General features: G+C 40.3%; 2 protein-coding genes and 1 long non-coding RNA gene across 3 annotated transcripts; 2 read left to right on the plus strand and 1 right to left on the minus strand.

Annotated features, from left to right (window-relative positions):
• The first annotated feature begins 13,601 nt into the window (after positions 1 to 13,601).
• Positions 13,602 to 15,060, plus strand: LOC125900317 (uncharacterized). The gene is made up of 2 exons (XM_049595218.1): positions 13,602 to 13,895; positions 14,604 to 15,060. Exons 1-2 carry the CDS (start codon positions 13,693 to 13,695, stop codon positions 15,058 to 15,060), a joined length of 660 nt encoding a protein of 219 aa, XP_049451175.1. The 5' UTR covers positions 13,602 to 13,692.
• Positions 15,061 to 33,473: 18,413 nt separating this feature from the next.
• On the plus strand, positions 33,474 to 34,888 carry LOC125900319 (serine/arginine repetitive matrix protein 1-like). Its single transcript, XM_049595219.1, has 7 exons — positions 33,474 to 33,712; positions 33,795 to 33,864; positions 34,000 to 34,077; positions 34,203 to 34,286; positions 34,409 to 34,486; positions 34,612 to 34,692; positions 34,806 to 34,888. Exons 2-7 carry the CDS (start codon positions 33,816 to 33,818, stop codon positions 34,886 to 34,888), a joined length of 453 nt encoding a protein of 150 aa, XP_049451176.1. The 5' UTR covers positions 33,474 to 33,712; positions 33,795 to 33,815.
• Positions 34,889 to 45,528: 10,640 nt separating this feature from the next.
• On the minus strand, positions 45,529 to 46,288 carry LOC125901013 (uncharacterized). Its single transcript, XR_007450924.1, has 3 exons — positions 46,257 to 46,288; positions 46,020 to 46,120; positions 45,529 to 45,638 (listed from the first exon to the last, which is right to left on the minus strand). It is a non-coding gene; the product is annotated as an uncharacterized LOC125901013 (long non-coding RNA).
• Between the last annotated feature and the right edge of the window lie 25,801 nt (positions 46,289 to 72,089).

Raw genomic sequence — 72,089 nt, forward strand, 5'->3', positions numbered from 1 at the left:
TTTTGCCAGAGGTAAGTAGAACATATACTTTTGTTTCCAAATTAGACAGATAAAAAAATGTTAATTATTTCTTGCCCGTGGATTAAATTGAATTGTGACATATTAAAACCAACCAACTAACAAATTTGAAAAAAATTGTTCCAGGTAAACATCAGGTGGCTGACACAGCGGTTCAGCATCTGCCGGTATGAAGCAGAATGTATTCTGCTAAACACCACCTTCTTGTCAAACAAGATGGAATGGTAATGTATTAGCATAAAGAAACAGTATTTGTAAGTCAGTGAAACAAAGATTCTAGTGAGTGGTAAAGCATAGGTGGGCAATATTTCAAATCTGTCTTCCATTTATGTAGCCTTACCTATCCAAATTTGTCAAGTCAAGTGGATATTTGATAACAGTAGGCCCGTCAATGGACCCGCTGCAGTTTGCCTACCAGCCTGGCATTGGGGTGGACGACGCCGTCATCTTCCTCCTGCATAGAGCTCTTTCTCACCTAGAAGCCTGGAAGCTCTGTGAGAATCATGTTCTTTGATTTCTCCAGCACTTTCAACACCATACAGCCTGCGCTTCTGAGGGACAAACTGGAGCACATAGGGGTGGCTAATCACCTCACATCCTGGATCCTGGACTACCTCACGGACCGGCCGCAGTATGTCAGGACCCAGGATTGTGTATCGGACTTGGTTGTCTGCAGTACGGGGGGCCCGCAGGGGATGGTGCTGGCACTGTTCCTCTTCACCCTCTACACTGCAGACTTTTCATACGACACCCCCACCTGTCATCTGCAGGAGTTCTCTGACGACTCTGCCATAGTCAGCCTCATCACAGATGGGGACGACAGGGAGTACAGAGAACTGAACCAGGACTTTGTGGACTGGTGCCTGAGGAACCACCTTCAGATCAACGCAGGGAAAACCAAAGAGCTGATGGTGGATTTCCGCAGGCGCAGACTCCTCCCCCCAACACCGGTGAACATCCAGGGAAAGGACATTGAGATGGTGACATCTTATAAATACCTGGGTGTTCATCTTAACAATAAACTGGACTGGACTAATCACATAACAGCACTGTACAGGAAAGGCCAAAGCAGACTCTACCTGCTGAGGCGGCTCAGGTCTTTTGGAGTGCAGGGGGCGCTCCTGAAGACCTTCTTTGACACTGTGGTGGCATCAGCCATCTTTTACTGAGTGGTCTGCTGGGGCAGCAGCATCTCGGCTGCAGATAGGAAGAGGCTGGACAAGCTGATCAAGAAGGCCAGCTCTGTCCTGGGATGCTCTCTGGACTCTGTGCAGGTGGTGGGAGAAAGGAGGATGACAGCCAAGCTGTCATCTCTGAGGACTAATGACTCCCATCCTCTGCAGGAAGAGATAAAAGCTCTGGAGAGCTCCTTCAGTGATAGACTGATTCACCCAAAGTGTGTGAAGGAACGCTATCGCAGGTCCTTCCTGCCTGCTGCTGTCAGGCTACATAACCAGCACTGCTCACAGTAAACTACACCATGGACACTTTAGGGACACTATGGACACTTTATGGACACCATAATAAGCATAACTGTCCCCCATGTTGTTGTTGTTTATTTGCACATACAATATTCACTTTGTACTAAATATGCTCACTTTAATCCATTTCTCACTTTTTATTCACTGCTCATTATTACTATTATCATTATTATTATTATGTATTGCTGTTCTGTTTGCATGCCTAGTTTGTTTTTACATTTTTAAATTTTGAAATCTTTAATGTGACTCTTTCCCCTTGACTGCTGTAACACTGGAATTTCTCAATTGTGGGATCAATAAAGGTGTATCTTATCTTATTTTTTTGTAGAAATATATTTACTGCGTAAAAGTGTCAATATTTGTAAAATAGTAGAATGTCTAAAAATGCCACAATGCCACATACACATCTCAAAAAAAAAAAAAATTGAATTTCTAACAGAAGCCCCTAGAGCAATTTTGAGGAAAATAAAGTGTGTCATTTTCTAATAGATTTAGCAATGACATTATTGCAGCATCATAAATGTCATAAATCAATATTGTGATCAACAATCATCTTGTGCCACAAGATATTGCGATATAAAATTGTGACTATATGAAGTTAAAAGCCGTCTCGCGATATCAGTACAGAATAAACGCAGAGCTGCAGCCAGCATAGCGGAGTCTGACGTTCAACTGGCAGCATTCAGGGTACTTGGTGGAAACACTAAGCGGTGACAGAGTGACAGAAAAGGCAGGAACAAGATGTAAGCACTATTAAAGCACTATCATAAGCAGTAAAAAATAGTCCCGTACACTGCAGCTAACATGAGCACTATGCTAAGACACTCACAGAGCCACCATAGCTCTCTACCATTAAAAGAAAACATTGAAAGTCCAGACAACGCTGACAAATGACAGGAAAATGGTAAATGTTTTACTGCAGACAGAGTCCTATACAGGTGCAAACATGCTTGTATATATGTCTATAGGTGCAAACATAGACGAAGTTTTACAAGCATCTGCGAGTGACTGCAAGCTTCCAAGGCCAAACCATTGTGTCGCTACTGCGACCGACAAATACTGGCCAGTGTATTTGTAGCCAGCTGTCTTTAACATGCTTGAACAAAAATTTGGTCAGTCTTTACTTGCACTTAAAGTATTGAGAGACGACTGCATTATTACAGTTTGCACTAAGAAAAAAAAAAAAAAAGACTGAACAACTTTTGCATGTTATTTGCTTTTTATTTTTTACTTTGAATTTATGGAAAGTTCAATAACAACGTCACACACGACTTAAATTAGACTTCAGAAGCTCACACGTAGTTCGTGCTCACTCATAGGGTCTGAAGAAAAATCATGAGATATCATACAGGAAACAAGGCAGGCAGTTGAGTATGTGGCAAAGACTTTTACAGTTCTTACATATTGTATCGAGTGGCAGGAATAAGGAGTAGGCAGAGGTAATGTTGGCAAGCTCCAGGTTCGAGCTCTACCATTTATTAACATTTATAACAATTCACCATATAATTGGGGTGATTTACCACCTCACTGACGGTGCGAGAACCACACACAAACCACACCCACTTTGGAGTCGAACATCCATGGGCTTTCCCCAACACGTTACAATATTGCTTGTGTCTTTTTCTGCATATGATAATTCAAACTCAGTCACAAATTAGAACTGAAATGACATTCATTACAAGATAATAACTAGTTCAAACATTTCACAATGCATTGTTTTTCGTTTTGTGAAAACACTATTTTTCCAGTCACATATTTCATCATAGAAGTTCTCTTTACAAAAAGTGTTTAAAAAAATGTATCATTCCTGTGAACCCAATATCATGTATTGTCTCTCTCATGAGCTGAGTGTATCATCACACCACTAGTGTACATGTCATGTTTCTCCACTAATCACTTAAGAGTTCAAGTATTGCAGTTACATATTCAAGCTTAATGCCTTTTCCATGATTTGGCAGGTCAGAAAGTGGAACTGCCCCAGACCAAAGATATGTGCAGACAACCAAAGCACCTCCAACAACACAGATTGAGGAGGTACTTCATTATTCAATGATAACTACAATTTTTACATGCATAGTAAATACCAGTCATAAGAGATCATGGTCATTCACTCACATTGTGTGCAACCCAACACATCCACATACATGCTAAAAGGTACAAAGTACATCATTGCTATAATTCGGAGAAATAATCAAGTAATGCAGTAATGGTTTTTTTTTTGTTTGTTTTTTTTAAATTTGTCTGCACAGCTCGGTGATGAACTTCTTGAGGAAATATTTGTTGAAACCGTCCTCATGGAAGGAGACAAGGCAGTTACAAAGATTGCACTTGTATGCAAAAGGTTCAAAGACATTGTGTCAACGGAAAGGTTCCGAAAGAGAGCACATTATTGATGGCTAAACAGTAAGTAATCATAACATAAGCAAATGTATATGCAGTGCCTATAAAAAGTATTCCCATAAAGCTTTGACTGGTGAGGAACCAGGGCAACAGTTGTTTGCAGAGTCTCCCATCTCAGCTGCTGACGCTTTTAACTCCTTCAGAGTAGTCATAGGTGTCTTGGTGGCCTCCCTCACTAGTCTCCTTCTTGCACGGCCACTCACTTTGTGAGAGCAGGCTGCTCTAGGCAGATCAGATTCCTTCCATTTCTTAATGATGAATGTAACTGAACTTCTGGGGATGCTCAATGAGTCACTGTATTTGTGTGTGTTTTAATTATGTATTAATGTGTTGTTCTTCTTCTTTGAGTAGAAGTACTATGCATTCTTCTCAAATGCTACTCAGTATGAGTTATCTTTTTAGCTGTTGATGTTTCATGCATTATCAATAGCAGAGTTTGTGTTTCTCAAAATCTTCAGTCTAAATTATTTCTGCGCTGTTCAGCCCAGTGGTCATGGTCACCTCTCCAAACCTGTGCTTGCAGCAGAATTTTTTGTTTGTCCGCATGTCAGGGTTTTCATTGGCCCAAAACTTCTCACAGGCCATGACTGTGATGAATAGTTAGATCAGTCACAGTGTCAATAACCCTCTAACACCAAAACAACCATTTTTACACTATATTTTTGCAGTTTGAAGGCGCTGTTTTTAATATGCCTCACATCTGTTATCATTATCCTTTCAGTTGTTCATTGTCAGGCTTAATTAATCTCTTAACCCTAGTGTAGTACTTATGGTTCATTTGTGTTATGCCAAGAAGAAAGCAACACTGCCCCTCTCACTCTCACTCTCTCATTTCTATCCTCTTCCTCCTCTTCTTTTCACAAGGTCTCACCTCTTTCCTGCCTGACGGTGCCTTGTTCTTTTCTTTTTCTTTTTCTTCAAACTATGGTTATCTGTTTTGAGTCATGTAGAGAATATTTAGAAAATAAAAAATGACTTCACCCTATAATGTTTGTTATGTATTTCACCCCTGCCAAATACCACTTAGCCTAAAATACTCAAAGAAACACATTTCATATACGAGTAAAGGAAATACTGCCTATGTCTATGTAACTATATCTTCACTCTCAAGCAAAAATTGGAATTTATAGTAAAACTATATGTGGTGTAATCAATAAATAACACATTTATTTTTATATAGCCCTTTTCAGGTACACAAAGACAATTTACAAGTTAAAAACATAAATACATATATAATATAAAAACACACTGAAAATATAAAGAAAGAGATAAATTATACATTAAAAGCAATTTTAAAAAGGTGAGTTTTGGTGAGTGTTTTATATGTGGATTGTCGTTTCAGACTATCCAAAGATGGACCATAAAAAATACCCCAATATATTAATATAACAGTTGTTTGACACAATAATTCCGACTGGAAGTTTCATATGAAGTAATGTATTATTGTGTTCTCCTAATAATGAAAACCTGTCACTATTGTTTTGTTGGCTGGCTCAAAGTTTCTGCTATCGATTAGTCAGACTGGCTACGGTGGCTGGGCTAACATTAGCCATGTTAGCTAAGGCTAGCGCTTTCAATAGCTTTAAGTAGTTTATAGGCGGACATTTAGACATATTACTTTACTATCATATCATAAGAGTCCCATGTGTAATTACTGTCTATATGCGTACATCCCAACAACATAACATACATACGTTCCTTTACTTGCGGTAAAGTGTTAAGTTAGCATTGTCAATAAAGACAAAAAAAAATGTATACATTTACGGCAGTAAACCAGCCCAGTGGCATGACATTTGCATATTCATCAGGGGGCGGTACCCATCCAACTGTCTCTCAGTGCTATAACAGTCTCAAGCGGCACATACCTTTGTGTGTCGGTGGAGTAACAGCGGCATAATAGCAGCATGCCACTCCGAGAATCTGTATGCCAGTCTGGGGATCGGTATATACCAGTCTAGGGATCTTTAAGCAAGTCTGGGGATCGGTATATGCCGCTGAGCAGCAATCGACATACCTTCAGCCACTTTTCGATCTCGGCGCTACTGGAAGAAAGTCCGGGAGAGCACTCCTTCTCCGCCACCATCCGAGAGAGATGAAGCAAAAGCACAAAAAGTAACCCGGCAGCACCAGTGACATCTAGTGTCTCGGAGTAATAATAACCTCAAATGTAGAAGTCTATTTAAGGCAGTCTATGCTTGAAACATTTTAGTATTAAACCTTCTGCATCTATCCAAATTAAAAACCGTCCAGCGTCAGTGACACAATGGGTTCAGAAAGAAATATTTGAGATCAAGTTCCAATAATGGTATTAATCCATCCAGTAATTACATATTGATTTCACACTGTTGGGTATGTTTGATTTGTTTGTATGCATGCAAGTCTTGTACTGATGTCTTTTCCTATTTATGCTTTTATCCATGTTTTCCCGACAAATCAGAAAAAAAGCTGCCGAGGAGGGCAAAAGAGGAAACCTCTTGGCCATAATTCAAGAGAGGAAAATTAAGAGGAAACAGAGTCCACTCTGCCCAGCCCCAACAAAAAAAAATCAGAGAGCGTGTATTACATGATCAGTTCTCTGATGATGAAGATGAAGATGATGATGGTGGAGTCGTTCCCCAAAAAGTTTTTGAGGAGGCAAAAAAAAAATATCAAAAGAAATTCAATGAAGTTTCTCTGCAACTGCAGGAAAACCAAAAAAAGTAAGGGAGATTTGAATAGGCCTGAGCAAAATGTATGCTTTTCTTTCAATGTGTTCTGATATGAGAATTGATCTTTAGAGCAATGTTTGATCTAACCTGCTTGTCATATCACCCAAAGTGTCTGCAGATCTTAAAAATGCTACATTTAATTTAATTTATCCATCTTTTACTTTGTATTTGTCAGAATGAGTCAAGCTTCTCTGTGTGAAAGCTCACATTTGATGTGACACATTTTTAAACCTACCACTGAATACTGCCTTTGTACTTTATACTTGCATTTAATGAAATTTAATTTAATTTAATTAAATTTAATGAAAAAGATCTGATACAGGATACTACGGAAGCGCATTGCATTCACTGGATAAAAAAAAATTAGACACCTTATGTCATAATTACGAGATCCTGATCTCATAATTATGAGATCAGGATCTTGTAATTATGAGAAAAGATCTCATAATTATGAGATCATACGGTGCGCACTGTTGTCCTTGCTTAGTGTAATACTCCAGCGTAATTTACAATATATACACATTATAATAAAGATATGGGATATAGTCAAGATGGCACCACCCAAGTGGCAGCTGGTTAAAGTAGTTCCCCCTTCGTGGATGTGCAGTATGTGGTTCTGAGCGAAGCAGTGGCTAATGTGGCACCTTTCCTGATTTCATAATTACGAGATCCTCATCTCGTAATTATGAGAAAAGATCTCGTAATTACGAGAAAAGATCTCATAATTACGAGATAAGGTGTCTAATTTTTTTTTATCCAGTGAATGCAATGCGCTTCCGTAGGACACAAATCCTCTACATCAGACTAACAATAACAGTCATACAGTACAAGAAACACTCAATTATACAGTTAAAAACTTCAATAATCTATACATGTCATTTAAAATACATATAACAAAAATATCCAAGATAAATTCCACATTACCTCAATAATAATCAGTCTACAAAAAAAATCATATCTTTGCTTTGTAATATTCTAAAAAGTCCTCATTCGACCAGAATTTATCAAGCCAATTTTTAAAAGAATTCACTAACGGAGCTTGCACTACTTCCTCTGGAAGCGCATTCTATACTCTTACAGCTTTAAGTGTGAAAAAGTGTTTTCTTTTGTCAGAGCAACACATTTAGCTGTTGGAAAAATGCAGATTAACTCTGATAACCACATTTCCACATAAAAAACTACTTCTACACTGGACCACATATACACTACTTACCTGCAATACTTGAATAAATTAAATTAAATTAAATTAAATTAAATTAAATTAAATTAAAATTAGTTTAAGATATACTGAAACGGTCTTTGAAAATACCTTTTCAGTATATCTTTGATACCTGTAGACACCCTGAACACTATAGCAAAACTAGATGGATATACAGTATATAATGACAATTAAAAGTTTCCTGCTGAAAAAAAAATCACTTCTGAACAGGATTATTGAGCTGTGTAACCATTATATTCCCAAAGTAATTGTGTTTATATTCATCAGTTCACTGTGTGATGTGATATTTTCTGTATTGTATGCCCAAACAGCATGATATGGAGCTGCTCTTACATAAGCTACATTAGGACAACACACAATTTAGATTTTGTCTTTTAGTGATTTCTGAATATTGACAAACTGTGTGCACGTGCATCTGTCTCCACTACAAGTAGCTAGATAACATCACTTAATAAATTTCACTAAAAATAGTTGATGTTTCTTATGTCAGTTAGTCATGACATATTTCCTTCTGTTGTAGGTTGGAGGAGCAGGAGAGGATGAGAGCAGCAGTTGAGGCTGAAAATGATCGTTTCGTGCCCTGAACATCAAATTGCAGCAACAACTGCTGAAGAGGCTGGACACCAATTCCTCATCACCAGGAAACTGCAGTGGTGATGACATTTCTCTATATGAAAAGTGTTCCTAATATTTTGTCCCCCTCAATGTATGTGAATGGATTGAACAAAAGTATAAGGAAGACTGCTTAATATAATGCACTCCAGTACACCACCAAGTCTGTTTTGGTGTAAAAGCCAAGATTCAGTAGAATTTGAATTGGGCATTCAAGAATTTGAATTCAAGATTATTTTTCTTCTGCCAGATTTCAGTGCGTAACTTGTGCCACAGCTCTGAGCACACACAGGGTCTTCATAAAACATATAGATTCAAGATTCAATATGCACAGTGAGGACACGCGTTTCCCTGCAGAATGAAATTCGTTCTTTTCTGTCACCAATTAATGCCAAACAATATAAATCTGAAGTAACCCATACAATAGATCAAAATATAGCCTATACGGCGCACACTGTTGTAACATCATTAATGTGCCTGCTGCGGCTGGATCTGTGGGCGTTTGGTGGCTAAGAAGGCTGTTAAGAGTGGGTCAGCTCGATCTTACAACTCCTTCTTAGTGAAAGATCTAAGAGCGATCTGGGAAACGCAGCCATTATCATGTCAACATACAGGGAAAATGTGTCCAGAGTTTATGACATTTACCGAGAGAGCTAGAGCCATTTGACTAAAGCTGACGTTATTACTGCTGTAGCATGATGTTATTAGGCTAAATATTACATTTCTAACAGTGTCTGAGCTGATTTATTGACACAGCATGCTTGTAGGCTGCTGTAACGTTAGGTTTACAGAGGAAATAACGGGATGTGACTTAATCGTGTGAAAATATCGTTAGTGAAACAGAAACAAGCGTTAGTTAGGGGACAAGAGTCAAGAGTCACAAAGACTCACATATGTTAAAAGTTACTTACAATCGGTGTATTTACTGTAGGCTATGTGTCCGGGGTCCTTCGCCCGTGAAACAAGTAACGTGACCACTAACTTGTCCCCAAAGAAACGCATATTTCTGTGAGGCCTATGTGTTTCACTAACGTTCTATATTCAATTCAATTCAATTCAATTTTATTTATAAAGCCCAATATCACAAATCACAATTTGCCTCACAGGGCTTTACAGCATACGACATCCCTCTGTCCTTAAGACCCTCACAGCGGATAAGGAAAAACTCCCCAAAAAAAACCCTTTAACGGGGAAAAAATGTATTATGAAGAATGTCAGACTGGCCAATCACTGGCAGAGCTGAGCCCGGAGTCACAAACAGCGCATTTCGACTGACACGGAACCGTGCCGGTTCCCGAACCTAATCAAGTAGGCTACGGCATGAAAGACAAACTGACATTCTGTAATGGGTTGAAATTACGTGCTGCCACCACGAAAACAATGCCAATGTAAAGTCAATTAGGGTCCTCTCCCGTGGTGGACACACGGATTCCCTGATTCAATCACGTCATGTCAACCTTGTTTTCCTCAATGATATCTTTAACATTCCTATATACACACAAAAACACGGAAGTGTCCTTGATAACTCAACAATATGACAGGTTAATGTCAAGGCCATAAAATAAAATAAATGTATTTTGCCAGCTTTTGATAGCGTAGGGCTTTAAGAGCATTGTGCTGTGGGTGGATGGGGCGCGTTCCACTACTGTTTTGTAGCTGCTGTCCGCCGTCTGTGGGCTTCATTCCATTTCAGATTGCCATCCGTCTGCCGTAACTGAATCAAAACGCCACTATAGATAATAGATAAAGAAATAAGAAGATAAAAATAAGGCTGAGCACGGAAGAACCAGAGAGGAAACACCATCACATGGAGCCGTCTGCCCCTGGCAACCCGGCCACCCTCCACTCCACCAGGGGAGAGCGGACCCCAAGCCAGCGCCGCAGAACCAGCGGCTGCCCCGCTGGTTATACCTCCGACCGTGGCAGCACTTCAATCGCGTGTTCAATGTGTGTGTGTGTGTGTGTGTGTGTGTGTGTGTGTGTGTGTGTGTATGTGTGTGTGTGTGTGTGTGTGTGTGTGTGTGTCAGACAGGAGTATCAATAAAAAAAAGTAATTATTTCGGTGTTTATTTCTTTTATTCTTCCTTTTTTTTCTTATTAAAATGCGTAATATAGCCAACAATATTATAGACCAAATGTTAATCTAATTATTATTGTAGAATGTATTTAGCAAATCATCACTCTCAACTGGAGACAGCAGCAAAAAAAAAAAAAAAAGGCATTATAAAAAGCCGACAAATAGTGTTAATTAATTGACGTAAGACAGTGAAGAGGTTGTCTCCTATAGTCTGTAAGTTTTTTTTTTTTTATCATGACTTCTCGGAAATTACTCAAAAGTAGAACATGCTAAAAGTAAATACAATAATAGGCTAAATAGTATCTAAGCAATAATAAAGTGTCTAAACAATAATAAATATTATCTAAGTTATCTATTAGGCTACCATTCCACTCTGTAAATAGATTTTAAAATTTCAATATGATTTTAATATTATTTTTGCTTATTTCATTATTGTTATTATTGGTTTTACTTTTTAGTAGTATTGTATTGTGTGAGGATGACTCATGTTAGTAACTATCTACAGTAAAAAAGATAAAAACAAGCAAAGAAACAAACAAAACTCAGTTTATACACTGGGCCTTCAAAGTGCTCTCTGAAACTACACCTGGCATGGCTTGTGTCCAAAAAATGAAAAAATCTAAACTTTGTCATAGAGCTAAATCAAATACATCATTGGAAAGGTCTCAACCTGGAGAGTAACATATGTCAGTATGAAGATTCTACATGGCTCCTGCTTTCAGCCATTGACCTTTGAACCTTGACCTCAGTGCATGTTTGAGGCCTTATAACTCAGCAACTAAAGGGAGTACAGACATGGGACCAACTGTTATAGAGAGCTCTTGACCTCAGCTATCATGTGAGTGTAGTCAACAACTGAGTCTGCTGTCAGATATGGGTAAAATATGGATAAAATTAATTTTCACCCATTTAGAAATTAGATATTTAAAATGTGATTTCACAAATGTGTTTACCATCCCCTTAAAGTCCACAGTGTACTCTCAATTCAGTATTTACAACTTCCAAATCTGGGAAAAACACTTAGATTTTTAAAAAACTACAATTCCCTGGGACCGCGCCATGCAGTTTGATACATATCAGCAACATAGTTGTAGTTCTTCTGATTTGCAAAGTAGGGCTCTAAATAGGGTCGTAAAAAGATATATCTACCCAATATATCTAATATCTAGTAAAGCCGAACTGGTTATTACACTCCACCTAGATGAACTATGGTAAGAAAAAGTAAAGATGTCGGCTAATTTATGATATTTTAGCTAATACACTAGAAACGGCGTTTTTGGGACAGTAGGTTCGTTCGCGGCTTGTAAAATAGGGTTGTAAAAAGATAAATCTACTGAATAAATCTAATATCTAGTAAAGCCGAAGTAGTTATTACACTGCATCTAGATGAACTATGTTAAGAAAAAAAGCAAGGATGTTGGCTAATCGTAGTTATTTCAGACAGTACTCTAAAAACGGCGTTTTTGGGACGGTAGGTTTTTTGCGGCTTGTTGTAAAACAGGGTCGTAAAAAGATACATCTACTGAATATATCCAATGTCTAGTAAAGCTGAACTAGTAATGACACTTAGTAATGACACTAATGACACCTAGATGAAATATGTTAAGAAAAAGTAGGCATGATGGTTCATTTCCGATATTTTAGCAAGTTCTCTAGAAACGGCGTTTTTGGGATTGAATATTTGAATAGACTATAACAAATATCTAGAACAACCTAACTATCACGTTATTATCATTATTATTATTATTATTGGTGGGAAATTATAACAGAGGAATATATTTGCCGTTTTAATATCGAGAACACTTCCGCGTTTTTGTGTGTATACAGGAATGTTAAAGATATCATTGAGGAAAACGAGGTTGACGTGACGTGATTGAATCAGGGAATCTGTGTGTCCACCACGGGAGAGGATCCTAATTGACTTTACAGTGGCATTGTTTTCGTGGTGGCAGCACGTAATTTCAACCCATTACGTGCTGCCATCATGGAATGCAGTGTTAAGAGGTCGTGGTCATTTCACGTATTTCTGTGAGATCAGGTTGAAACCAGCATACCAGCATCAACCAGCATACCAGCATGAACCAGTATACCAGCATGAACCAGCATACCAGCATAAACCAACATGAACCAGCATGAACCAGCATACCAAAACACAACAAAACCAGCATGGACCAGCATAATGTCTGCTGGTCCATGCTGGTCTGGTCGATGCTGGATTTTTCAACGGGGTTAGCTAGCCATTATATACATAGAGTAGCAAGCCTTGCTGGTTTAATTTAGTCAGAAATATTTTGCCAGTTACTCTATGTGAAGGTTTTACATGAGATGAACTAACTTATCTGCTGATTGAGGATTGAAAGCTTTAGACTAGCTAACATTACCTAACGTTATTTTCATTAGCTAGCTTGTTCACTCATGTCTGTATGCACGGTCTATAGTGAATAGAGGGAATTGCCTTGTTGTTTACAAATATGGGTAGAAAACCAGCAGAGTTTAGCTATATATCTCACATTTTTCACATCACTATATCACCATTTAGATTAATCTGAAGTTTGTAAAGTCTATAAACACAATGATTGAACAAACATTACTATTTCTGTGTGCACGTTTTGTAATTAATAACATGGTTATCAAAGTGTTAACTGTTAGCCGTTAGCCGTTAGCGGTGCCTCAATACCAGTACCTCAATAAACGGTCCGTGAAAAAAATATTTTTTCCAGCGGATATCTTAGTTACAACATGGTTCAGCTAGCAAAGCAGTTTTGTGTTGCTATGTGTGGTATTTATTCAGTTTTGGGAAATCACAATGCCTAGAAAGCATCAGTGGCTGCAGCTTACAGGGACAGCTAACAGCAGCAGCAAAGCTAACATCAGGACGTCATCTGTTAAGCGGCCTTCACATGATGAGAATGATAAGAACAATGCGCTTCGCTCACCGCCAGCTGAGGCGCAGCGGCGCCAGGACGCAGCGGAGCAGAGCAGTGGAGCGCAAGCGGAGCTTGGGTATACGTCCACAAACAGCTGTCATCAACAGAAAAATGAGAGGAAGAGTCAAGAGAAGCGAGAGGATAAGTGTGGGACTTCAACATGTATTTGAGTTTGTCTCAGAAAAAGGCACTTGCCCTCGCCCTCGTACAGTGGCGAAAAAAATGAAGAAAAAGAGTTTGGGTCCATGAAATGCTGCTACGTCACCAAGAAAAAGGAGAGTTTAACTTGGTTAGAGAGCTGCAGAACCACAACGAGAGGTTTCAGTCGTATTTCAGGCTGGATAAGGATAAATTTGACGTCCTTTTGGAGAAGATTAAACCTCTTATCAGCAAACTGGATGTAGGATTCCGTCATCCCATCTCTCCAGAGGAACGCCTGGCCATCTGTTTGAGGTAAATATAGCCCTAATTTCAACAAAATTTGGATGGATGGCCAAGATTATCCATTGACTGTTAACAGTTACTGTTGTTAACCGTTACTTAACCGTTGTTAAGTTAATTATTTCTCCACACTGAATATCTAAGCTATTCTAGCTAGTTTGTCTTTTACAGCCTGTTCATTGTGAGTGTGTGTGTGTGTGTGTGTGTGTGAGAGAGAGAGAGAGAGAGAGAGAGAGAGAAAATAATTTGGCCATAGTTAGGATGCTGTGTAAAATGTAAAAAAATCTCATAAATCCATTTATCATTATCAGATTTTAGCTGCGCCATTTCATGAAAAAATAGTTTCAAAAAGGAGAAAAAATGAGCCTCCTGGTTCTTGTGGTGAAAAAGGTTTTTTTACTAGCAGTAATAGCACATGTTTAACTTACAGTTTTACAATAAATGTGTATCCTCAATAGGTGTATTTTCAACAGCCACTGTGCCATGTGCCTGTTGAAAATACACGTATTGTAAACTGTACTAATTGTTTATCTTTTGTATTTGTTATGCATGTCTTTTATTGCATGGTTATTTTTTTGACTATGATATCTTCTTAAGAATTTTAATTCCCCTGTAACCTGTAGTCTTCCTCAGTAAATTGCAAATAATGTTTTGAACATGAACATTGTCAGGACTTTTGTATTGCCCTGTTAATATGAAATCTTTCTTTGTACTCAACAGGTATTTAGCCACTGGGGACTCCTGCGCCAGCATTGCCTCCAGCTACTGTGTTGGAGTTTCCACAGTGGCAACAACTGTCCCCAGTGTTGCCACAGCAATTCGGGAGAGTTTGGTGGGGGAATACATGCCCTTCCCCAAAAAAGATGATTGGCGTGACATTGCCAAAGAGTTCCAGCAGAGATGGAACTTCCTGAACTGTGTTGGCGCTATTGATGGAAAACATGTTGTCATCCAGGCTCTTGCATCATCTGGTTCGCAGTTTTACAACTATAAAGGAACTTTTTCCATTGTCCTGCTGGCTGTGGTTGATGCCAGGTACCGATTCCGAGTGGTAGACGTAGGAGCGTATGGACGAAACAGCGATGGAGGTACTTTTGCTGCTTCCCCTTTTAGAAAGGCTCTCCAGGCAGACTGGATCTCCCAGGTGACCTTCATCTCCAGGATGCTGAACATCTAGGTCCCTTGCCACATGTGTTTGTGGGGGATGAAGCGTTTCCCTTGCGCAAAGATCTCATGCGCCCTTTTCCAAGATGTTAGCTGTCAAGACAGCAATGTTTTTAATTACAGACTGTCACGAGCCAGGCGCATTGTAGAAAATGCGTTTGGGATATTAGCTGCACAGTGGAGAATGTACCACAGAGTCATCAGAGTGTGCCCTGAGAATGTGGATAAGCTTGTGAAGGCAACAGTCATCCTCCACAACTTCCTACGATGGTCTGATCCTGCTCCATCGGCCCTTTGCCCTCCAGAGTCTGATAGGCCTACACCTGCCTTCCAAAACATCCCCAGGGTGGGAAGCAATAATGCAGCTGGGACATCACTCTCTGTCAGAGAGAAGTATGCAACGTACTTTTCCTCTCCTGCGGTGCAGTGCCATGGCAGCACAGCCTGTAACTGTACTGCCACAAAAACACCTGGTTTTGTCACCACAGTAACAGCTAAAAATGCCTGTACCTTCTGTTTACTGTCTGTGTGGTATTGTACCATTATTATGGTATTATATTATATTATATATTATAATAACATTTTAAAAATCTAATTGCACACACTGTTCTGTTTCCTATCAGTTTTTATTGTTCAAAAGGCTTAACCACAGTTTTGTGATGCATGTTAAATGCATAAACTTGTAACACTTTCACTACTCTATATTCACTTGTAATGTGTTTTATTTCTATTAGTGGCCACATTTGATGATGTTTCTACTTCCTCAAAACTACATTTGGTCTTGCTCCAAATGTATTTACTCTGCATATGTCTCACCAGCCTTCACAAAATTTAAATTTCATCTGCATCTTCATCTCACCTGAGACAGCTGCTTCTTTTATGGAATTCAATTACACTAATTTTTATTGATCTGTTGTAATATGCATTGTATTTTTTATGTCATGTTTAACAGATTACATCTGATTAAATTAATTTTCCTGATTATCAGTGTTTCATTGCATTACTCTTTGGGTTCAGTGTATTATCATGTAAGCTAATTAAGTTTGATGTAATTGTGAATGGGGCTTGATCCAAAAAAAAGAGACAGGGGCATATTATAATTGTAAATGTATTGTATAATTTAAAATAATTGACATTAACATTTGCAGAATCTCATCAAAGAATCAAACATCAATAACAGGCACTTCCCAATGACATATTAATAACAATAAAAACAATGACATAACAATATTAATACTCATCACAGTTGATGGGGTTTATTTGAACTGGGCTTTGTGTAATAGAGTCAGAATTCCAATTTTGGTTTCACCCCTGCTTTTGGGGGACAGACTTTTCAACATTGGAGCAAGGCTCAGGATGAATAATTCCTCTGTGTCATGTTCTTTAGTCAGTGTGGACATGACAGACTGCTCAAAGTCGTCTGAAGGTGTGCATGGCTTTTTTGCTTTTTTATTTGGGGTCTCTGGGGAGGAGAGGGTGTCTTTGGGGGCTGAGCTGCCTGCTGGGTAGCTGCTGCTTGGGGAACCTGGATTTCCTGGTGGATGACCTGCTGATCTAATGGCTGGAGTGAGGATACTGAGGGCTCTGATGGTATGCTCTGTAGTTCATTTTCATGTTGAGAGACAGGGGCAGACTGTGAAGGCTGGGAGATGTCTGGGTCACTGGCATGAGTTGAAGGATCACATACTCATCTTTCTGCAAATTTCCACTTGTCTGTCTGTCTTTTAAAAAGGCATCAAGAAAACTCAGAATTGAGATATATTTCCATTTCTTTATATCTCCTCCGTCAGCTCCGCTCTTCTTCTCCTCACTCTGCAGTCTCCTTTCTTTCCTGTACCTGTCCCTCAAGTTTTTCCATCACTTCTTACACTCTTCCTCTGTAAAAACAAATCACAATTTGCACACACTGTCACTGAGTGTTTATATAGCTGTAGTGTATAGATCCTATCACTGTACCTGACATAGCGAACATAAACAGATTAGCTGAATGTAAGCTAAACGTTAACAGCCATTACCGGGTATGCTAACGGCTGTTAACCTGTTAACTGACATTAACAGCTAACAGCTTGCTAACATTAGTTTAGCTGTTTGTTTCTTACAATATAACTAACATTAGCAAGCTGTTAACGTTAATGGGTTAACAGCCATTAGCATACCCGGTAACGGCTGTTAATGTTTAGCTGACTGCTCATAATCTCTCCCTATTAACAAACCTGGTAGTCCTGTCTGACTGCTGATATGTCGCCATGCAATACTCTTCCTTCCTAGATCGTGGTATGTTTTTAATGTTGTGTTGTAGAGTTCAGGAAGCTCAGAAACACAAATGATCAGTTTCTCTTCCATCGTCTCTCTTCAACTCTGCTTCCCGGTTACATCTGACTACGTCACATAGCCTATAGCTGGTATCTCATTGGTTGCGCCTTGAGAGGTCAGAGGTAAACTCGGTCAAAGTTCAAAGAATTTCAACTCTGAGTGCAGCGCTCGGGCGGAAAATCCAAGCGGTGCGCGACGCCAAGGGTATCGGTGCTGCTTTGTCAGGCGTTGCCGCCCTCTCCATAGACAAACCATGGGACAGCCAGCACAAAGCTCATACTTGGGCCACATGCTTGTGTTTCTTCTGGCCCAGTATACTGCTAGTTCCACGGGCCAAGTCTGTCCCATATACAGCATGACTTTCAGGTTAAACATTAGTGGTGGTCCACTTCTGGTCCACATACTGTCTCATTTTAATTCTAATAATTTGGCCCATCTCTGGCCCATACACACTGTATCAAACTATACACTGATATCAAATATAAAATGTGCTACTGGTCCAGACCTGGCCCACGTACTGCATGAAAGGTTGCCTTGTTGTCATGGAGATCTTGAGTCCTGCCCCATTTCAGGGCCAGCGTCTGCTCCACAATGTGTTTTTCTATCTTTCATCAGTATTTCTGAAATGCTGAAACATGACACTCTGGGTTGCTGTTAATATTCTAGATAAAATTATCTTATTAGTACAGTCTGACTTAGCTGCAGTTGTTGAATGGAAAAAATAAGTGCTATAAAATTGCAATTGCCCCTGCTTTGAATATTAACAAAATGCCCAGAGTATCATGTTTTAGCATTTCAGAAACACCAGTGAAAGATGCAAAAATACACTGTGGAAGAGAGGCTAGTGCAACACAAATAAGACCTGGTATGTGTGTACGTACACGTGTGTTTCTGTGAAAATTAAAAACGTACATGAATACAGTATAATCAATCAACTTTTAATCACAAAAGTGATAATATTTCAAGCAATTTATTACTCAACCAAATTTGATTGAATACAAAACAACAGATGGAGAGATCTGTCTCAAGACATGACAGTCATGATGACAGACATGATCATTGTGCATGACACAGTAATAAAAATGTATAAATTCATTTATTCACTAACAATGTGCCCAGTCCAAACAGGCTTATAAGACACAATTATTAACAACTAATATTAAACAAATAACCCTTTCTGATGCTTCTCCCAAGCTTTAGAGACAGAATTAGCCAATTTATAAATATTAAAATTAAATAAACACTACATTCTGTCATCATCAGACTACCATAACATTTCTGGATTTTGAGCAAACATGTCATTGAATATCTGTATTCTTAACTCATAGTGTCAGAAGAAAATTTAGATTCACCAAAATCATTAGGATTCATCAAATGGAACTACAAATGTCCATACAAAATGTCCTGCAGTCTGGGCAAAAGTGGGAAATCAATGAAGTGTCTGAACACTTTGTGCCTCCAGACTTGATGCCCAACTTCAGGGTGAGTCAGCCATCCTGGCTTGTCGTTTTCTGCCCCCTTCTCTGTCTGCTGCCAGCTGCAACTATCTCTTCATGAACATCTCAATTTCATGTTGAGAGGCCTTTGATGTGAGTGGGTTCTTTCTGACAGCAGCTGATGGAGACAACAGTTTACAAAGAAATAAAAAATTTGTTATTACAGGACAAATATAATGTGGCAAAACTATATGACCCAGCAGAAATTTGAATGCATTGAAAAATCTTAATATTTACTGATTAGAACAGCCTTTAACTGCAGGGAAGCCATGGATGTTTTCCCATTCACTCCTCTCCAACTGGTATCCTTTGCAAGGCTGTTTGAGATGATTTGCTTCATTATACGCCAAACAGTATCCTTCACATCACATCCCCCAACAAGGCTCAGGTGGTTAATCTGAAAGGATCAAATAATAATTGATAATAATTTTTGAGTGTCTGATGACAAATCACTAGTTTGTCCTAGGGTACTGCAGCATGTATTAATTATTATCTGTAATTTGGGTAACTGTTATCAGAGGGCTGAAAAATGGAGAATTGCTACATATGATATATAGTATATTGATATGTTTGTGTATATAAAGTGTATATGTGCATGTACTGCATGTGTTACCATGTATGATTAATGTGGGTGTGAGTGTGTTTAAGTATCAACTGTTTGTGTGTGTGGATGTGACGTGGTACTTTGAAAATGTTTTTATTTTGACTTTAAAGCCTCAGGGCCAAATTCACAAAGAATGAACTGCGGCTGCTGATAGCACCTTGAATTGCACTTCACTTGCACCCGCAGTTTGCTCCCTCTTAACATCCTATTCACAAAGGATATTGCGCTAATGATATACCAGCGCAAACACGTATAAGTATAAATGCTGGCTTTGCACCAAGAACACCGTGGCAGAACAATGACAGACTTTGTTTGGCAAAGTACTGAATACTGTATACCCTCATGTAGTGATGTCTGCTGGTGAGTCAGTCTCACAGTGTCGGATGGGTTGAGGCTGTGGATTTGACCAAGTTTGACCACTTTATCACTATTCCCTCTCACTTGTAGCTGTTTTTTCGTTATCTTTTAAATTTAATATGAATTATGGAACTGTTTTTGTTCACGTTTGTTTCCCCCGTTTCGTAAAATAAATTATTGAAAGTTGCTTTTGAAGTGCGTGACAGAAGTGCGTTTTGAGAACGACCGCAGACTGTCACCTGTTCAACGCATCAGTATCTTCGGATGCCATTAAAGTAATAATGATTATAATAATAATGTCAAAATATTATTTACAGACTGATTTAACAGACGATCACTGGAAAGTCTGGGCGAGAGGCTTCCACAGAGGAGCGCCCAGTTTGCCCCAGCTTTCTAAAGACGTTATTTACTTCACTCAAACTGCGTGTGGCTATTAGCGCTGGTGTTAGTGAATTAGACGTTGTTTATCAATGAGGCTCATTTGCATAGAAAGGGGCAATTTTTCTACCAAATATATGCATCTTACCTCATTTAAATATGTGCAAATAACACCGGAGCACCGAGACGCAATCTGCTTGGCAGCGCAGTTAGTGGAGCATTTCACCCTCTGCACATGCTTTGTGAATTAGACGGTATCTGTTTGCTCCATTTTTACCGGTTTAGCGGCCGCAAAAGTTTTAGATTCTAGATTACAGCTCTCACTCGCTCACCCCTCCCTTCAGGTAAGTAACGGTGGCCTCGTAGGACAAGAAGCCTTGCGCAAACAGCAGAGATGGCATCATCCACGAGTTTTTCAAGCTTTTTAGGAGTATCTAGCGACAAGGCGAATATTTATTTAGGAATCTAAACCATGTTACAATATGTTATAGCTTACCAGTGAGATATACTTAGGCTGAATTAGGCCTACTCTGCCGGGGGATCCCCTATACCGGGCACCCTCTCTCCTTCTCTCTCTCGCTCTCTCTCTCATTTCCTGCTACTGTATGTCACTAACTCGGCCATACTGCATGCCACTATCTCGGCTTCTTCTCCGGAGCCTTTGTGCTCCACTGTCTCACAAGTTAACTCATATCACAGCGGTGCCTGGACAGCGTGACATGTGTGGTTGTGCTGCTGCCGTGGTCCTGCCAGATGCCTCCTGCTGCTGTTATCATTAGTCATTAGTCATACTTCTTCTGTTATTATACACACATGATTATTGTCACATATGTATACTATCACATATTAATAAATACTTTCAACATATTGTACCACAGTAGCGAGAATTATAAATATTACTTTCATTTATGGTATTGTAAGCTACTGTCATTACTGTCTGTCCTGCATCTCTCTCTCTCTCTCTTTCTGTTTCATTGTGTCATACAGATTACTGTTAATTTATTATGCTGATCTGTTCTGTATGACTATCTATTGCACAACTGTCTGTCCTGGAAGAATTGTGATTTGTGATATTGGGCTGCATAAATAAAATTGATTAATTGATTGATATAGGTTATCTGTGAGATATATGTTAGGAGTGTTTTATTTCTAAACATTAGCACAGTAATGCTAAAATGACACGTTATATGTAGAATCATAAAAGTACAAAGCAGGTTCATGCAGAAGCGCCCCGGATTGAGTTTCACCTTCTCCATCTCCAGTGACAGCAAGTTCTAGGTAAACGCGAAAAGCGAAGCGCGTATATCTCCTTCGGCCACTGTATTCAAATATTGCGACGCAAGAGGGTAGCCTCCAGCAGACCGCGCCCTGCCTGTGTATATATAGAGAAATCATTCTAAGCCTATGAGAAAGCTTCCATTTGAATGTGAGTTGCATTACACTTTAGTAAATATATATTTATGAAAGCAATAGTTGATATTTGCTAATAAACAACCACGTAAATTACACATTGTAACTTTAATATAGACTCTTGATGAAACAGCTTTGAGCTAAAAAAAACCCATTCAAATAAAATAATGAACAATAAGTTTTGAACGGGGGTGGCACGGTGGTGTGGTGGTTAGCACTCTCGCCTCACAGCAAGAGGGTTGCCAGTTCGATCCCGGGCGTGGGAGCCCTTCTGTGTGGAGTTTGCATGTTCTCCCCGTGTCAGCGTGGGTTCTCTCCGGGCACTCCGGCTTCCTCCCACAGTCCAAAGACATGCAGATTGGGGACTAGGTTAATTGGTGACTCTAAATTGTCCGTAGGTGTGAATGTGAGCGTGAATGGTTGTCTGTCTCTATGTGTCAGCCCTGCGATAGTCTGGCGACCTGTCCAGGGTGTACCCTGCCTCTCGCTCGATGTCAGCTGGGATAGGCTCCAGCCCCCCCGCGACCCTCAAGAGGATGAAGCGGTTAGAAGATGAATGAATGAATGAAGTTTTGAGCAAATTTGCGCACACTGGTGAAATTTCACTTTAAATAAGACAACATCTACTCACCAGTTTCATTCTGAAATCTGACTCCTGAAGTTGGGCTTCAAGATTCTGGAGGCCTTGCTGGTCTTTTACTGGCAGAAGATCATCGTTGACCTGGTATTCAGACACATCTTGCTGTCTTGCTTTCAGCAGGTGCAGAATGTGTGTGCAGAATGCTGGTCGAGAATCATCTCTTGTTTTGTGAGCATTTCATGCATTAGTGCTGAAAAACAAAAGATCATAAAAGTAGAATGAAGCCAGTTGTTAATAAAGTGGCAGTCTTCATAAGATACTACCATAGAGAGAACCTTTAAGTTGTTTTCACACTTGAGCTTTTGATTCAATTCAACACTGTACATTTGACAGTGTGCAAATCCGACCTCATGTACTGAACATGCAATTAAACTTTTCAAAATGAATTCAAACTGTGAACAAAACAGACCCGGATTTTGTGGTAGTAGATTTTAGCATGATGTCAAATACAGATTTTTTAAAAATCCATTGCCACTCCTTTTGATTTGTTTGATTCTATAATGGTAGTATGAACATGAAACAGGAAACCATCTATTTTTAGCATCCCCATATTATATAACATATGACTAAGAGTTTCTAATGCTCCTTGAGGAGTCCATGATGATGTAGGCATTGGCTGGGACCATGGATTAGGATTATCTTGAAAGAAACAGAGTTATTTTAGAATTTAGTAGGAAAATAATTTGTTAGCCACAACATAAGCATTAAGAACATTTACACCAGTTTGTGAATACAGTTAAATAGGATAGGGAGATTTCGAAATTTTGGCAAGGAAATTAAGGCAAAGTGACTCCCTGAACTTTAAGATGGCAACCTCACAGGGGGCACATCCGATTTCCCTTAAATTGCAACGTTTCCCTCACTTGTGTCTTTTTCTTGCGTCTTAGTTCCTTTCACTGTCAATGCATGGAGAGACGCAAGGTAATTGTGCAAGGAGAGAGTGGAAATGTGTTTGAAGAAACATGAAATGTCCTTTCCTCTGCAGCATCAAGTGAAGTGATGTCTGTTCCTGATGACAGCAGCATTTGATCACATCTGGATCAGCTGTCAGTCAGCTTAACAGCGGTTTGTGTCTGTAACAGGGCTTGAAGCAGGAAAAAGTCCTGTGCCTGAAATTTTTTTTGAGGGCAAGAAGTGGGGTGGGTGGGGGGTCCTGGGCTCCGCTAGGGGGGTCCATGGGCATGACAGCAGCTGTCAAGGCAGATTTCAAACTTCTGTCAAAAATTCAGTTATCAAGACAAAAATCTGAAAATACACATATTGCATATAGACAGCATGGAGATGTTGTTAATTTGTTTTTAACAATGATTGATTTACTCCATAAGTGAAAAACCGATGTTTAAAAATGTCATTGCATTGACTTCAATTGTTAACATGAGATCAAATTTCAAAATGCTGTCAAAAATTCCGTTTTTGAGATAAAATTCTGATATTTGCCAAACATCATCTACCATGACTCCAAAATTTTGACATTTTTTTTTAATGAACATTGAAAACTTATTTAACAATAATTTGCAAGTATATGTTTACAATCAAACATCTTGATGTAGGCTCAGAAAAAAGAACAAAGAAAGAACGCGCAGGAAAACAATAGGGTCCTGGCAGCTTAGGCAGCCCGGACCCTAATAAAATCTTACAATACAATCAAAATAAAATACAATACAAAATAAAATAAATAAAATAAAATAAAATACAAAATAAAATATTTTTTCCATAAAAACAGTTACACTGTCTTATTTTCTCATTCTTTTTGGTTCAAACACAAAGTCCTGCAACATGTCCAAGCCACTCCTTTTCAAGGTGGAGGCTTTTGGTAGTCCGGCAGAGGCAGAGGACTGAGAGGAGGCTTTGAGGCCGGCAGAGGACTGAGAGGGGGCTTTGAGCCCGGCAGAGCCAGAGGACTGAGAGGAGGCTTTGAGCCCAGCAGAGACAGAGGACTGAGAGGAGGCTTTGAGCCCAGCAGAGGCAGAGGACTGAGAGGGGGCTTTGAGCCCAGCAGAGGCAGAGGACTGAGAGGAGGCTTTGAGCCCAGCAGAGACAGAGGACTGAGAGGAGGCTTTGAGCCCAGCAGAGACAGAGGACTAAGAGGAGGCTTTGAGCCCGGCAGAGACAGAGGACTGAGAGGGGGCTTTGAGCCCAGCAGAGACAGAGGACTAAGAGGAGGCTTTGAGCCCAGCAGAGACAGAGGACTGAGAGGAGGCTTTGAGCCCAGCAGAGACAGAGGACTAAGAGGAGGCTTTGAGCCCGGCAGAGCCAGAGGACTGAGAGGGGGCTTTGAGCCCGGCAGAGGCAGAGGACTGAGAGGAGGCTTTGAGCCCAGCAGAGACAGAGGACTGAGAGGAGGCTTTGAGCCCAGCAGAGACAGAGGACTAAGAGGAGGCTTTGAGCCCGGCAGAGACAGAGGACTAAGAGGAGGCTTTGAGCCCGGCAGAGACAGAGGACTAAGAGGAGGCTTGGAGCCCAGCAGAGGCAGAGGACTGAGAGGAGGCTTTGAGCCCAGCAGAGACAGAGGACTGAGAGGAGGCTTTGAGCCCAGCAGAGACAGAGGACTAAGAGGAGGCTTTGAGCCCGGCAGAGACAGAGGACTAAGAGGAGGCTTGGAGCCCAGCAGAGGCAGAGGACTGAGAGAAGGCTTTGAGCCCGGGAGTCCAGCAGAGGCAGAGGACTGAGAAGAGGCTTTGAGTGGTCTAGTCGTATTCCTGGCCTGGTGTTCTAGTTTGTTTGCCCTCACAGACGACAGAACCCTTGCTGCATCTGTCAGCTTTCTCTTCTTTAGTGCTTCTTCCTTCTCCTTCTTCCTTTTCAGGTGCAGCTGATATGTTACATATGACGACAGACAGGACCTCCTCAACGGCTGGTCTATCATCATCGTTGTGGCTGTCCACTCCCTTGCTTTAATTGCAGATTTGACTATTGCAAGGCTCTCATAAGTCTCCACATTCATTGTGCATCTGTCAGCTTCGAGGATGTCATCCATCAGATTGAAGGATCCCTCGACCAGGGGGCCAGTGAAGATGCTGAGAAGAGCTTTGACCAGCTTACCCAGAATAGGAAATCTCACATCTCTCACGATTCCACTCCACCAGTCCACATCAAGTCGCCTCCCTTCCTCACTGTAACTCTGGGCACGAGCTACCAGGTCCACATCTATTTGGTACACCCGTACCTCTAAATCTAGTTGACCAACCTCTTCTGGTTCAACTACATTAGGCAAGGCCTTGCCCAATGTGATGAAAGCCCCACCAACAGATTCATCTTGAATCAAAGAAGGATTCAAAGCCGAGAGTGCAGTGATGATGGGGTTATTGAGAGGAAGCTTTGCGAGGAGGAATTCTGCAGCCTTCATGTATCCCTCTCTGAGATTGCTGTACAGAGTATCCACCCATATCTTCCTCTCAACACGAGCCTTGTTGAGTGCCGACTAGCAGTGTGTGCCCACAAACAGCCTTTTGTCAGACAGCTGATTGTCTTGACTCCGGACATCAACCTGGATAGATAGATAGATAGATAAATAGATAGATAGTGTCTCACCACACAAGCAAACACAAGACAGCACAGTACAAACAAGACAATGCAAGGCCAGCTATGTACAGTATAAAATCAGAGTAAGTGTGCTTCCATGAAAAGGTAAATGTAAAATCAAATGAGTGATAAGAGCTATGTACCTTGACCAACTCCTTTGCCCTCAGAGGGATGCCTGCTGGCTTCATGAACTTGGCCAGTAGTTCTCTCACCGGAGCCACCATTTCGACATGCAGCAAGTGCACCATGGGCTTCTCACTTTGCAGCCTTTTCAGAAATGTCTGAAAGGTTGGAAGGACACCTGCCAACACATTACAAAATTTAGTGATGCAATTAAATGACAGAACCAAATATAAGAACAGATTTTTTGCCCCAAAAAGATATTCAGGGTCTAAACATTTATAAACTCCTCAAAAAAACTTCTGAAACATTATTTCAGTCAATCATATCTTCCCTTTCATAATACCAATAAGGGTGGAAAGCCTGATTAGTCGCCTTTACCATGAGGTGTAGCTTGTAAGGATTGTGCATTTGTGGAATGAGCACCATGCACTTTTTTGAGGAGTTTACGTGCACACTAGGCCTGTAACAATACACGTATTCGTATTGAACCGTTCGATACATTGGTCTCGGTTCGGTACACACTATGAACCAAACAATACGCAATTTTATTTATTTATTTTATCAATTTCTGACGATGCGTTCTGTGCTGAAAGCTCAGTGGATCTCAACAATGCCGCCTTGTGGCTGCCGCCTTGTGGCTGCATTGTTGAGCGTAGATCCACTGAGCTGCGCCTCCCACTGTGACAATCTAAAAATAGTAACAGGAGTAGTTTCATGTTGTCTCCAACATCGCAAGGGTTTTAACAGATGAAGTCCTGATATTAGCTTTGTTGTTGTTGCTTGGCTGTGTACGTGTGTGTGTGTGTGTGTGTGTGTGTGTGTGTGTGTGTGTCGTCAGTGTCATGCAGAAGTGCCTCGCTCTGTTGGTAACAGATCTGTGTGATCTGTGACAGTTCTATTTCAGTCCGCAGCAGAAATGATTTTGGAAATGTAGCTTGTGTGGAGCTACTGCGCTAAGTGATCGATAAAAGAGCTGAACTACTGAGAAGTTACTTGATTCAGAAACAGCGACACTACCACCAAGCTACTGAGAAATGTAGTTAAACTACAAACGTCCGCTACTGTAATGATGATAAATTACAAGTAAAAAAGGCATGGAAATTTCTCTGTTTTTGTATAGAAAAATATCGAACCATGACACTAAAATATTGAATCAAACTGAACCGTGAATTTTGTGTATCGTTGCACCCCTAACGCACACCCACCGGTGGTGCAAACCAACAGTACAGATTCACTACCAATCTAAAGGCTTGACACACTACCAGCAATCATATTCTGTTCTTGTTGTATAGGAAACAGAGGAAAGAAACAGTCAGATGTGTATGCTCATTTACAGCCCTTTCCACATGAGTCTGCCTACTTGTAATGTACCTCTGAACATGTCGATCAAGGCTTCATTCATCATGGCCTTTTCCTCATGTGTTAGTGCATGCCTTTCAAACACTTCGTTGAGAAGCCATCTGCAGTGGACACACGTGCCCATGCACACACACACATGCACGAGCACGCACACACACACACACACACACGTGCACACACACACCACTTTTTTTAAATTCAATTCTATACAACTTTATGAACCCAAAGGCAATTCAGTTTGACAGCAAACACAGTGCATATGTACATTCACATGATCATACATTCCCACAGTCAACAGACAAGGTTATTTATGTCAGAGACAGCACGCAGGCACCCTTTTGTGTCTCCCCAAGGTCAACAAAGTGCAAGGTGCAAATGAGTCTATGAAATTACATAAATAAGCAAGGCAATAAATAGTTAACAAGGTAAGATAAATATGTTGCATAAATAGTGTGCTCTTAATGCACATGTAAGAATATATAACTGAGGATATTGTTTCATTTATTACTAATTAAAACTCATGTTAACTATTAATGCAACTATTAGGGGTGTGACAGACAAAATATCGTGCCACAAGATATCGCGATATTCAAACGTGACAATATTTCTCGTGGACATGAAAAGCTGTCTCGTGATATCAGGACATAGCAAAAAAAAAAAAAAGAAATTTAAAAAAAAATATCAGGGCATAGTGGTTGCATTCAGTCATACAGACACTTATTTGAATTCTCTGGTCTTTTTCACTGCTCTGTCCAGATGATGCATTGTTTGTGTGACTTTTGAATAAAAAATATTTTTTCCAGTACAGCATACATTTCATCATTGAAGTTTTCTTAAAAACTGTGTTAAAATATCGTCTCGTATCGTTATCGTGAAGCAAATATCATATATTGCATCGTCTTGTGAGCTGAGTATATCATCACACCCCTAGCAACTATTCTCATGCCCATGGGATAACATGGCATGGCTAATAATATTAATCAAAGTATGGAACAATAGCCTAAAGCAGTTGAAAAATGTTAAAGGAACAGTCCACCCAAAAATGAACATGAATGAAAAATGACATGGTGAATGGTGACCCACAGAAGGAGCTGGAGAACCTGCAGCTCCTGGTCACCATTCACCATGTCACCATGATCCTGGATAACTCAAGTTGTGTTACATGGATTATAAAACTTTGCCCGGCATTTCATCAGCATGAGGGTGAGTAGATGACCAAATTTTCATTTTTGGGTGGACTGTTCCTTTAAGTCAAGAAGACACATTGTTTAATTTGGGTGTTTCAGTTGTTGTCTTGTTTAAACAAGACAGATGAATCAAATTTGACTGTGTAAATTCTTAGTCGGGGTCAGCCCCACACTACACCATTACCTACAGATTAACACAAGCAAAACTTGATTTCAGAGTGAACTGTTAATTTAACACTAACAATTAGCATTAGCCTACCTGTATTTATGCTCTTCATTTGCATCCAACACATGGTAGTAGTGCAGTATCACAGCATCCATAAGTTCCCACAACCTGTTGCAAACCTGAGGGGTGGAAGTAACAAATATTAAATTGATATAAAAATCAACATCATTTTTATGAATGGGCTTACATTTTTGTTACTTTAAGCCTTCATCATACACACCTCCAGCATCTGGAGAAAGCGGTTGCTGATGGGTCTTCACTGGCAGATGGAGAAGAGACAAGAACTCTGCAAATATCTCTTTATGTTTTGGGGACTTCTCTACATCATAATAGATGTCACTGCAGAATCCTTCCACCTCTGAGGAAAACGGGCTCATCAGGGCCTTGGCAGCATTGTTCACCATATGAACGGTATCTCCTGATGTTAGGGATGATACAGTAAGAAAATTTCATATCACAGTTATAGTGAGCAAAATTATCATGGTTATCGGTACTTATGACAGTATTCTTAAAATTAGCTGAAAATGCAAAAAGTACTGATGCACACTCTGAAATCATTCAACGTTTTACTTTGAAATTACAAATTAAAAATTAGCAGCATGATGCACTATTGTTTTCATAAGCATTAAAACAATAACAAAAACAAAGTAATAACGTTCCTTGTTCCTAAACCATACAAATGCGCATTAAAGATTAATCTAAGTGGCATGAGAGGTAACTAAAAGGACTCCAAAATGTTTGGGATTGTTTGTGCGGTCAAAATAAACGTTTATACCAGTGTTGTAAAAAATACTTGAAAACCATACTTGAGTAAAAGTACAGATACCTTACTTGAAACTTACTCAAGTAAAAGTAAAAGTCATCCCAAAAAAATGACTTGAGTAAAAGTATTAAAGTAGCTCACATTAAATGTACCAAAGTATCAAAAGTATCTGGTGGTAAAATGTATCAAAAGTACAAGTATGTTGTTGTCTTCAGTATCTGACAAGGAAGTCATGCTGATGGTGTTGTTTCGATTTCCAAAAAGAGGAAACTCTTTTCTCTTCACTCTTTACTGAGCCACATCTCTGGCCACATGCAACAAAGCACTGTGCAAAGTGCCAGTCAATTTAAGTTAAGCTTCATGCTTGAAAATAGTTCTACTTCATCCAATTTCAAAGTAGTGGAGTAAAAGTAAAAAAAATGTCTTGTAAATGTAGTGGAGTAAAGTAAAAGTACTGATAAATATAAAAACTCAAGTAAAGCATAAATCCTCAAAAAAAACTACTTAAGTACAGTACTTGTACTGTACTTAAGTAGTACTGTAAGTAGTAGTACTTACAGTGCTTAGTAGTACTGTACTTAAGTACTTGCCAACATGTCACGGTCAGCAGATGGCAGGAGCTACATTTGAAGCACAAATGTTTCAGAATAAAAGCCCATTTAGAAAATGGAGGGATTCTCTCAGCCGAGGTTGTAAAGGGCTTTTAATTTGAAACAAGTATTTAGTTTGAAATGACGGTGCGATATGTTAACTTTACAAAGACAACGGAGCGGATAAAAAGTAAATATATAAACACACAGAGGGAATAATAAATAACGGACCGTCTATAATGTAGTTTGTTTCAAATGAAGCTGGGAGCCTCTGCAGTTGTGGTGAGTAAAAGCCTCGCCGCTATTTGTTAATGTTATTACTTTATGTCCGACCGTGAGGATGTACCATTGTTTGCTAGCTTGATGCTAATGACAGTAACATTAACTCAGCGGGTTGACAAAGTGCCTCTGCTGTTTCACACCATCATTTCCCCTTTTACTCTGTGTGGTAACATCCCTAGAGGAAATATTAAAATGCTGGGGTGTTGTTGTCATACAGTTGTCTACGGCAGCAGATCGTTGTGTGTTTCTACTGGTCAAAGTGACGGCTGTGATGGGAGAATTGGATCTCAGTGAAGGGCAAGTGGTCCATAACTTTAATTTTGGAGACAAAAAAATGTAGGCTTAGCACCCTGTGGTCCATTGCCCAATAGGAAATGTAGAATACTCAAAAGTACTTTTAAAGTAATTGAGTTACTTTACTCAGGGAGTAATGCAGTAAAGTAACTGGTTACTTTTTTTAAAGGTAACGCAGTAACATACTTTGATTACTTTTAAAGTAACTCTTACCCAACACTGGTTATTACTATCCTAAAACATTCTCCAGGTCCTCTGAAACTCTGCAGGACTTACTTCCACCCTGCCCAGCAGCCTGTACCGTGGCGAACGGTCCCTAACCCAGCAAGCACAAACCGGGATTGCAACGTTGATTTCTAGTTTAAAACTGATTGATATTAGGTTTGAACGTCTTTCAACCACTTTTCAACCGTTTAAAAAGCGTTTACAACATCAACGTGTCACAAAACACATATTTTTTAAAATTTCTATTGATAATCAGTTCAGTTCTAGGACAAAAGAGTGATTTTATTGAATATAGTAAAGTTTTTTCTCTAAAATAGCGAGGCAAAATGTCGTTTAGACGTAAACGCAATTTAAACGCATTTAATGTTTCATAAAATATCATAAATATGGAACTATATAGGCTATGTGCTGTCAATAGGAAGCCTCCAGAACACCACAATGTAGGTATTTCTCAATATCTATGTAAATAGATGAAACACACTTACTGCCGTAACGCGCATGCGCAAGTACTTAGCAAGTACAAGAGGTGAAGAGGTTCCGTTGTTAACGTGTCTTGCACAGGTCTGCAGCTGAGCTGTTGGTGCCGCTGCTCGATAGTAAATTCCTCCCCTGCATTCTTGGTAAGTGCCTGTACTAACGTTAATGTATTTATAACCATAAATGGTAACAATAGAGTTTAATTTTATGCTGCTCACGATGGCTGGCCTGCTCCAGCGTGTTAGTAAAGTTAGCATGCTAGCTTGTAACGTTAGCATGCTGCAGCCTGGACCAAACTTACTGCCACACTACTTTTCACGTTGTGTGTGTGATTTTGGCTTGCTATTGCAAATGTTTTCATAATTGGGCTGTCGATGTAGCCTTCAAAATTTAATACTCAGGCCATTTTACGTCGAAAATACATGACAGAAAGCGAGGAAGTCTGCAAACTTACTGCATGATAGATGATAAAATAATGGAGAATATATTCTCCATTATTTTATCCCCAGGTGAAAAAGGTAAGAAATTTAATTAATATCACCATGAAATTTCCTCAGCTGATTATTTACATGAAGACAGTCATTTTTTGTATTACAAGTTTTCAGTAATTTTATGTTTAAATATGCAAATGAGGCATTATCTACTTATGTAAGTGCAAATTTGCATACATTTCCAGAACAGAAAAGTGAACATTTGATAAAGCCAGGTTCAAATTTCTAATTTCATTTATTTGACATATTAGAGCCAAAGGTTTTTACTTAATTAATTTTGGATATCTCTTTTTATCACATACATCAGAAAATACTCTCAACACATTAAAAAAAATCCATTTTCGCCATGTCTTTAGGAATAAAATGTTGTATAAATCAGGCTATGAATGATATATGAACAAACAGCTATATAAAAGTAAATCGGAATATAGTTGGGAATTAAACTGGGAAGTCTGGTGTGTTAAGTGCTGCTGAAGTGAACATTTTCAGAGAGCCCAAATTTCAGAGGAGACATTGAAGTAGTTTTAAATGTTGATGGTGTTCCTCTTTTCAAATCTTCCAAATTGCAATTTTGGCCTACATTGGCAGCTGTTCAGAATTCGGAACCATTTCTGGTTGCACTATTTTGTGCAACAGAAAAGCCCAACTCAGTTGAGGACTATGTGCAGGACTTGGTTGAGGAAATAAAGACTCTCAAGCAAAATGGTGTCCTTCATCAAGGCACTGTGCACAAGGTCAAAATTAAGGCCTTTGTCTGCGATGCACCTGCTAGAGCATTCCTGAAGTGCACAGTTGGACACAATGGACTTCAAGGGTGTGAGCGGTGTGTGGCACCTACTGTTAGTGTTCAGAGAAGGGTCACTTGCCCCTCAAAAGAAGCTTTTGAGTCCAGGTCAGATGTGGATTTTGATCAGGTCCGCTATGCAGGTCATCAGAAAAAGAAATCACCCCTCAGTAGTGCTGGAATCCTATGCGTTAAGCAATTTGCCTTAGATTACATGCACCTTATTTGTCTTGGGGTGGTTAAAAGAGTGCTTATCTATCTATTGCGCGGACCTGTTAATTGCAGGCTGGCACCGCTAATGAGGGAGGAAATGTCCAATCGCATGAAAATGCTGCAGGGTGCCATGCCAACAGAGTTTGCCAGGCAGCCCTGTTCATTAAAGGAAGTGGATCGCTGGAAGGCAACAGAATTCCGCCAGTTCCTGTTGTACACAGGGCCGGTGGTTCTCCGGGACTTATTGCTGGACTGTTTCTACGAACATTTTTTGACATTGACTGTGGGTATGTCAATCCTTCTAGAGTCAGATGCTCAGAAGAGAGAGGCATATCTTGATTACGCTGCCAACCTCCTGAAGCACTTTGTGGACAAGTGTGAAGAGTTGTACGGACCAACGTTCACTGTTTACAATGTCCACAGTGTGCAGCATTTGCATGAAGATGTCGCATACTTCCAGTGTTCATTGAATGAGCTGTCATCATTCCCATTTGGGAACCACCTCCAGGAATTAAAAAAACAAGTGAGGAACAGTAAAAACCCTATTGCCCAGGTCAGAAAGAGGTTGGCAGAGAAGAAACATCACCAAAGGTCCACCAGGTGCCCAAAACAGACCGGCCGGTTTGTGTCAGCCAAAACTCGTGACTGCTGTTTTTTCCTGATGGATGACAGCTATGCCTTTGTGGTGGAGAAAAGATCCAACGGAACTCTTGTTGCCAGTGTCATTATGCAGGATGACACAGAGGATCTGTTTGAGACTCCCTGCAAGTCCAAGCTCATTGACATAGTTTATGTCAAGAGCCCCATGGACAAAGCCAAGAGATGTCTGTTGCAGCACAAAGACTTGCATAGAAAAGCAGTATGCCTTCCATATGCTGAAGGGTTTGCAGTATTCCCCCTTCTCCACAATATGGAATGATTTGCTTTAGTGGTAACTATATTTTTACTATTTTATAGGTGCAAATTAATGTTAATGTTTGTTGGACAAATGCTTAATAATTTTCTTTTGCCAGGTGATTGTGGTGACTCTGAATATGGATAAAAGAGTAAGGAAAAAAAGAGTATTTAAAGATTTTATCCAAAGTGAGTATCTTGTGCTACATCATGAAAATTACTTAAACATGCACTTGCCATTTTTTATATATGCAATTTTTTTAAGCCATCTGTACCATTTGAATAGACATCTATACTCGTCTTAATGTCAGTGTATATTTTCAGATGATTCCCCTGATGAAGACGCTGGTTGCTCACAAGGAGCTCACGACAAGATTAGAAAGGATAAAGCAAATCCTTCATGTGAGTAATAATTGACATTAAAAGCTGTTATTATACCCGTGTGGTATTCTTCTATATAAACTGTCAAAAATTATTTAATGAGCACTCAAGTGTGTAACTAATCAGAAATCATGTTTCCTTAACAGACACATCAACACAGAGAACCAGCCTGCCGGAGCCACCAAAAAAACTGAAAAGAATTAACAACCCATCACCGCTGACTCCACCATGTGAGTATTATGGGACATTGATGGAATTTTTCATACTGTTATGAGCATCTACAAGTTTTAAAACAGTGATGTTTCAAGCACTATTTAGTACAGCAAAATGAAAATGGTGTTCCCTTAAACAGGCACATCATCTCAGAGAAACAGTATGCCAGAGCCAGCCAAGAAAAATCAGATTAAAAACCCGTCACCTCCCATCCAACGTGAGTAAAATAAAACCTTGATGCAAGTTTTTATCCCATTTTATGTTCTCATCATGAAAATTTGACATACTGACATGTTGAGCGCTATTGAATACAGTAAACTGAAAAAGGTGTTTCTTTAACAGACGCAGCATCTACGAGAAAAACTCTGCCAGAGCCACCCAAGAAATTACAGAGAAACAAGCCATCACCTCCTACACCAACATGTAAGTAAAATAAGACACTGATGAAAGTTTTCACCCTGTTATGTTCATCTTGAAATTTTAACATACTGATATATATACAGTTCAACAAGCTGAAAATCATTTTTCCTAAACAGACAAATCAACTCAGGAAAAACGTCTGCCAGAGCCAGGAGAAACACTCCACTATGAGACGGGGATGAATGTTTCAATCCCATAGTGATATGTTCCTATAGAATTTTTTGACATACTGATGTTTGAGGACTATAGAGTTCAGCTAACTTAAAGTCTGGCTTCCCAAACAGCACAGACTCCAGAACCTTGGTCAATGGACTTTTTTATGCCTCCTCCAAAACTCAAAACCCAGGCTTCGCAGCTCTCACCGACTCCCTCCCGTGAGTATTTTTTTATTTTTTGTATGTAGTCATGTTTATCCACATTGCTTGATCATGCAGAAATGTTATTATCATTTAAAGCTACCATGGGATCTGCCGATAACACCTGGATCCCTGACCTGACCTCCACCCCGTGTACTCCGAAAACTGTCAAGGGACGAAAAAGTAGGATCACAAACTCGCCATTTATGATGCTATATTCTTTCTTTACTTTTTGAATGTAAAATTCGCTAATGTGACAATTTTTGTGTAACCCACAGATCTTCAACGCAGACTCCTCACGTCATCACCATCAGCAGCAACCACCAGTACAAGTCAAACCGGTACACTCATACCATTTACAAAATAATCCATGTTATGAATTTGCAAGTGAAGAAAATCTGTATGTATATGTAGGTAATGTTTCCAAAGTGGCAGGTGGATCTAGGCCTTAAACAGACACATTCTGTAATTTACCTTGCTGATATGGGTGTTTTTCAATTCCCCTATAATCTACATTATCTTGTTCTATATCTGCACTACATTCATTGTGCCATGCTAAGTTGTTTTAAATGTTTTAGAATTTTCACAAACTACAAACCGGAGCCCGAGGACAGGTAACCTTACATCACTAAATTGAATAACCAAAACAGTTTTCATATTATGCAACTTGACATTACTCCTAAACATCATGTAGCGAGGTAGTGTTTATTTAACACCTTCTGTATTGACACAGATCTGATGCAATATTGATTGGCTGTGCAGAAAAAGAAGAGTACAACAAAAGGTATGAAAACAATACCGGCACAGTATACTTAAGAGTAATGCTGTACTATTTCTATTAATGTCATATGACTAGAGTACATATTAAACATGAATTCATACAACACCGAGTACATTCTATTTTGACAAAGCTTTAATTTTTTTTTTTTTTCTACAAACATAAAGACCTCCACCAACTAAAGCCAAGTTGGCTGCACAGACAGAGCCCCAGAGGAGGTATGACATGTGGGGCAACATGTATGGGTACATACATTTTTTGTTACATATACTTTTTTTTTTTATTTTTTTTTATTTTTAAATATCTAGTCACACATATATAGTTATAAATATTTTACTGGAATACAACAGGCAGATAAGTAATTAATATTACGTTCAAGTACTGGTATGTTATAATACTTTTGGTTGCCACAAATGTAATTACTAGTCATCCAATCCAGCATAATGTGTTTTATTAAGCAAATGTTTGCAAATATTCTTGATGGCATGCTAAGTTGTATCTATTTTGAATGAAGCTGCCAGGGCATCTCACAGAAAGGCATGGCACTATAGTCCTCACTTTGTTAAAGGTACGAGAAGACACAAACATCCTTTTTTTTATTTTATTTTTTATTCAAAGTATCTTGTGTCATGCTACAATATGCCCTCTCAAACATTTATTTAGCAATGAGATTTAATTTGGTCTATTATTACAGTGTTCATAATAATGTATATTTAGTTTTATTGTATTTTTTTTTCTCTAGATGCCCCTAAAACAGGGGTCGTCAACCTTTACTATTAAACAAGCCTTTTTTGACCAAAATAAGAAAATGAAAAAATATCTGGAGCCACAAAACATATTTTAGCCTTATAACTTTATAACCCTAAAATCAACCTCACTAATAGGTCTAAATGAGCATTCAATAATATGCTTTACCATTAATCTGCAGTGGGCTGTTTATGATTATTATGCACTTTAGCTTTGCATTTTTATTACAAATAACACCATGTCTTGTTGCATATAAGAAATTATATAAACTACACTAGAAGGGTTTAGAGGTACTACATAAAGATTTAGAGGTCTTACAAGAAGCTTCAGAGGTCCTGCAAAAGGTTAAGAGGTCCTGGAGAATTTTTAGGGGTTTGGAGTAACAGTTGGCGATTAATTTTCTGTCACAGTGCAAATCGATTAATACCTTCTGTAGAAACCCTAAATGTCCTCCTGAACATCTAAACCCTTCTCCAGGACCCCTAAAACTTTTTCCAGAATATCTAAAACCTTCTCCAGAACTTCTAAAAGTTACAATGACAAATGAAAAGTAAAATGTTTAAAAATAACCATTATTCAATTCCATAAATTTTTTTTCTTAAAGCCACAGGGGTCCACTGGAGAGGTGATGAAGAGCAGCATGTGGCTCCAGATAATCAGGTTGCCTACACCAGCCCTACAAGAAAAAACAAAGACACCGGTCTCAACAGCTCCGGAGATCTTTCTGTCACAAGCCAGGGACACAGAAGTTAAAAAAAAAGAGCCCAAGAGGGGAGCCTTAACCACTAACAAAGTACTATGGCCAGCTGTGAATAACAAACCTTACAGTATGTCCTAAATATAACCAAATTGTCAGTTTCTTTCCTCATCAACTCTAAAATGTGCTCATATGTTGCTGTTCCAGTTAATGTAGACCAACAAAAACTACTTGACTTCCACACAGACTCATATGCATTTCCACTTGTCTCTCAATTCCTTTCAGGAAAGACCGCCTCGAAAAGCGTGTTCCCAATGTCTACAGCAAGTAAGTAATAGCTTTTTGAATTGAGTGATTTGTATGTTATATGGACAGCATTGTACAGAAATTTCATGTACATATGAAAAGGTGCACGGTGTTCATTCTTCCTTTTTTATCCACCCTATTTTTAAAGAGTTCCAGAGGGTGGTTATAGGTAAATTGGTGGACCTCACCGAGGAGGTCAAAGGACTCCGGGGAGCGATGGAGCCAGAGGGCCTTCCAAGAGAAGTCAAACAATTAAATACCCTTGAGGAGCTGGAAGACCTGGAGGCCAGTCTGAGGAATCCCAAAGAGAGGGCATCATTGGTATAATAAAAATATCTTCATTTTAACTTAGCTGTTTACTTTAGTCTAAATATATATTTTAAATAACTTAAAAATAACTCCTAACTTGGTTGGTATTTTAGTACAGAGCATGATATTGTGTCCCTATTTTCTTCACAGGTTCAAGCAATGGCCAAAGTTGGTGGGAAGAGTATAAAGGACAATACAAATAAAATAATGGACAGGTATGAACATCACACCCACACACACACACACACACACACACACACACAGTTATATATAAAGCAAATAGATATGACAGTGACTCATTATAGAGCTATTCTAAACAAGGGAGCCTAACTGAAATCCAGTGTGAAATTCTTTTAATGACACTACATTATCGAATTTACAGACTTCTAACCAACAAGTTGATGGCCACGTTTAACATGAAGGGGGGTGGTCCAAAAAACAAGAGGCCATTCAGGGAAACTACCTTGTACTCCGTGATTAAAGGTAATAATTTTAGCTAATATTCAAAATTGCCTTTATCAATGAGTGGTTGCACAGTGTGAAATTGTTGTATGTTATTGATAATGCTGCTCCTCTAATATTTTAGATGCTGTCATAAGGTCCAATCCAAGTGCCACAGAGGCACAGGTTGACGGCGCTATGGCAGACCACCTCAAACAGGCTCCTGGAAGGACTGGTGGGGGGGCTTTGAATGAACAGCCTGTGGAGGCTTTACATTTTTGAAGTTATTGAGGATATAGAGGTCCTAGACCAATTTGTTATTTTATTTTATTTTTTTCTGTTGTTGATGCAATATTGCACAATTGGGGTGATACACTGTATATTTGAATAATAAATTCAATTTTATTGTAGCTTGTCATGGTTTTCTTTGGTCTTAAAGTGGACACTCTCAAATTGTTATGACCAAGTATGTAAATTGTAACATGCTGATGGTTGAATTATTAAGCCTATAATAGGAACTAATTTTACTGTTTAATTTAACAGTGAACATTTTTAGGTTTAAAAGACGTTGAAAAAACAGCTATGTTGAAAAATCGTTCGAAATTGGAAGTTTTTTTTTTACCGACTATTTAAAGACGTTTATTAAACGTTCATATTTAGATCATTTTTCACCTTAATTTCCCATAATGTTTTTTTAATGAGAAATTTGAATGTGGTTTACTAGTTAAGGTCCAAAATGACGATACACTATGTCTGCACATTAAACAAGAAGAATTTTTGTAATATTGCATTTCCTGGTGAAATATGGTCTATATGTCAACGTTCAGTAAACGTCTTCAAATAGCTGGTAAAAAAAACTTTCACTTTTGAACCAATTTTGAATGTCTTTTCACTGATTACCATAGTCGTCTTTTAAACGTCTTTTCAACTAAAAAATGTTTGCTGGGAACTGTGGGGAGAAAGGAGCAGGCTTCCCCGGAGGTCCGCCGCTTAACCCGGTCCATCTCCTCCACACTTTGGTTGTATCCGAAACCACATACTAACGTACTACATACTACATACTACATCAGTATGTACTGCATACTGCATACAAAATGTGTATTTTTTCAGGCGTAAAAGTAACCGTTTAGATCCCCAACATGTGGTCAGTTTATCCAGATAACGCCTGTTTGGAAATTTGCTCCGACGTATTCGGGGATGAGAAGAGCCGCTGTGGGAGCCGCTGGCGGGAGCAGCAAGCAGCTCGCAGCCGGAATACCGAGATGATCGCCGGTCAACCTCCATCGTCATCCCGGGGAGAAAGAAATCCGATGAACTGACCTGCTGCTCTTTGGAGATTTACCGCTGGCTGATATAAATCCTTTTGGAAGATAAATGTTAGTTTATGGTTCGTTTAGGATTAAGTTAACTAGGGCTAAGTAAAGCAGTAGACTCTTAAACTAACAGGTATATACTGTCAGATAAGTCAATAAATAATATTCTGTGGCAAACACTTTTGTTAGAAAACAGTTTATTTCTTTGGAAAAAGTGAACTTAATGAAAAAATGAACTAGTAAAGTAAAAAAAACTGGCTACAACATAAAACATCTTGTCCTACTCCTACAGGGTGCATTTCGAGGGCATTATTTGCACCTGAATATTGAAACCCCTGTAGTGCGCCTCTACCTGGGAGAGGGAGACCTTAAAAGGGACTTCCGTCTGTCAAGGCAGAGTGTTAATGCCTTGACTGAGTCCCTTGGCTATGGCAAGGAGCACGGCTGGGGGATAGATCTGGAGGTAGCCATTTACTTATATTGGCTGGCCAGTGCCACCTCTTATCGGGTGGTGTCGGAGGCCTTCAATGTCCCCACCAGCACAGTGTGTGATGTTGTGCATCGGGTCGGCGAAAACATAATGGCTATCTACAGGAGGGTGGTCCACTTTCCTGCTGCAGATGAGCTGGAGGGGATAGGGGAAGGCTTCGCCCACCTGGCTGGCTCCTGTGCCTTCCATCGCGTGGCTGGCAGCATCGATGGCACTCACATCAGGATCAAGCCACCTGCAGCAAATAAGGAGGACTACCTAAATAGATACCCTGCATACCAATTACCCACTTCACACAAACATATAATGGCCTGCTTTAATCCCATACCAATGTCAACTAGTGACTACAATTTTTTGTAACAGGAAGCTTTTCCACTCAATCCAGCTGCAGGTGGTCTGTGATCACAAAGGTCGCTTCCTGAACACATTCACAGGTATGGATGGAAATCAGTATTGTATCAGCAGGTTGATACAATATTGATTAGATTCAGATAGTATTGGTATGTTAGTATTTAGATTTAGATTTGAATAGTATTTTTCATCCAAGTGAAACTGTGATTGCATATTACATTTATTTGGGATTTGTGGTTACTTTTTATTGTTAACTGGTGTTATTTTCAAAGATATTCAATCATCATAAGTAAGTTTCTAACATTACAAGCAATGTATCTCAAAAGTGTTTATGTGTCAGGCATTTAACATAATCAATTGTTCAAGGTGCCAACTAAAATGAAACATTTTAGAGCCATTTTTGCAAGTAGTGATTTTCTTTTTTGTAACAATGATTATTTACAGGCCTACCTGGTGCAGTCCATGACGCACGGGTCCTGTGCTGGAGCTCCCTTTATTTTCAGCAGCTGTACCCACCTCCTGGCTGGATCCTAATTGGGGATGGGGGATATCCCTGCCTGACCGCTCCAATCAGCCTCATGACACCATACAGGGAGCCGGTGAAAAATCCTGTGCAGGCCAGGTACAACCGGCATCACGCCAAGGCCAGATGTGTGGTGGAGAGGGCAATTGGCATGATGAAGACCCAGTGGTGCAGCATCTTTCTCAAGGCTCTAGAGGTAAAAAAAAAACAAAACATAAGATGTGTGTGAATGTCACTACATACACAATGTCTGACTGCTGAGCAGCAAAGCTGTACAAGGAAGAACATTTTGAGATCATTAAAAACAATACATTTGATTGATTGATTTATATAGCATTCTAATTAATAAGGATTAAAAAACAATTAAAGTTTAATAACATGCAGTTACATGTGTTATGACCCAGGCCTAGGGGCACCTGGGCCACACATGATAAAGTGCCCCCGCTCTTCCCACTCCCAAGAAGGTCAGCCAATTTCCATGTAAAAAGTTCAAAGTAGCAGTTTTATTTTTATAACTTCAGAGAGGAGCAATGCCAAAAATAACAAACAAAACTAAGTCCAGATCCCTACCTTACCTGTCGGAAAATAAATGTGGAAACAAAAAGACATCAAACTAACCTACCTCACAACTGAAATAAACAGGAGAAAAATGGATCAACAAAAATGGCTTCTCCCTCCTACTTTAAAGTTGCTACTGAATTTAGCAAGATTATTTACAATATTACAATGTTCACAATAAGCTGTTCTTATCACAGTCACGGGTAGCTTTAACACACAAACTAAAGTTCAAGGTAATCGCTTCGGCAGGTAGCTGCTCTAAATCAAAAATGCTACTGCAGCACACACAAGATCATACACAGAATACCAGCTGCTGTCATGTTGTGAATGGGGAGAGTGAGAGACCGAAGGCCGGCGTCAGGTAGCGTTTAAAACTGAACAGTCAGCCAATCAGCAGCAGCAACCCGGTCACGTGGTTGATTGGGGAATCACACCTCCTGCAGCTCATCACACACACACAGACAGGCTGATTGCTACTGCAGAATAGGGGAGGAGAAAGAGAGAGCTCTCAGTACAGACAACATAAACAACCAAGTAAATGACCACAGTCATAACACATGACACATCTCTTTGGTCCTGTAGGTTAGATCTACCTTTGTGCCAGCGGTGGTGTCCACCTGTGCCTTCCTGCAAAACCTCTGCATCGCCAATGGTGACATGGTGGAGCCAGATGTGGAGGATGGGGGCGTCCATGGCGATTACCAATAAAACCAGCCGGAGGACCGAAGGCCAGGAGAAAACCTGCGGAACAGACTGGCAGCAGAGGTTTCTGCTCCTGGTGCCGCCATCCCTGCACTGCAGGAACATGACTACTAGTCACCATTTTTTTGTACATAGTTCCTACATTTGACATTTTTTGTAAATAGTTCCTGCAATAATTGTTCTTGTTTGATTACAAAGTTCTATTTCTCTTTGTATTCATTAATTCAGGTTCAGCTGGTTTCTGTGATCAACTACATGGCATATATATACATATATATAATTTATATATAAATTTAAATAATAATATAAAGAATACAACCTGTCATTTAGAGGTAGCATGATGCAATAAATCATATATATGTTACATCTGACCTCTGTTTTTTTTTTTCAATTCTGTATTTCTATGGTGGAAATACTTGTTTTACAATTTTATAACACCAGGGGGTGCAGTCATTGCTATGCTGACTAGTTGGACCTGTTGTCTTGGTATGACAAGTAGTTTGCAGTTTAGGCCCTGTGTCCACGTAGTGCCTTTTTCTGGCAGAAGGGCACTGGAAGGGCGCTGCGGAGCACTGGGATGAAGCGTCTGTGCGCCCCCCCCCCAAAAAAAAACCACTCACAAGGGTTTTGTTTCTATGACAACAATATCTTGACAATTCCTGTAGCCGCAGTTTTGCAGGTTTATAGTGATACATATACTGTGTTAATCTTTATAGCTGGTGAAGTCATCATCATGTTTTATTAGTTTAGTTTTATTAATTATACATTTTGATACATATACAGTACAGGCCAAAAGTTTGGACACACCTTCTCATTCAATGCGTTTTCTTTATTTTCATGACTATTTACATTGTAGATTCTCACTGAAGGCATCAAAACTATGAATGAACACATGTGGAGTTATGTACTTAACAAAAAAAGGTGAAATAACTGAAAACATGTTTTATATTCTAGTTTCTTCAAAATAGCCACCCTTTGCTCTGATTACTGCTTTGCACACTCTTGGCATTCTCTCCATGAGCTTCAAGAGGTAGTCACCTGAAATGGTTTTCCAACAGTCTTGAAGGAATTCCCAGAGGTGTTTAGCACTTGTTGGCCCCTTTGCCTTCACTCTGCGGTCCAGCTCACCCCAAACCATCTCGATTGGGTTCAGGTCCGGTGACTGTGGAGGCCAGGTCATCTGCCGCAGCACTCCATCACTCTCCTTCTTGGTCAAATAGCCCTTACACAGCCTGGAGGTGTGTTTGGGGTCATTGTCCTGTTGAAAAATAAATGATCGTCTAACTAAACGCAAGGATGGGATGGCATGTCGCTGCAGGATGCTGTGGTAGCCATGCTGGTTCAGTGTGCCTTCAATTTTGAATAAATCCCCAACAGTGTCACCAGCAAAACACCCCCACACCATCACACCTCCTCCTCCATGCTTCACAGTGGGAACCAGGCATGTGGAGTCCATCCGTTCACCTTTTCTGCGTCTCACAAAGACACGGCGGTTGGAACCAAAGATCTCAAATTTGGACTCATCAGACCAAAGCACAGATTTCCACTGGTCTAATGTCCATTTCTTGTGTTTCTTGGCCCAAACAAATCTCTTCTGCTTGTTGCCTCTCCTTAGCAGTGGTTTCCTAGCAGCTATTTGACCATGAAGGCCTGATTCGCGCAGTCTCCTCTTAACAGTTGTTCTAGAGATGGGTCTGCTGCTAGAACTCTGTGTGGCATTCATCTGGTCTCTGATCTGAGCTGCTGTTAACTTGCGATTTCTGAGGCTGGTGACTCGGATGAACTTATCCTCAGAAGCAGAGGTGACTCTTGGTCTTCCTTTCCTGGGTCGGTCCTCATGTGTGCCAGTTTCGTTGTAGCGCTTGATGGTTTTGCGACTCCACTTGGGGACACATTTAAAGTTTTTGCAATTTTCCGGACTGACTGACCTTCATTTCTTAAAGTAATGATGGCCACTCGTTTTTCTTTAGTTAGCTGATTGGTTCTTGCCATAATATGAATTTTAACAGTTGTCCAATAGGGCTGTCGGCTGTGTATTAACCTGACTTCTGCACAACACAACTGATGGTCCCAACCCCATTGATAAAGCAAGAAATTCCACTAATTAACCCTGATAAGGCACACCTGTGAAGTGGAAACCATTTCAGGTGACTACCTCTTGAAGCTCATGGAGAGAATGCCAAGAGTGTGCAAAGCAGTAATCAGAGCAAAAGGTGGCTATTTTGAAGAAACTAGAATATAAAACATGTTTTCAGTTATTTCACCTTTTTTTGTTAAGTACATAACTCCACATGTGTTCATTCATAGTTTTGATGCCTTCAGTGAGAATCTACAATGTAAATAGTCATGAAAATAAAAAAAACGCATTGAATGAGAAGGTGTGTCCAAACTTTTGGCCTGTACTGTACATATTGCAAAACTCTGTAAAAGTACACCAAAGCATACATTTTCATTTCCAAATATTTATTTGAAAACGAAACCATTCATACGGTCAATAAAAAAACATTTTGCTAATAATAAAAAACAAATCCCACCGAGCATTTTTCGGTCTAAAAGATGTCTAACAGACGTCTAATGTTCCTTAGACGTCTGGGCTAAAATCGGTCTACCACTGGTCTGAAAATGAAAGTTTTTTAGTCGTCTATTAAATTATTCACAACAAACCTATATTAAAGGAAATTAAAGTTGTCAAAATTGAATGTTAAATCAGGTTCTCTAAAAAAAAAGGGCCAAATTTAACCTGTGATCCTTACCTTTCCAGGATGTTATAACAATTTATTTACATTATGTGTTTTTTTGGATCTTTTAAATAGGTTTCAGTAACACTAATGTCATGCTTATTTTACCACTGGATATAAATACATCTCTTGATGTTAACATTAACCAAACTATCCTACTGTAATCTAAATCAATACATTTTTCAAACATTATCCAACCATCACAAACATATGAATCTGCAAACAATATACATATTTTTAATTTCATTTTTAAACATGCACTGCAATGAAATAAAAGCACAAACTCAAATATACAATATTACCAAAATAAAAGAAACTTTTGGTTATTTTTTTAAACACTGTGGTGAAAAACTAGCACAAGGTCTAATATACAAAATTACAGCAATAAAATAAAAATCTAGTTATTTGTATGTAAAACATTACAAATTAAAAAAAAAAAAAATCCAGAAACTCTACCTGCCTGGGATACATCAACCTAAACCAAAACTCAAAAAAAAAAAAAAAAAAAATTACACCAATGGTGTCCTGGGCCTCTTATAGCCCCCTCCACCACTTCGAGCTGGGGCCTGTTTAAAATGTACGGCCATTGCTGAGCTGATCATGTAATCCGTAGCCTCTTTGAACGTTTTCCGAACAGCTTCTGCAAACAAAGCAATAGAATAAATTAAGAAAAATTGCAAGTGTGGTTGCCTATTGTTATACGTGATGTCACAGAGATATTATCCAATAAGAAAAGGTACATGGTTTCAAAGGACTTGACTCAATGGACATTGGGCACCACCCATTTGAGACTTTGGGGTTACTCTGTAAAGAATAATGAATAAATAAAGTCTGACTATAACTGTAGTATGGTTCCCTTTCATGAAACTACACCAATTAAGTTTCATAATTGTCAGTATTACAGAGATTACCTAGTAGAGTCCAGACAAATTGTTGTTCGTTAATGTATGTCATGTCAGTCACACATTTCTAACATGAAGAAGCAATCGCCAAAGAACTAGCAGACAGTTTTTCTATTTACCAGTGATAACAGAGTAGAAGGGAGTCTTCTTGAAGGCCCTCTTTCCATGTGGCCCACCACCTTGCATATTGAATTTTTGCATTACGTCATTTGTGAAGAGTCTGCAACAGATAAAAAATGAAGACAACTGTCAACAGTAAACTTATATAACTTGTATTACACTACCACATTGTAACCACCCACTGTTATGTTGTCTGTTCTACAGTATAGATATTAAACTTCTATGTGTAATCATACCTGTCCATGGTCTTATTGGTGCACGTCTTCACATCCTTCCCCCCAACATGAGACAGCTTTGCAATCTGTATGACATTACAAATTATCAACAGTGTCAAAAGCGTGGAATTACTTAAGGAAGTGCTTTCCAAAGTTGAATTCAGGGACTCTGTTTGTTCCTTTAGGTAGGGCAAAAGTGACCCTTAGAAGTCTGTAACTCTGATAGTATAGAAATGAAACCAAACAGACCCTACCGGTTCCATGTGGTTCCATTTGTAAGCTGTCAGAGTAAAGGGGAGACCCTAACATCCAAAATTTTGATAAACACTGATTTAAAGCTTTATTATTCTGATTTACCATTGACCGTTGTACGTCTTGTTTAATACATTTCATGTAACACAAAGTGCTTTACATTAAAAAGAAAGATAAAAGAAATGAAAAGAAGCTAACCCCCTAACCCCCCCACTCCCCGCACCCACATTCATGCAACACATATAACCTTAACGTTTGTGTCAGAAGCACTTTTCTTCCAAATCATTAAAAAAAGAAAACAACTAACGCCATATAGCATTTGATGGCAACTTAATTGCAAGCTAGCAGGCAAGCTATAGCTTGCCTGCTAGCTTGCAATCGGTTTGCTGCAAACGGATTGATAACGATTAAATGAACAAACATTGCAGGACAAAACAACATTTCAATAACGTACCCTTGAGCACTCACCTATAAGCAGCCCCTCTCGGTGTCTTTGATGAGTTCTAGTCAACGCTTGCTTCGAAAAAAAACGATTTCTCAGAGTGAGTGTTCCGAACGACTCTGCTCGCCATCGACTACTTCCTTTAGACCGACCGGAACTTTCAGCGTGTTGCTGCCTCCTAGTGGGGAGGGATCATAGAGTTATAAAGGGAGGGATCCGCTGACAGTACATATCTCGTCCATGTTTACTCAGATTTAGGCTACTGTCCCCGATCGCCATTAGTGTGAACTGCCATTTTATTTTACTCTTCACAAATAATTTTTTATTTCAAAGGAATTATTTGCATTACTGTCCAATAAACTTTATTGGAAACTGCCTTTATTTAGCTATAGGTTAATAGTGATATCTAATTATTTCTAAACATGGTTGGCATAATCTTATGCCTAAAAATAAAAATAACTTAATACTTTAAACCTGGTCTAAATCTAGACGTTGATTAAACGTCTAAATCAAGGCTAAACCTAAACTTTACTGTATATTGATCAATGGCCATTCAAATTATTTAAGTCCAATATTTGGACACCAGTTGTGCAACTTACAGTTATTTTTTTGGTCAATATTCATTATTTAATGTATTTAATTCAATCGTCTAGATTTGGTCTAAAAAGAGACGTTGATATGAGGTCTTGATTTAGACGTCTAAATCGAGTCTAAATCTAAACTACACTGTACATTGATCAATGACTGTTAAAATGTTTTAATCCAACATTTGGCCATCATTTATACAACTTACAGGTTTTTTTATTTAATATTTAATAATTAATGGATTAAATTCTATCGTCTAGATTCGGGCTAAAATATAGACCGATTATAGACGGGTGAATTTCAGTCTAAACTTAGACGAGACGTCTAATAGACGTCTAAGACGTCTAAGTGGGATGTTAATCTCAACAGTGACCTCGCCAGCCATGTGTATGCGTGTGCGCGCGCGCGCGTGTGTGTGCAGCAGCAGCGCAGCAGCAAAAAAAAAAAAAAAAGGCATTATAAAAAGCCGACAAACAGTGTTAATTAACTGACATGAGACGTTGGAGAGGTTGTCAGTCCTATATAGCCTGTAATGTTTTTTATTTTATCAGAACTTCTCGAAAATTAGCCTACTCAAAAATACATTCATTGTGTGCTTCTGAGCACACGGGCAACATAAACAATGAAGTTACATATGATGGTCTGGCAGATCGTTGTGGTGCTTGGAGGCAGTTGAAGTGACAGTTTTGTCAGCAGCCATTTTTCTTCCTATAACCTATGGTTGAGGCAGCTCCAGCTCCAACTCCGCTCACATGCTCTGATTCAGGCATCAGATCCTCTGAGCTACAGCGATAGATGCATTGGCGCTGTCCGTGGTGCTTTATGCTGTGCTCCCACCAAACGCGATGAACGCGATTTACTCGCGCGAGTAAATGAAAATTCATCGCGCTACTCGCTGGAGTTTGGACGCTGGGCCATAATGTCCCTTGACGCGTTATCGCGTCGCGCGAGTACGGGCCCGCCCAGTTTCACTAGATAACAACAACATTACTTCCGCCATTTCTTTCTCTCATCGACCATGGCTGAAATCACCAGCATCGCTGCACTTTACCTGCTCTGGAGGTCCCAGATTCGTCTGAGGGCCAAACGCCGCCGTCGGTTCTGGGTGCATGATACCCTGCGGAGGCGCACTGAGCTCGGCGAGTTCCACCGTCTCCTACAGGAGCTTCGCCTGGACGACGGTCGGTTCCAGCGGTACTTCAGGCTGACTCAGGCCCAGTTTGAGGACCTGGTGGCGAGGGTTGGTGCGAGGATCTCCCGCCTGGATACCAACTACAGGCGCTCCATTCCAGCTGCGGAGCGCCTGTCCATGTGTCTCCGGTGAGTTGCAGTTTATTGGTGTTTCAAAATCAATAAATATTCACTGTATCTAGCAAGACACTGACCGGGAAAGGACCGGGAGGTTTAGCTGCTGCTCTGCCGAGAACTGGTGCTTCATAGCCGGCCATAACTTGAGGTGCGAGTCTCGTTGATGTGCGCGTGTGTACAAAACTTTATTTATAATGTATGAATAAATTCTAGCTCTTGACCTGCTTGTCATGTTTTTAAATAGCTTTTTAATTAGCTCTTGTTTTATCCACTGCAATAAAGCAAAAGTGCAACCTCAGCATTTTCATATGTGTAGCCATATCAATAGAATATTATTATTTGTTGTGTGTCTTTTTGGTTGTGTTTTGTATTTTGAGTCTTGTGAGTATGAATGTAATGTGATTGTGTATTTTCTGTATTTAAGTATTGTGAAATGATTTCTGTACAGTAGCTAATGGGGATCTAAATAAACTATAAACTGTCACCTACAGCATTCGCTACAACTCAGCTAAATTAAATGTTTTCTATGCTGCAGATACCTGGCCACTGGTGACTCCTACAGGACCATTGCCAACAGCTTCCGCGTTGGCGTCTCCAGTGTGTCCAGGATTGTGGCTGACGTGGTCTCCGCCATTTGGGACTGCCTTGTGGGGGAGTTCATGGCTGTGCCCACCACAGAGGAGCGGAGGTCCATCGCAGAGGGGTTTGAGGAGTGGTGGAACTTTCCTCTCTGCTGTGGTGCTGTGGATGGGAAGCATGTGAGGGTTCAAGCCCCTGACAACACAGGATCCCAGTTTTTTAATTACAAGGGGTCATTTTCCATTGTTCTCTTGGCTGTTGTGGATGCCAGGTATTGCTTCCGAGTGATTGATGTCAGAGGCTACGGGAGGATGAGCGATGGTGGCATCCTGGCCAGCTCAGCCTTTGGTCAGGCACTTCGCTCTGGCACCCTCCATCTGCCTGCTGACCATCTGTTACCTGGAGCTGACCACAGAGGACCCCAGCCCCACGTCTTTGTGGCTGATGAGGCTTTTCCACTCTGGAGAAACCTCATGAGGCCATTTCCTGGGCGCACCCTTCCTCGAGACCGTCGGCTGTTCAATTACCGTCTGTCCCGGGCACGGCTGGTGGTGGAGAACGTCTTTGGGATCCTGGCATCTCAGTGGAGGATGTACCGACGTACTCTCGAGGTCCATCCAGATGTTGCCGAGAGGTGCGTGAAGGCGACCTGTGTGCTCCACAACTTCCTGAGGAAGACGACCCCTACGCCTGTGATGAGGGGCAGCATCCCAGGTGGTGATGTGGAGCCACTGCCAGGTCTGGGCAGAGTTGCAGCAAACAACTCTGCAAGAGAGGCCATCAGGGTTTGGGAGACCTTCACAGCGTACTTCTCCGCAGAGGGAACGGTCCCGTGGCAAGCCAACGTTTAGTGCACAAGCACTCCTACAACGGCTCTTTTAAGAGCCACCCACATATTACTATTGAGCAAACATCCTGCAGTATTACTATATTGACATTAAAATTGAAATAAAAATGAAATGAATGAATGTATTTAAGCACCAAAAATAATATGCCTGTTCATGCATGCTAGGTTATCAATTGATATCATATTGTGAGATAATAAAGCTTTAATTTGGCATGTCTACACTGCAACATAATACAATAAACACCAAAATAAAAGCAGACATCACCAATATGCTGACTATCATGTCAATGGTGCTATCTGGTATTACTGTAGACACAAATATACCATTTAAAATTTTAATTTAGAGAAGGACAACATGTCCATTTGATTTCTAGAACTGGTACTTTTTCTGTAGTAGCTGTGTATCCTGCACAATTCAATTGTCCTACAGTATACATTATGCACTATATCCAGTGCAGATGTTGTGACTCAATATGACCACATTTAGCAGCAACACAAACAAAACCACCTGTACACGGTAAGTAAATAATCAAGAGCAATTTGGAACATGTCACATGTACTTACTATTTTATGTATTTAAATGTATATATTGTTTTACTGATGAGGTGAATAACAACAATAGTCTGTTAACTCTTCCTATATACATTTATTTTATCTCCTTTTATAGACAGAACAGATTAGGTTTGCTCAATTATGTAAAAAAATAATAGTAATAAAAAAAACAAGACACAGAAAATGTGTGGAACATATGTACAGTTACAGTATATACAGTGGCTCTATGTGAAGAGCCTCAGGGACACCTGGGATTATTCCTTAAAAGCCTGGTTCGTTCCCTGCAAAGATTGTTGCCCCAGTAGCTAATAAGCTATTCAGCAGGCTCCAAATTAAGCAAAACAGTGCTAGATTCATAAATAAGTTTATGAATTTGGAATTTAACATATTCCTTCCTTTGGGGCGACAGTCTTTGAAGGGAAGGAAACAGGCTTTTGAGGAATAATTCATCCTCTGAGGGGGGAGGTTGAGGGGCAGGAGGGCTCCGACGGAGGGATTCCAGGAGAAGCCACTCAATCGGTGCCTGCCTGTCTTGTTCATCCACCCCCCTGGCTCTCTTCCTGGTCCTCCTTGTCACTGTATAAAATGGACACATCATATTTTGTGAAACTACTGCATCCAATCAACGCAAAAGATGACAATATCCAAGTTAATATTTGTTAAACTATTGAAATCAGGCAACAGACAAAAAGACATGAGTCAAACATGAAAGGTAATCAATACAATACTTGTCATAGTGTCACAGTACACTTAATGAAAAAAATATACTCGTACCATAAAAAATGCAATCCAACTTTTGTCATGTACATACCGTTGGGTGGTCGTGCAGCAGCAGGGACAGCATCATCGCTATCTGCCTCACTTTCAGAGGACAGATATTGTGGCTGGTCTGTAGTAGTGACAGACATGTCTTAGTTTTTTGTTTAATACATACAGTATATTAATTGTCCACGTCATTCTAACTTTCAGTGTCAATTACAGCACATAAAGCATTTAATGCACCCATTAATACATCATACAGTTCCACTCATAGTAATATCTAACCTTGAAATGCAGTGGGCCCTTAATGTACAGAAAGAAATGATCCCAGACTTACTAACTTCTAGTGTTTTTATGTTCTTCAATTGGGTTGTTCTATCCATTCTTCACGTTTTGAATTGCAGGTTTGGTGTACTTTAGGTGAGAGTACAGATTAGTTTGAGGTATTTTCACATTTTCTGTGAGTTATTTAGTGCAGGCTGTGAAAAGAAATCTGTCTGTAACGTTACTGAGACATCTATACAAGTCAGTTATCCATTTATACAAAAAACATTTTCAATACTGTACGTGTGTGCGTCTTCATTTGTCAACAAACCTCTGATATCAATCCCTGATGGGCCTGCTGCTGTCTCTCCCTCGTCCTCCAGCTCGACTGGCCCTGCTCCAGACTCTGTCCACTCTGTCTCATAGTTTGCGGTCCTATCTTCCTCGACCCGACCCATGTTCCCGCTCGTCTCCCTCGGTGCAACAAAGGGGTCGAGGAAAGATAGGACCACAAAGTACCTCCATTTCTTCCCTGTCCATGCTGCTGCCCCACTCTTTTTCTCTGTCTCCTTTTTTCTTTCTCTTAAATAGGTGTCCCTGAGGCTCTTCCATTTTCTCCAGCAAACATCCACTGACAAAAAACACACACGTAAATTAACTGGTCAATCTAGTAGACAAGTAACTTTAACGTTATGCCGGGAAAGCCAGCTATGCTAAGTAGGGCTATGCTAGTGCTAACGTTCATAGTACAGTACAACCAATAGCTGCAAACAAGCAACAGATATTTACAGAACTTACCAGGTAATCCAGCCTCCTCGCTCACCTTCACGCAGGCCTGCTCCTTCCTGTTCCTGTCCCTGTACAACACCATTGCGGTGTCATACAGTTGGGGCGTCCGCACACCACTACTATCAGCTTCTCCTCCATATTTGACTGGCACCAGGCAGGGCGCGAGAACGTCAGGACGTCAGTGACGTCGGGACAATCGCAATGTTGATTGGCTTTCGTGGCACAGCGTCACGCGAATTCGCCTCAAAAGTTCAATATTTTCAACTCGAGCGATGAGGCGATGGATGCAAATTTCGTGTCTATCGCGCCGCGCCTACGCGTGTATCGCGTCCATCGCGCCACCTGGCGCGATTTCACGTCTAATCGCGTCTTTGCATTGACTTTGTATGTAATCTTGATGCGCGAATTTGCGAAATCGCGTTTGGTGGGAACATAGCATTACACTGGGACTGCTGGGATTACAGTGCCCCTCCAAGCGCCGCAGTCCCGCCGGCTGGCGCGGTCACTGTTGAGATTACATTCGTTTTTTATTATCAACAAACTGGTTTATTACTGACAGTATGAATGGTTTCATTTTCAAATAAATATTTGGAAACAAAACTGTATGCTTTGGTGTACTTTTACAGAGTTTTGCAATATGTATAGCCTACCTGTATGTATCAAAATGTATAATTTTCAGCCGCTGCCGCGGTCGAAGGTATAAATGCTCAGAAGTGTAGCGTGTTTAATTTTTGTAACTTAAAGGCTTCAGAAAACATACAAGACTTTTAGTAAAAGTCATAGGAAGAGAAGCTTGTAGGTTTTATCTAAACAGAGTTATTTGCATTATAAAAATCGTGTGGCGGCTCTAGGACAAGTGCACTTACATCGATAAAATAAAATGAGAAATTGGAGAAGATTGAAAAAAATGTTAAAATTAAATTAGTATATATTAGGGATGGGCAGCACAAGCAAAAACACTATTCGAAAATCACGGCAGCTATTCGACGATTTTTCGAATAATCGCCCCCCTACTCGCTTTCAAATGTCCGCCATGGACATTTACACAATGTCACGGATAAACATGGGTAAATGCATGAAAAAAAAAGTCATCATATATCACCTCTGATAATGGTTTATTCATTTAAAAACACATTGTACTCGTTTAGCACACGATTTCATGTAGTTTTTGTCTGCTGGAGGGTCGTGTAGGGGAACGTAGCGCAACAAAAATAGAGCCGCATAAAATAGAGAGTTGTTGCGCAACAGACGGGGGTTGTTGCGCTGCTCCCGTTGCCAGTGGAGCCGCTGGAATTGATTAACAGGGGGGCGAGCTGCTACAGGACTCGTGCTGCAGATGTGTCGCACCGCCGAGCCCGGCCGTACGGTCCCTCGCCGCATCCTGCGTGCCTCGCTCTCAAATGACTGTGCATACTTGTTGTAGACTTGTGATACACAAGCTTTGCCTCACAGAGTTTGCACTGCACCTCATTTTCGTTTATTTTGTCTAAGTTGTTCCACACAGAACTTTTTTATGACTGTAGTAGTCTCTGCATGTTTCTCCTGTTTGTAGAAGAGCATCAAACTAGCTAGTAGCCCATCTCACACCGCCGTAGCAATCCTATACTGCCCTCGTGCGGTTAGGAGCTGAATTGCATGTCAAATAAAGGGGGGAAATAAGACAGCCAATAGTAATAGTCGCATTAAAAAAATCGATTTTTCAAAATAAAACGACTATTCGAAAATTGTGACCCATCCCTATATATATATATATATATATATATATATATAGTCTCTGTTATGGTAATGTCTGTGTGACATGTCATACAACTCCGGATAGACGGACACGGCCAGCACCAGCTTCTCCTCCATTTTTTCTGGTTACCAGGGTGACGAGTTCTGTGATATGATTGGTTGCCTGGAAAAAGCGCCGGTGATGACACCAGCGCCTCTCTGAAAAGTTCAGAGATTTTCAACTCAAAACACTCGGAGTGGCCGCACAAAAAAGGAGGAGCGGCTGGAAAAAAGACGCTGGGCGCAGCGCCTTTTTCCTAGGCGGCCGCATGCGGCCGCAGATGCTCTCTCCTCACTGGGAACAATTGAAAAAAAGACGCTGGCCTTCTTCTGGCACTCAGAAAAAGGCGCTATGTGGACACAGGGCTTTACACCATCTTCAAAACAGTCACTACCCACCTTGTTAATAAAAAGTATTATGCATGTTCACTCAAAATCATATTTCTTATAATTATGTGAAAATTACACCAGATGTTATGTTGTTATATGAATATGCTCTCTAGGATAACATGATAATTAGGATACAATATATCTGTCTACATTATAAACAAAGTAAACGATAGTTATGTGAAACTACCAATGACACTATAAGAAACAAAATTATCACTAAAAAAATAAGAGCACAAACCACAATTCAATTCCTTTTATTTGCCACTACTTTTTGAATATTTTTTCAATCAATGACATAAAATCTCTCTGTCTCCTTTCCTCCCTTTCTGCATTCTCATTTTCTCTCCTCTCCATTTTCTCTGTCCAGCCGCTCTCTCCTTCTCCTCTGTCCAGCCGCTCTCTCCATTTTTTAATTTAATTTTTAATTTAATTTTATATACTTTATTAATCCCCGAGGGGAAATTCAATTTTTCACTCTGTTGTCAATTACACACAGGTCCGAACACACACATGCACAAACTGGACCTATACATGCACTAAGTGGAGAGATGTCAGAGTGGGCTGCCCATGACAGGCGCTCTGAGCGGTTGGGGGGTTCGGTGCCTTGCTCAGGGGCACCTCGGCAGTGCCCAGGAGGTGAACTGGCACCTCTCCAGCTACCAGTCCACGCTCCATATTTTTGGTCCGGACGGGGACTTGAACAGGCGACCCTCCGGTTCCCAACCCAAGTCCCTATGGACTGAGCTACTGCCGCCCCATCTTCTCCTCTCTGTCCAGCTGCTCTCTCCTTCTCCTCTCTTTCCAGCCGCTCTCTCTCCTTCTTCTCCTCTCTTTCCAGCCGCTCTCTCTCCATCTCCCCCCCCTCTGTCCAGCTGCTGTCTCCTTCTTCTCCTCTCTTTCCAGCTGCTCTCTCACCCTCTTATCCTCTCTCTCCAGCACCACACTTTCTCTTCTTTCCTCTCTCTCAAGCAAATCCTTCTCTCTCTCTTCATCCCTCTCTGTGACCTGCCTAAAAAGGTGGACCCATGTTCTCATGTTTGTCTAGCTCAGCAGCAGATAAGTAATGGCATTGTAGGAGGTCTAACAGAATTTTAGGATGCAACAGCTTCTGCTAAATAGGCAATATAGCTAGATAACTTGCCTTGTATTTTCTGCTTGAGGTTCTCCCACTTTCTCTTCACTTTGGTGGGCTCGATTTTGCCCACCAAATCTTTCTCCCGGACGAATTCTCTGTCAAAAAGCAGCAATGAAAAGTAGTTATGTTCATGAAAATACAACAAACTCCCGATATATAACATTGTCATAACACTTTAAATATCTACCTAGCAAGCACGCTAAGATAACTACTAAACCTAACTTACTCAAATCCTTTTTGGGCAGCATTTCGCCACCCACTGAAGAGGGCTTCGTTGGCGATCCGCCATCGGATGAGGACCTCAGTGTCCTGCTCTGTCCCTAATAACAAAAAATATAACTTAACAATAGATTTTAAGTTATGTAACCTTATGTCGTGTTGTTTTCTTCTTGACAGCCCGCTAATGTTAACGTTAACGTTAGTTTAGCAGACTTAACATTACGTTATGGCTTTGTGTTAATGTTATTAGGACAAATGTAATGTTAGCCAAGTTATACGTTTGTTACAAATTCGTCACAATTTTGAATTGTTCTCCTTACACAACATTGAATAAAAATGTTCCTCCTTCTCCGCTGTAATCCCTGCTTGATCACTCTTGCCCGCCATTACGACAATTGACTGGTCCCGGTCAAGGGCGCATTACATTGTGGAAAACAGTAGGCGAGGTAGACTGGTCTGATGCACACTGTGGAATTTTTCCAAATCAGTACGACATCCGGGTATTTTTTGCATACTGCAGATTTTGCTTTTGTTTGCATACTGCATACTACATACTATATTTTGGCAAAATCAGTACATACTTCTAGTATAGTATGCGGTTTCAGATACAGCCTTTGACTTATTTCCACGCTGCCCAGCAACGGTAGCTTGGAGGATGGTCCCTCACTGCGGGGAGAGGGGAGAGGGCTTCCAGGTCCGCGGCTTAACCCGGTCCGTCTCCCCCGCTACACTTTGACTTATTTCCACCCTGCCGTCAGTGGGACTTATATTCATTGTGCAGACAGTGGCTTGGAAAACCGCCCATAACCGTATAACACGGGGAAGAGGGAAGACGGAAGACGGCTGGAGTTCCTCCAACGTTTGCGGTTAGATTATCATATTTTTTTATTGACAAAAATATAGGCTGCTTCAGCTGATTTTTTTACGCGCACATGTGCCCCTAAATATTTTTTACAGTTCGCACACACCTATTTTTAGTCGCAAATGCGAGTGAAACGCTCACACTGTCGAGTGCTGAATTTAATTAGTATAGGCCATGATTTAAAAATCACCTACAAATTAGCCCTACATCAAAGTAAAATTATCTCCTGTTATATATGAATTCAGTGTTTCCACAACTGGCCCACACGTGAAATTACCCACTATTGGGCCACCACTGATGCATCGTATGTAGCCCATAATGTCATTCACATATCTTAAGGAGGTGCACCTGCGCACCAAATGTGCTGTACTACTTGCTTAAAGAAGATTTGGAAAAAATAACATTTACAAATCTTGCTCAGGTCACAAGAGATTAAGTTAGTTATGTCGAGCACATAACTGTTTAATGTTACTGAAAAACAAAGTAAACCAGTTTGTCCCGGTTAAGTAGTCTGACTACACTTTGATACTTTTTAAATGCTTGGCTTACTCTCTTAAGCGAGTACAGAGCTGTACTGTAGCTAGCTAGCTACAGTACAGCTCTGTGGCTAGTGTAGCTAGCAAGCTACAGTACAGCTACAGAGCTGTACTGTAGCTTGCTACACTAGCTACAGTACGCCTGTCGAGCGCTGAATTTAATTAGTATAGGCCATTATCTAAAAATCACCTACAAATTAGCTTTACTGCACTGGAATAGATGTTGACATTTTAGCTCGGAAAGAAAGTTTACCTGATGTTATCTACACTGCGTTTAAAACATATTTAACCACAACTATCAGTGACAGCATTTCAATTGTGGGGCATTCAGCGTAACTATAGGTGTGCCCCGCATGGGCGGTAACATTTCCTCTCTGGAATTAATATACCTTCTTTCTTTTATTTACGATGTTATTAAAATTGAATTAAGACTAAAGACTATGTGAAAAACTAAGGAGATTTAAATACTGTAGGAATAAAAACTAGCAAGCGGTCTATATACAATTTATGACAATGTGTTTATTATTGTAGCACCGCCTTTCCCGAATTGGAAGAGTGTAGGCGCAGGCTGTATGAAAAACAATGTCACCTTCCATGCCGCTTTTGGGTTTTTAAAAAAAACTGCCGGTTGGTGTGGTGTTCATCTATGGGGTGCCGTTTGTAAAGTGGCTCACACTGAAAATTACATCAACATTTTGCCACATTTAGCTTCAAACAATGTTTAAAAAAGTGTTGTGAATTTTTTAACGTCACCTTTTACCACATTTACAGCAATATTTGTTAACTTAGAAATATATTAAATAGTTAAATCTAAATATTAAATATGGGCGGCACGGTGGGGTGGTGGTTAGCACTCTTGCCTCACAGCAAGAGGGTTGCCGGTTCGATCCCATGCATGTTCTCCCCGTGTCAGCGTGGGTTCTCTCCGGGCACTCCGGCTTCCTCCCACAGTCCAAAGACATGCAGATTGGGGACTAGGTTAATTGATAACTCTAAATTGTCCATAGGTGTGAATGTGAGCGTGAATGGTTGTCTGTCTCTATGTGTCAGCCCTGCGATAGTCTGGCGACCTGTCCAGGGTGTACCCTGCCTCTCGCCCAATGTCAGCTGGGATAGGCTCCAGCCCCCCCCGCGACCCTCAAGAGGATGAAGCGGTTAGAAGATGAATGAATGAATAAATATTAAATATGGCACCTAAATGTTAAATGTTAAATCTAAATATTAAATCTAAATCTAAATGCTGAATCTAAATCTAAATATTAAATCGAAATCTAAATTTTAAATCTAAATCTAAATGTTAAATCTAAATGCTAAATCTAAATCTAAATGTTAAATGTTAAATCTAAATGTTCTGGGTGAAACTAAATATTTAGCTAATATGCAAATTCACACTGCCGGTCACTGGAAGTACCGAATTAAAAGCTTGAGATGGTCAGACTGTTTATAGAATCAAATAACGAATTAAAACCAACTTATCGGGGGAAATGAACACATACATACATACATACATACATACATACATTAGCGTGATAATAACTACCTCAAATAACAAGAAACATGTTTGGAGAAATTTTATTTGACGTGTACTTTAAGTTGTTAGTGTTACTTCGGAGGGAATCACCTTGTTGTTTACAAATACTTCCGGGTAGCAAACCAGCAGAGTTTAGGTACATATATATATGAATATCAAACATTTTTTCATGTCACTATATCACCGTTTAGACTAATCTGGTGTTTGTAAAGTCTATAAACACAATGATTGAACAAACATTACTGTTTCTGTGTGCATGTTTTGTAAATAACATGGTTATCGTAGATTAGCTTGGCTAACCAGTAGCTGTTAGCCCCGTTAGCGGTGACTGTAAAGACTCATTAACTCCAAACGGTCCGTGAAAAAAATATTTCTTTCCAGCGGATGTCTTAGTTACAATATGATTGAGCTAACTGGAGTAGTTTCATGTTGTATCCGACAACGGGAGGCTTTTAACAGATGACGTCCTGATGTTAGCTTTGCTTCTGTTGACCCTGCCTGACCTCTAGACATCGTGATTTCCCAAAACTGAATAAATACCACACATAGCAACACAAAACTGCTTTGCTAGCTTAATCAATATAATAATAATTAATAAAATAAGGGAGACATAATCAGTAGATCTTGGTAATCTTTTTTAGTGTAGCTTTCATGGTAATGCGTAAAATCAACTGAGGAGACTGAATGCAGACTAGAGCAGTGGATAGTTAATTTGAACAAAGAATATCCTACATTATTGTGCAATGCAAGAAAGCATCATTTGTTTATATCTTTAGTGATTATCTTAATTTTCCGAATGTGGGGATGCGGGTGGGGTCCGTGTCCGCTGTCCGGAGCCCATCCACCCATATCAGTGGTTCAACTAGTAAAATCTGGGGGTCCAGGTCATTGGTTCGACAGCCCATTAGTCTGACTGTCCGCGGTGCTGAACGGCTTGTGGCGGGCGTATGGTGCGCCGCGACCGGCTTGAGGTGGAGCAGGCTCACAGCTTATGTGTTCGTCACTTTCTTTTTCATTTTAACCCACACCATGATCTTTTCCTGACCCTAACCAAGTGGTTTTTGTGCCTAAACCTAACCAGACCTTAACCACAGGGCATCATGATGATTTCGGAACGGACTTCGGAACAATGAGTTTAATATGGTTGGAACAATGGGATGTCAGACCAATGGGCAGTTCCCAAAATCTGGCCATTTCCACCACTGATTATAACAGTACTTTATCTAACTTCATTATGACAGTAGCTACTTTATTTTACTTTAGTTTAACTGTACTTTGTTAAATAATTTTGTATTTTAGTAGTCTACGGTAGTTTAGAGGAGATTTCAGAATATTAAGATATATACAGTATATATATAAATAAGGATATTATTTCTAAGCCATATCTGCCAGGCCTAGACTTAAATCTAATTAAGAGTTTGTTTTTTATGTAGAAACTGTCCAGGTACAGATTCCATTTGCTCCAGGAATGCAAGCCTCAGGCTGCATAGCATGGTCTCACCAGCTGCCATCATGTACTCTTGTCACATGCACCACTTGTTCTGTTGGTACTCTATTTAAAAAGGACAAAGGCGTCAGTTATTTGTCCCGCACAGAAGAACACCCTACTTTCATTTTCTTATAACCCCAAGTCTGGTTGATATCTGCACTTGCACATCAGGGCAAAGGTCTGGAGTACTGCTCTGGGTGGTGGCTTTCCTGTCGGTACTGCTCCACTGTCTTTCTGCTGCTCTTCCCTTGCTCAGTTTGTTGTGTCATCACTGAGGGGGTTCTGCTGCTGGCTGGTGTGTGGGGAATGATGCTGACAGTGAAGTCTGAGAAGTGCTGCTCAGCCTGCACACCACAGTGCACTCACAATATTGGGCCTTCTCCCTCATCCCCTGTGAACCCATCAAGGTATGCCAATCAGATACACATACACCAATAGTGGTCCACATACACACCTTCCTTACCTGAGACAGCCGACAGGCTTTGCGCTGCTCCTCAGTTCCATCGCTTCCCAGTGTCACGCCACAGCTGTAACTGCAGCCTCAGCCATCTCGGGTTCCCCCTGTGTCTCTCCCTTCATCCACCCTCTTTGAGTTTCCAGCCTCCATTCTTTTTTTCCATGTTTTGCCAGTCTCTTCCATCCTCCAGCCGCACCACCGGCTCCTGCCGCTACATCTTCACGTCCAGTTGGCTGAAGGTCCATCAAAGGGCTCAAGCAGGCGCAGGTATTTAATGGTGCATTATCTGATTAGTAAAGAGCATGTAGTATTAGTATGTCTTATGGAACTGGGACACAGCTAGTGTCCCTTTTTGTTCATTCCTGTTCATGTTCCCATCACATCTGAAAAAGTAAGGGAATTTCAACCAAATAGGTTGGTTTGAGGGAAAACATGGAGGAACACTAGCTCAAGTCAAACATAGTAATAAAGTCAGTGGACTGACTCAGTATTATCAGTCACACAGAAATATCTGTACAGCGACCAAAAGCTACCAGTCATGTCAGACCAAGTGATGCTGTAGCAGTAAAACCCCTGAGTGTACTGAAGTGAGCAACATTGTACATTTCATTTCACTGATAAACTCAAAATTTCATATGTCAAAAGCAGAATGTGTCATATCTCCCTTTAAAGGTTACAAAGTTTTTCTTCAAGCATTAGTAAAGAATAAGAGTGCCTTGTTTTAATATTGTGTCAGTCCATACTTGCTTACTGCATAAATCACAATTTGTTGTGCATAGCTTCTACAACATGGGCTTTGCCATTTGTGTTTACCAAACATTCAGAAAGTGACATTCAGCACTGCAAACCTCACCTTAACAGGTCCTGGGAATTTGCAGGCTCATTATTCAAAAATCTCATTACTTACTACTTATTACTATTTTCAAAAGTAATCTTATTACTTGTTTTTTTACTTCCTGCCAACAGTATTTGATTACGCTTTGTTTTATTACTTTTCCATTACACCCCACAAATTGGTATTTGCGTCTGTTCTTCTCAAAATTCAGTGTTTTATCACCTGGGGCCTTGTGTTGCCTGTGACTGGTATTTTCTTAAAGAGAGAGAGAGCTTTCTTAAAGAGAGTCAGTCTTAGAGCTAGGCAGCATTTCATCCGCCACATATCTAGCCTGAAAATGTAGCCTGCTACAACCATCCTCTGCAGCAACTCATCTTTGTTGGGGCGTATTACCACAAACTTCATGTTGTTGTACTCTCGGTTGTAGTATGTGTTTCAGGAGGTTTGAGGTTGTGTTTTTTTCAAGCCGCTGAATGTAAGCTAACATTAGCTTGCTGCCTTGTGAACTGCATGTGTTACAAATTTGAAAATGAATCCAGGGTTGATTTTTGGATTTCAGATCAGTTGTGGGGTGAGAACAAAATTGTGATGAGTTATTTGTTTTGGGAGTAACTGCAATATCATAACTGAAATCTTGTTAGTAATTCATTACACTACTCATTCTGGTAAAAGTAACATTATTACCCATTACAATGCTCAACTATGGTCCTAAGTTAGGCAAAGAATTGACAAAAATAAGTACTTCCCATGAGCATTAATGCCTTTGGAACCAGGAACTCAATTAAGACCTTGGTTCCTTAAGTAAAAAGCAAAGTAAATTCTGAACTTCTGAAAAGGTTCCAAGTTCCAAGAAATGGTCCAACATTATAAAATGGATATTAGTAAATATGCATGGATGCATGGATGGAACTTCAGACACAGACAGTACCCTGGTCAAAGTGTCTTGTTGGCTGATCACACCTGAGTGAACTGCCTTTTTTCCATAAACTGTATAAAATAATGTATGTTGTCACTGTGACATCACCCATTGGTTTGTGGACTCCCATTTTGAAGCCTTGAGTTCTTTTGCCATATTTGTTTTTGGGGCCAGAAGTTAAGTTATGAAGTTATATAAAAAGCCGTAAGTTATCCCCCCGTACAGTTGTCATGAATGTTGAAAATAGCTATACAGACCAAAACCATTTTTTGCATGGTGCTGTAAGCATGTTTATTTCTGCTGTTAAGTTGGGCATTTTAACATGGGGGTCTATGGGGATTGATTGGCTTCTGGAGTCAGCCTCAAGTGGACATTTAAGGACCTGCAGTTTTTGGCAGTATTTTTTATTTTTAATTATGATTTGGTAGTTTTATTAAACTTAAATCACCCAACAAATCAAAGTAATCAATGCATACACATCGGAGAACCTGTAGAAGAAAAGGAAACAGTTTTGTGGTTGTGGCCTGTAAATAAACCATACTTACATTCATATGTAGTGGACAGTACAGCTCCATTCAGCACCAGTGAAATGACAGTTGACCCTCTTGTCATTGTGTTAAACAAGCAGATTAATCCAACTTTGCACACTTTTACTTGAGTGCTGTGTTGTAAATCTGGCTCACCCTGTGGACTTAAATAAAGCTATTCAGAGTGGGAGGATGAGATAAGGCAGGAGGAGGGGAACTTAGCTTGGGGGTTTTAGCTAGAGGATCAGATTCAGGCAGTAGAGCTCTGTGGAGGCACTCGAGCCCTCAAGTACCTCAACACACCCTGTATAAAATGCTTTCCTGTTTTTATTTTTATTTTTTTCAGTGAAATTTCATCTTCGCCTTGCATATTTTTCTCATAATCCTTAGACAGCTTGAATGAATATGATTTTTACATAATGCTTCAAAATGCCTATCTCCTGCTGATACTCAAGTTGCTTTTTTAACGTCCCATGAATGGCAGAAGACATTAAAACATTTTGCTAGAATGCTGAGCGTGCAGGCCAAAAGGAATAATTCTAGGGCGAACCAACAGACTGACCAACACACCCTGAAATGGTTGAAATGTGCATGCATGATATGAGGTTGGCAACACAGTCAAAGTAAGGCAACAACGTGTAAGACATTGTTCTAAATTTGATTGTGTGTGTAGAGAGGAGTGACTGTTCTTGCTTTTCGTCAGCTCTCCCATTGGAAAATATTAGTGTGGCCATAATTAACATTCAACTTAAATTTGTGTGTTTATTTCAATCAGTTTTTTTCAATTTATAATTGAAAAAAAAAAAAAAGAACATCCACAACTCCACCTCCCTCCAAAGGCCTACTCCCACCTCCTCCAGTATGTCCTCATGACGTCTATAGCCCCTTTTACTAGTGTTGGGCACGGCAGTTCTTTAGATGTTACTGAATCACTAGAATCAGTTCACTAAAAAGATTTGCTCAAAAGATTTGTTCACCGAATCGTTCAATGCTTGGCGGGAGGAGCCTGCGACTCTGACTCACTGAACTGATACACGGTTGAACGATTCATGTTTCAGTTCCGGGAGTGGAGACGGCTGGGAGCGCTGTGTTGCTTTGACAAACACGCTTGTAAAAATAAACTCGTTTATGAATCATGATGTTTTAAGTGTCCTGTCCTATATATAGTAGGCTATCGTAAATGAACACTGTTTAAAATTAGGTTTTTTTAACCGGTCTACTCGGCAAATTGGGCTGAGGGCTCATGTGAGTGCAGTACCAACGTGGCATGCTACAGTACCAGTACTTTCAGTGAGAGATCCGTTCATTGAACGTACCACAGTACCCCACAGTACGTTCAGTGAAGGATTCGTACTGAACATGCACCGTTCCCTCACAAATTGTCGCAATGAGAGTATCAGACAGTCACGCATTTCCTCAAATTGCAGGTTTCACCACACATTGTAAACGACTAAAGGTGATGAGATAGAAAAAAACATCTTTGATTGCTGATTAGTATCAGAGAATGTAGTACTTTTAAAAACATTAAATCATGCATTAAAATGGCTTAAAGAAAACAAGTCTTGCAATTGTCTTGTAATGTAATGCAATTGTTATACATTCTCTTACTGATCGGTCTGGTGCAATTATATACTGTAGGCTATGTACACTTTCCCTGTCAATTAAAAAGTATGCAACTAAATGTTGGGTTGTTAAATATTGTTTATTATACTGTAGGAAATATAAATTACATTACAAATAACCAAGAAAAATACAAGAAAGTAAGTATGAACTAACCTACAACTGTAGTGCAAAACAAATATTAAATTAAGAGCAAAATGACAAGATAAAAACTGTACATTCAGAAGAAAATATGTGCAATCTAAAAGAAACAAATATCAAATCAAGAGCAAAATGACAAGATAAAAACTATTATAAAAACCGTAAAAATATTAAGAAGAAAATATCAACTTAAATGTGCAATCTAAAAGAAACAAATATCAAATAAAGACAAAAATGACAAGGTAAAAACTAGTATAAATACTGCGCATTCAAAAATATTAAGAAAATATCAACTTAAATGTGCAATCAAAAAGAAACAAATATTAAATCAAGAACCAAATGACAAGATAAAAACTATTATAAAAACTGTAAAAATATTAAGAAGAAAATATCAACAATAACAACAATTTCTTTTCTTTTTGATTACAATGACACCAATCTCACATTTAGCTAGGAACAGTAAGTTCAAGCCTTAAAGGGGCAATAAGCGAAATTGTTTCACCGCTAGGTTCGCTGTTGTGCACTGCCTGTAGTGCAAAACAAAGTGTATCATGAGCCACACCTCATTCTACCTCTGCTGTCAAACAGCTCCCCCCCCCAACTTGCCTCATCTGTGCCGGCGAGACGAGTACCGCAGCACAGACTATCACATCCAGACGGTCCCGGTGTTTCTTCCGCAGGCTCCGCTTCACTCAGCTTCACTCAGCTGCCCAATATACCCGCTGCTTCTTCCTACATTAACCTGAATAACAAACCAGGTCTCGGTGCTCTGGTTGGATCCAAACAGAGAGCCGCTAGCTGGGAAGCTAGTGGAGGCTAACTGGTTGTGTTTCCCTCCGGTCATGCTGCGGCTAACGTTCCGCTAGCCACTCCCAGCTGGTTCCTGTTTGTTATTCAGGTTAAAGTGGGAAGAAGCAGCGGGTCTGTTAGGCAGCTGAGTGAAGTGGAGCCTGAGGAGGAAGCACCAGTTAGCCCCCGCTTTCACTGCAGGCAGATTCACTCGCCACAGGGGCGAGGAAATAAAATCTAAACAGCCAGTTTAGCAGTTAGCAATGTCTTTCACTCACTCTCAGTCTCTGCTGTGTTTAGCTATTTCCCTGCCTTCCTGTTAGCGTTAGCACTACTTGGCTACCACGCTAATGCTCCAACTCCAACTGAGCTGGGAGCCGGGCTCACGGTCTCACGGAGAAGAGTTGGAACGTTAGCATGGCAGCCCATTGGTGCTAACATCCCCACGCTTCTTCGCCAGGCTCAGTGAGTCGGAGCCGAGAAGCATGGGGATGTTAGCGTAAGCAGTCGACTACCATGCTAACGTTCCGGGAGCCTGCTTCTCGGCTCTGGCGAGCTCTAGCGTAGAGCCTGGTGGGCTCACGGAGAAGAGAGGAATGTTAGCGTTAGCTCCCAGAGTTAGCACTAGAGCTACTACGGCTACTGGAGTAACTTACAGCTATGGAGCGCTTCTACCAGCTCTTCTAGTCACTGAGCCTCGCCTCCATCTCAGCAAATATATTGCATTTATTACAGGGACCATCATCATTGAAGTAGGCACAAGAACGTACATGAACGCGCAGCCAGACCGGCTTGTAAACAATGGGCTGGAGATCAACACAGAGAGAGGGTGTGTGAGGTCATGCTACACTCCAGATGAAATTACACCTCTAGTTCTTCACATAGCAATTTTTTAATTCCTTCAATCTAGAAATGATGAATTTCGCTTATTGCTCCTTTATTTGAAGGCTCATCTGAAGTCAAGTTTCCACGGGAATGACCTAGGTCAAGCCAGACAAGCAAGAGCCAAGCTTGATTGACGGATTTATGACTTTCTTTGGATGTGACAGTACAAGCAAAAATTAGGCCTTCAAAATCACAGACAGTATTCTCACATGACAATGCAACTATAATAATAACTATATAATAATAACAATATAATAACTATAATAGTAACAATAAGGACTATCCAACAGCCTGTGTAGTAAAAGCTTAAAGTTGTTTTGTTGTTGTTTTATTTTGTACTTGATTCCGCTTTTGCCATTTTTTGCTCTGCTAATAATATTGTGTTCTTCCATTCATATGTGTTGCCATAATCTGACATGTATAATTAGCTGTCATTCATATTTATTGCTGCAATTCTCATCTTTTAATTCTATTCATAATTTTGTTGACATTTGTATATTTGCTCTACCACTATTTTTTTCAGCCATTAATCACTCACTTATATTTTGTTCTATTGCTACTTGTTTTATACAGTACTTGTTACATGATGTGTTGTACTGTATGTGTGTTGTTGCTGTGGGAATTTGGAAAAATAAATGTTATTTCACTCCGAGATAACTAAAGTGCCTAATAGAAATGAACAAACCCCGTTTACTTACTGTGTAGTTTGTTCAGTGAACGTACCACAGTACTCAGTGATCCGTTCACTGAATGTGCTGCGAATCACTGAGTCACTTAACATGCACACTTTTGCACAGTTACTCTGCAATGAGAGGATCTGACAATCTCAGCCACACATTTTCTCAAACTGCGGGTTTTATACACTACTTGTTACATGCTGTGTTCTACTATACGTGAGTTGTTGCTTGCTGTGGCAATTTAGCAAAGTTAAAAAAAAACCTAATTTCTCTCTGGGATCAATAAAGTGCCTATTACATTTGAACACACCACACCCCCAGTCTCCGTCGCTGCAGCTGCTGCTCTGCACTGACTGCTGAGTCTCACTCTTGTCATTACTGCTGCCAGCCTAACGTTTTAACTTTGTTTATCTGAAAACTAAATCTGTTGAAACAATGGGGAGGTGTGTGTGTATGTTTATGTGGCTTGACTCCTGGCTACATTAGCCGTTAGCTTGGAGAAAATGGTCCCCATGAAAGTGTATCCCTGAGAGGAAATGATTTGAATCACTCAGGGAGAGTGTCGTTCACAGAGTGATTAGTTCACCAAGTGATTCATCAGGCAGGTAGGTGGTCCCTCCCTCCCTGCAGCCTGGCTGTCTCCGCCTTGCGAGTGATTTATCATTCACACGGACTGAATCAGCAGTTCCAGTCCCGGCCTGTACACTCGCTGCTGAGAGCTCAACTGATCTGAGAAAGGAACGAATCAGTTCAGGAAGTGATTCAGTTCAGTGCATTCACTTAAAAGATTTGAACGACACATTCGTGACTGACACAACACTTCCTTTTACACTGCCAGATTTCCCGCGAATGTTGGGCCTTTTTCCAGGCAAGCTCCGAGCGTTTAGACACACAGAGCTGGATTGGCGAGTTGATCTGAGGTGCCCAATTTTCCACCTTGTAGCGTAGGCATATTGGCGGAACCCTTTTAGTTTAAAAAGGCTGAGGCAGCCTTTCGTAACGGGAGGGACTGTTGATGACGCCGCACGTGCAACCCACTGGCGGTGGATAAACAGGAAACAGCTGATAGCAGGAAATAGTGAGCAGCTAGTAGCAAGAGGGAAACACAAACCTGACAGACACTATGAAGATGAGCAACTGAGGAGACAATGAATTGTGCGCCCTCCTAGTCCTCGCAAATGAAGAGGCCATTAACCGTCAAGTCGACAGGGACGGTGAAGAACGGGCCAACTTACATGAGAATCGCCGAAGGACTGACTAGCCGCGGCTTCCCTCCCAGGTCACTGTTTACGTTACAAGCTGAGCTACACGTTTTTTTACTTGCTTACACCCCCGCATTGCCCCGAAAAAGGCACATTCTGTATAAACAAAAGTAGGTAGGCGGCATTTCTCTGCACTCCCCGATTTTGTTTTTATACTGCCAATGCTGAACAAAGACTGATTGGGCTTTCCTGCAAATTTGCACAATTTCTGTTTAAAAAGAGCTTATGATAGATGTAGGCATTGGCAAGGTAACATTAGATACATGGAAGTTTAAAAAAAAACCAATTTGTGCAACATATAAGAAAGAACATATAGTGCAATAGTAAGATGAAAAGGGTCGACATTTCACAGTCAAAAACATCCTGAGAGCAGAACTGGGAGATCCTCTTCACATCACAGCACTATGAATTGTTTGTATTGCCAGAGCTTACCAGATGGTGCAGCCTCCCTGTCTGCTGTGTGTAGTGTTAGCCTTGTTAGCTCAACACCGGAGTCTGATATGTTGCCATTCATCCATGTCTCAGTGAACACAAGGACACAGCAGTCCCTCACTCCTCGGTGAGTGGATCTCCACAGTTAGATGTAATCCATTTTCGTGTCCAGCGAGTGGATGTTCACCAGAAGGCCGCTGGGAACAGCTGGTGTGGGTTATTTCTTAGCCTAGAGCTAACCCCTCCACGCTTCCCCCGCTCCTACATTCTGTCACAGCGCTGCCGGCATCTCCCCATCGGGACAGCTCCAGGCGAAACCACGGTCATGTCAGGGCAAGCTCAATGGGGTCCATGTCATTGGTCCAACCGCCCATTGGTCCGACATCCCATTAGTCCGACGATCCGCGGTGCTGAACGGCTCCTGGCGGGTGTATTTCTACCTTGATGGTGTGCCACGACCAGCTCTGGGTGAGCTGGGAAAGGCTTGAGGCGAAGCAGGCTTACATCTTATATGTTTGTCACTTTCTTTTTCATTTTAACCCACACCATGATCTTTTCCTGACCCTAATCAAGTGGTTTTTGTGCCTAAACCTAACCAGACCTTAACCACAGGGCATCATGATGATGCCAGAATGGAACGGACTTCGGAACAATGGGTTTAATATGGTCGGAACAATGGGAAGTCGGAACAATGGGCTGTCGGACCAATGGGCTGTCGGACCAATGGGCAGTTCCCAGCTCTAGCTGTTACTAGTTTATATCCACAAATGTCCCTGATACTAGTTTATATCCACAAGCGTCCCTGTTACTAGTTTATATCCATAAGCGTCCCTGTTACTAGTTTATATCGACAAGCGTCCCTGTTACTAGTTTGTAACCACAAGCGTCCCTGTTACTACTTTGTATCCACAAGCGTCCCTGTTACTAGTTTATATCCACAGTTGGCCCTGTTACTTGTTTATGTCTACAAGCGTCCCTGTTACTAGTTTATATCCACAAGCATCCCTATTACTAGTTTATATCCACAAGCGTCCCTGTTACTAGTTTATATCCACAAGCGTCCCTGTTACTAGTTTATATCCACAAGCGTCCCTGTTACTAGTTTATATCCACAGTTGGCCCTGTTACTTGTTTATGTCTACAAGCGTCCCTGTTACTAGTTTATATCCACAAGCATCCCTATTACTAGTTTATATCCACAAGCATCCCTATTACTAGTTTATATCCACAAGCGTCCCTGTTACTAGTTTATATCCACAAGCGCCCCAGATACTAGTTTGTATCCACAACGTCCCTGTTACTAGTTTATATCCACAAGCGTCCCTGTTACTAGTTTATAACCACAGTCGTCCATGTTAGTCGTTTATATCCACAAATGTCCCTGTTACTAGTTTATATCCACAAGCGTCCCTGTTACTAGTTTATAACCACAGTCGTCCATGTTACTCGTTTATATCCACAAATGTCCCTGTTACTAGTTTATATCCACAAGCGTCCCTGTTACTAGTTTATAACCACAGTCGTCCATGTTAGTCGTTTATATCCACAAATGTCCCTGTTACTAGTTTATATCCACAAGCGTCCCTGTTACTAGTTTATATCCAGAAGCGTCCCTGTTACTAGTTTATATCCACAAGCGTCCCTGTTACTAGTTTATATCCACAAGTGTCCCTGTTGCTAGTTTGTAACCACAAGCCTCTCTGTTACTAGTTTATATCCACAAGCGTCCCTGTTACTAGTTTATATCCACAAGAGTCCCTGTTACTAGTTTATATCCACAAGCGCTCCAGATTCTAGTTTGTATCCACAAGCGTTCCAGATCCTAGTTTGTATCCACAACGTCCCTGTTACTAGTTTATATCCAGAAGCGTCCCTGTTACTAGTTTATATCCACAATTGTCCCTGTTACTAGTTTATATCCAGAAGCGCTCCAGATCCTAGTTTGTATCCACAACGTCCCTGTTACTAGTTTATATCCAGAAGCGTCCCTGTTACTAGTTTATATCCACAACTGTCCCTGTTACTAGTTTATATCCAGAAGCGCTCCAAATCCTAGTTTGTATCCACAAGCGTCCCTGTTACTAGTTTATATCCACAAGCGTCCCTGTTACTAGTTTATATCCACAAGCCTCTCTGTTACTAGTTTATATCCACAAGCGTCCCTGTTACTAGTTTATATCCACAAGAGTCCCTGTTACTAGTTTATATCCACAAGAGTCCCTGTTACTAGTTTATATCCACAAGTGTCCCTGTTACTAGTTTATATCCACAAGAGTCCCTGTTACTAGTTTATATCCACAAGTGTCCCTGTTACTAGTTTATATCCACAAGAGTCCCTGATACTAGTTTATATCCACAAGAGTCCCTGATACTAGTTTATATCCACAAGCGTCCCTGTTACTAGTTTATATCCACAAGTGTCCCTGATACTAGCTTATATCCACAAGTGTCCCTGTTACTAGTTTATATCCACAAGCGTCCCTGTTACTAGTTTATATCCACAAGCGTCCCTGTTACTAGTTTATATCCACAAGCGTCCCTGTTACTAGTTTATATCCACAAGCGTCCCTGTTACTAGTTTATATCCACAAGTGTCCCTGATACTAGTTTATATCCACAAGTGTCCCTGAAACTAGTTTATATCCACAAGCGTCCCTGTTACTAGTTTATATCCACAAGTGTCCCTGATACTAGTTTATATCCACAAGAGTCCCTGTTACTAGTTTATATCCACAAGCGTCCCTGTTACTAGTTTATATCCACAAGCGTCCCTGTTACTAGTTTATATCCACAAGCGTCCCTGATACTAGCTTATATCCACAAGCGTCCCTGATACTAGTTTATATCCACAAGCGTCCCTGTTACTAGTTTATATCCACAAGCGTCCCTGTTACTAGTTTATATCCACAAGCGTCCCTGATACTAGTTTATATCCACAAGCGTCCCTGTTACTAGTTTATATCCACAAGTGTCCCTGTTACTAGTTTGTAACCACAAGCAT

The sequence above is a fragment of the Epinephelus fuscoguttatus genome, linkage group LG14, assembly GCF_011397635.1.
Source record: "Epinephelus fuscoguttatus linkage group LG14, E.fuscoguttatus.final_Chr_v1".
Lineage (NCBI taxonomy): Eukaryota > Metazoa > Chordata > Actinopteri > Perciformes > Serranidae > Epinephelus > Epinephelus fuscoguttatus.

What these genes read in the sequence shown, in the direction of transcription:
- LOC125900319 (XM_049595219.1), top strand. Translation starts at nt 33,816, where the DNA reads ATGGATAAAAGAGTAAGGAAAAAAAGAGTATTTAAAGATTTTATCCAA. An exon ending in ATTTAAAGATTTTATCCAAA is followed by an intron (nt 33,865 to 33,999) that starts GTGAGTATCTTG and finishes GTATATTTTCAG; the next exon opens with ATGATTCCCCTGATGAAGAC. An exon ending in GGATAAAGCAAATCCTTCAT is followed by an intron (nt 34,078 to 34,202) that starts GTGAGTAATAAT and finishes TTTCCTTAACAG; the next exon opens with ACACATCAACACAGAGAACC.
- LOC125900317 (XM_049595218.1), top strand. Translation starts at nt 13,693, where the DNA reads ATGCTGCTACGTCACCAAGAAAAAGGAGAGTTTAACTTGGTTAGAGAG. An exon ending in CGCCTGGCCATCTGTTTGAG is followed by an intron (nt 13,896 to 14,603) that starts GTAAATATAGCC and finishes TGTACTCAACAG; the next exon opens with GTATTTAGCCACTGGGGACT.